Source organism: Cyanistes caeruleus, chromosome 9, assembly GCF_971803275.1.
Source record: "Cyanistes caeruleus chromosome 9, bCyaCae1.hap1.1, whole genome shotgun sequence".
Lineage (NCBI taxonomy): Eukaryota > Metazoa > Chordata > Aves > Passeriformes > Paridae > Cyanistes > Cyanistes caeruleus.
In genome coordinates, this window is record NC_141709.1 from 800,654 (window position 1) to 857,491 (window position 56,838).

The 56,838-nt window shown below is 54.2% G+C and overlaps 1 protein-coding gene and 1 long non-coding RNA gene across 2 annotated transcripts in view; both read right to left on the reverse strand.

The window, feature by feature from the left end:
- Window positions 1-929: 929 nt before the first annotated feature.
- Window positions 930-39,152, reverse strand: TMEM121 (transmembrane protein 121). The gene is made up of 2 exons (XM_086842918.1): window positions 39,074-39,152; window positions 930-3,537 (listed from the first exon to the last, which is right to left on the reverse strand). Exon 2 carries the CDS (start codon window positions 2,919-2,921, stop codon window positions 1,983-1,985), a length of 939 nt encoding a protein of 312 aa, XP_086699044.1. The 5' UTR covers window positions 2,922-3,537; window positions 39,074-39,152; the 3' UTR covers window positions 930-1,982.
- A 15,758-nt stretch (window positions 39,153-54,910) lies between these two features.
- LOC147651421 (uncharacterized) overlaps window positions 54,911-56,838 on the reverse strand; it is a 6,432-nt gene continuing 4,504 nt past the window's right edge. The window contains exon 3 of the long non-coding RNA XR_015273675.1: window positions 54,911-56,838. This exon is cut by the window's right edge and continues 1,640 nt beyond it. This is a non-coding gene — a long non-coding RNA (uncharacterized LOC147651421).

Genomic DNA, 56,838 nt, shown 5'->3' on the forward strand with positions numbered 1-56,838 from the left:
CTGGGGCAGCACTGCAGCTGGAACAATGATTTATTTCCTTTCTGGTCCCACTGCTCAGTGAGTGCGGGGCACAGAACCTCAGAATGGCACTGGGCAGTCCAGGGGAGGTGGACAGGAGAGAAGACAAATGATTTGGGCTGTATGAGAGCTGAGCCCCACCCTCCCCATGCTGGCAGAAAAGAGACCACCAGAAGCCATTGCTCTCATGGGGCTTTTATTGTCCAGCTGGCCCTCGCCTCCCACCCTGCTGCCCATGGCTGAGCCCCTCACCACCAGCCACACCTGCAGAGGAGACCCCAGCCCAGCTCATCCCCATCCCAGCCACCTGCCCAGGGCAGCACATCCTTCCCAGTCCATCCCATCCTGTCCCATCCCATCCCAGCCACCTTCCCGGGGCAGCACATCCTTCCCAGTTCATCCCATCCCATCCTGTCCCATCCTGTCCCATCCCATCCCAGCCACCTGCCCTGAGCAGCACATCCTTCCCAGTTCATCCCATCCCATCCTGTCCCATCCCATCCCAGCCACCTGCCCTGGGCAGCACATCCTTCCCAGTTCATCCCATCCCATCCTGTCCCATCCTCTCCCATCCCATCCCATCCCATCCCATCCCATCCCATCCCATCCCATCCCATCCCATCCCATCCTGTCCCATCCTCTCCCATCCCATCCCAGCCACCTGCCCAGGGCAGCACATCCTTCTCAGTTCATCCCATCCTGTCCCATCCCATCCCAGCCACCTGCCCTGGGCAGCACATCCTTCCCAGTCCATCCCATCCCACCCCATCCCATCCCATCTCACCCCAGCCCAGCCACCTGCCTGGGGCAGCACATCCTTCCCAGTTCATCCCATCCCATCCCATCCCATCCCATCCCATCCCATCCCATCCCATCCCATCCCATCCCATCCCATCCCATCCCATCCCATCCCATCCCATCCCAGCCACGTACCCAGGGCAGCACATCCTTCCCAGCTCTTTTTTGGGATTGTTTGTTGGGGTTTTTTGTGTGGTTTTTTTTAATATTTATTTTAAAAATACAGTAGCTGTGGAAAGCAGCCCTCTTTATAAACTCTTGATGCTGGAGTGAAATGCATCACTGCCATCCTCGTTCCCAGCCCCTCCTGGTGCCAGCAGCAGTGCCGGGGGCCGCGGAGGCTGCAGGCAGGGAGGCTCCCCATGGCAGGGAGAGACGGACAGAGGGACCCTTCCAGAAGTAGAAACATTGTGCTGAGTGGTTTGGAGTGAATGGGACAGGTGAAACACCGGCACCAGGTCAGCTTTAGCTGGGCAGGTATTGCTCATGGCAGGGCCGGCGCAGGGCGCTGCTGGAGGCTCCTTCCCCCTGGGCCCGGGCCAGGGCAGCCACGCCAGCCCCAGCCCCGCTCCCCAGTGCAGGCTCCCTGCTCTCACCCACCACGGGCACACCGGCCCACGGGGCAGCCCGAGAGCCCCGCAGCCGACAGAAATAGGAACTGTAAACACAACCATTGGAGATAAGAGGATAAGAGACATCTACGATCACAGGGTTTACTGCTTCAGACAGCCCACCCTCCCCCCCATCCGCACCCCCGTGCCCTCGTCCCCGCTCCGTAAAAAGGTCTCCAGTAACAAAATCTTCGATCCAGGCTTGGAGTAAAGGTGGGGAGCTGGGGGAGTAAAAAGGGACGTTGCAACCTTAGCGGTCTTTGCTCGGGAGGGGAGATGGTGGCAGGAGGAGGGGAGAGAGAGAGGGTCAGCTGGTTCAGGTCCTTTGCAAGTCCATTTGGTTTGTCTGGAGGACTCCTAGGGTTATACCTGAGATGAAGACGTCTGGAGGACACTCCACAGCTCAATCAGAACGCGGTTGGTGTTCCTGTGCCTAGAAGAGCCCTCGCTGCCGGGATTTGTCTGTCGTGCTTGCAGCGGGCAGCAGGAGAGCAGCATCGTCCCTCCTCGGCTCGGCACGCGGCCGTCTGAACCAACGCCGGCCTGGGGGACCCCTCATGTGTCCAGGATCTCGCTGGTGGGCGACGGCTCGTGGGGGATGCCCTGCACGCTGTGGATGGTCTGGTTGTGCGAGAGGGAGTTCTGCTGGAGCTCCAGGGCGATGGCGTTCTGCGGGAACTCCTTCACCTGCCGCTTGTACTCCAGGAAGGTGCACGCCTTGGTGGCGATGGCGATGATGTTCTTGCCGATAAAGATGGTGGAGACCCTGCTGTCCTGGAACAAGATCATGTTGATGGCCCGGATGAAGATGGTGACGATGTTGATGGTGACCAGGCTGAGGACGGGGTAGAGCATCATTTTCTGCGGGGCGATGTGCTCCCCTTGCATGCTGATCTCACTGAGGGACACGCAAGGCAGGATCAGGAGGAGTATGTAGCAGTAGAAGAACATGAGCCCCTCTGCCCAGATGGGCAGGCCGGTCCTGTGCGGCTCCCACAGGTTGGCCTGGATGTCCAGGATATCCAGCAGGTCGAGGGCCACCCAGAAGAGGCGTCCCCGCAGGTCCTCCTTCTTCCGAAAGGTCCGTATGTACTCCATGCTGTCCAAGGCCACCAGCACCAGGTAGAGCCCCGGCACGCAGATGGAGAGCAGCAGGGTCAGAGCCTTCCTGGCCACCGTCTCCAGGTTCTTCTTGTCCGCTTTGTAGTTCTGAAAGATGAAGTACAGCTTGATCTCCAGCACGAAGATGTAGAGGAACCACAGGATCATGGCGTAGCCCCTCTTGGCCGTCTTCACCTCGGCGCCCACCCACACGGCCACGTAGCGCAGCACGATGAGGAAGCAGATGTCCCCCACCAGCACGATGATGCAGACGCCGATCTTGCGGGGCCCCTGGTTCTGCTCCACCAGGTAGGCGTCCATGAAGGCCATGCTGGTCATGATGACGATGGTGGTGAGGCAGACGTGGCGCTTGTCGGGCGGCGGCAGCACCATGGCGAGGCGGGCGGCCCCGGCGGTGTCGGCGCTAGGGGAGCGGTGCCGGGGGCGCTGCGCGGGGGCGCACCCGCGGCCAGCCCGGCCTCCGAGCGCTCTGTCCCCCGCCGCCGCCCCGGGAAGAGGCGCCTGCAGCAGCAGCGGCGGCTCGGCCGGCAGCCCCGCCGGCCCGGGGCTCGGGGCTGCCCCGGCAGAGCCGCCCCCGGCCCGTCGCCCCTCGGCGGCCGAGCCCTGCGGGCAGCGCGGCTCTGCCCCCGGCCCGGGGCTGGCCGAGCAGCCCAGCCCCAGGCAGCCTCCGCCAGCAGCAGCCAGGGCTCACGGCTCCGCGGGGCCTCCTGGAGGAGCGCCCCTCCTCGCTGCCGGCTCCCCCATCGCCGCCAGGCTCTCCGGCACGGCACTAGCGCTCCTCCGGGCTCCGAGCCCCAGATCCCGGCGGAGATCCCTGCAAACGCGGCGGCCGACGGGGCCGAAGGGGAGCGCTCCCTGTTCCCAGCGAGGTTCCTGCAGGGTCCGGGGGGCTCCTGCTGTGTCCTCACAGGGAATCGCCTTCACGCCGACCCCCACGGGGCTGTGCCGGTGTCCTGCTGCTCCCAGCCGCGCTCGCATCCCTCCATCCCTGCAAAGGACAGCAGAGAGCAGGCGTTAGGGTCCGTCTGTGTGCTGGCCACGGAACGGTGGCGATGCCGGCCCCCCTGAGTCCCCAGAACACCCCAGAGTGAGCTGGGCTCCCATCCCAGCCCCGGGCCACCACCACAGCCCCAGCTGTGCATGAGGATGCACAAGAGCCTCTCACCGAGCACAGCCCCAGCGCGGGGTGTCCTGCAGGGAAACGCAGCCTCTGCCCTGCCACGGGCACCCCCTGCCCGCAGCTCCTCTGCAAGCTCACCCTGAGCCCTCCTGCTCCAGCAGCACGGGCACAAAACCACACCGCGCTGGGGACACTCGGGTGTCCGGGTTCTGGGTGTCCCGGCTCTGGGTGTCCGGGTTCTGGGTGTCCCCGCTCCGGGTGTCCCCGCTCCGGGTGTCCCCGCTCCGGGTGTCCCGGCTCCGGGTGTCCCGGCTCCGGGTGTCCGGGTTCTGGGTGTCCCAGCTCCGGGTGTCCCAGCTCCGGGTGTCCCGGCTCCGGGTGTCCCAACTCTGGGTGTCCCAACTCTGGGTGTCCCAGCTCTGGGTGTCCCAGCTCCGGGTGTCCGGGTTCTGGGTGTCCCGGCTCCGGGTGTCCCGGCTCCGGGTGTCCCAGCTCCGGGTGTCCCAGCTCCGGGTGTCCGGGTTCTGGGTGTCCCAGCTCTGGGTGTCCCAACTCCGGGTGTCCCAGCTCCGGGTGTCCCAGCTCCGGGTGTCCCAGTTCTGGGTGTCCCAGCTCCGGGTGTCCCAGCTCTGGGTGTCCCAGCTCCGGGTGTCCCAGCTCCGGGTGTCCCAGCTCGGGGTGTCCCAGCTCTTGGTGTCCCAGCTCTGGGTGTCCCAGCTCCGGGTGTCCCAGCTCGGGGTGTCCCAGCTCCGGGTGTCCCAGCTCTGGGTGTCCGGGTTCTGGGTGTCCCAGCTCTGGGTGTCCCAGCTCTGGGTGTCCCAGCTCCGGGTGTCCCAGCTCCGGGTGTCCCGGCTCTGGGTGTCCCGGCTCCGGGTGTCCCAGCTCGGGGTGTCCCAGCTCTGGGTGTCCCAGCTCCGGGTGTCCGGGTTCTGGGTGTCCCAGCTCCGGGTGTCCCCGCTCTGGGTGTCCCAGCTCTGGGTGTCCCAGCTCCGGGTGTCCCAGCTCCGGGTGTCCCAGTTCCAGCAGGGAGACACAGCCACAGGTTCCTGCAGAGGTCCCAGCCTGGACAGCTCTGTTTTACTGCAGCCGTGGGACTCTACAGCTACTGAGCAGCTCACAGGGCATGGGACACGTCCCTCCTCGAGCAGGGCTCAGGACAGGGCTGGCACTGGGGGGACAGGGCAGAGCTGTCCCCAGGGTGTCATGAGGTCCCAGCTGCCCGTGGACACATCTCCTCCTCGCCATGCTGTGCTTGCCTAATTGATTTGTTCATCTTTTCTGTGCAGGGAATGCACTCCCAGAAAGGAACAGCCAGGTCCCAGCGCACACAAAAATGTCATTGAACGTGGAGATGGGCCGGGATCACAGAGGCTGGAGGCAAGGAGCCAAGCCCAAGGAGGTGTAAGCCATTAAAAACCTGCCCTACTTTGCCGCTGCTTATGTTTATAGGGCCTGATTTAAATAAAAGCTGGATTGTCTCCTGCTTCAGGGAGACAAGGAGAACAAAGAAGAGAAGGTGGGAAGCCCGATGAGTCAGAGCCAGCCCTGCCTTGAGCCTGAGTAGGTGGACGGCAGGGATGCGTGTACCTGCGCCCTGGTTTCCAAAGGATGTGGTGCTCAGCAAATGTTAGCGAGGGAATTAAAGCTGCTGCTCCAGCCAGGGCCCTCGGGACGCTCTTCTGAGTCTGCTGCCAGCAAGGAAAACTGGCATGTTCAAATAATTCCTCAGGCAGGAACGGCTCAGAAGGAAACCAAAGAGATGTGGTGGGAATTGATGAGAAGTGCTGCGTGTGCTTCCCAGGCGAGACAGTCCCTGCAGCCCCACTCTCGCCAGCAACAATCCAGAGCTGCCCTTCGCGCCTTCAATCCGCTCTTTCTCGAGGTTTGGGATAAAAATATACACCCATAGCTGCAACTGCCTTAAACCCCGTGCCAAGTTTTACAGAGGATTTATAGCCGAGGGGAGATAATTCCAGCTAAATGAGGTCTTTCAGGAGGGAGCAGTGGCGCTTTTTCCCTTTCCCCCTGTCAGTATTTATCCCTTCAGAAGGCAGCGGTTATTTAAAGGGCAGGGGGATGCATCACAGCACGGCACGGCTGGGGAGCAGCTCGCTTGGAAATAATATAATATAATATAATATAATATAATATAATATAATATAATATAATATAATATAATATAATATAATATAATATAATATAATATAATATAATATAATATAATATAATATAATATCATATCATATCATATCATATCATATCATATCATATCATATCATATCATATCATATCTCATATCATATCATATCATATCATATCATATCAATAATATATATCATATCAATAATATATAATATCATATCATATCATACCATATATCATATCATATCATTTAATATAATAATCATATTATATCATATAATATCATTTAATATAATGATCATATTATATCATATCATATATTTCTATATAATAGCATATATATTTATAACATAATATTTATACTAATTAATTGAAATTATTCATTATTAATAATTATTGAAAGTTAATTTTTGAAATTATTAATATTGTTCATTTGATGCTAAATTAATAATCAATTAGTAATATTAATTATTTAATTTGATAAACTAATAATTATAAATCAATTAATACGAAAATTAAATTATTGAAAGTTAATTATTGAATTTATGAATATTGTTAATTTGATGTTAAATTAATAAATAATTCGTGATATTAATTGAATATTTAATTTGATAAATTAATAAATATAAATCAGATAATACAAAAATTAAACTATTGAAAGTTAATTATTGAATTTATGAATATTGTTCATTTGATGTTAAATTAATAATTAATTCGTGATATTAATTAAATATTTAATTAGATATAATAATTATAAATTAATTAATACAAAAAATTAATAATGTTAATATATAAAATATTAATATAATATATTGGTGTATTTAATATCCCTTTCAGAGGGAGGAGGGGACCAAGTCACGGGGTCCCAGGGCTGTTTCCTCCCCGCTCCAACCATGCACATCCCGGGGTGAGCGCCTCTCTTGCCTTTTCCAAACTGTTTCCAAGCGCTCACTGCAGTGTGAACTCTTCCCCTGCTGTGCCAGGAGCTGCTGCTCTCCCCAGCCCTGCTGCTGAGTGGGGGATTGATATATATATTTATATATTTATATATTTATATATTTATATATTTATATATTTATAGATTTATATATATTTATATATTTTTATATATATTTATATATTTATATATTTATATATTTATATATTTATATATTTATAGATTTATATATTTTTTTATATATTTATATATTTATATATTTATATATTTTTTATATTTATAAATATTTATACATTTATATATATACCAAATATATATATATTATTTATATATATACCAAATACTTTGTGGATCCACACAGAGGAGCTTGCCAATTTGGGTGATGCCAATTTGGGAGATGACAATTTGGGAGATGCCAATTTTGGTGATGCCAATTTGGGAGATGCCAATTTGGGAGATGCCGATTTGGGAGATGCCAGTTTGGGTGATGTCGATTTGGGTGATGTCAATTTGGGAGATGCCAATTTGGGCAATGCCAATTTGGGAGATGCCAATTTGGGTGATGCCAATCTGGGCGATGCCAATTTGGGTGATGTCGATTTGGGTGATGCCAATTTGGGTGATGCCAATTTTGGCAATTCCAATTTGAGTGATGCCAATTTGGGCAATGCCAATTTTGGAGATGCCAATTTGGGCAATGCCAATTTGGGAGATGCCAATTTGGGAGATGCCAATTTGGGAGATGCCAATTTGGGCAATGCCAATTTTGGAGATGCCAATTTGGGCAATGCCAATTTTGGCAATGCCAATTTTGGCAATGCCAATTTTGGAGATGCCAATTTGAGTCACGCTCAGCCTGTCGGGGAGGGGGCACATAAAGCTCTCCTTGGAGGACTATTAGAGAAAAGCAGGTGGGTTAAAACAAAACAAAAACAACCCAAAAATGTTACTTGGTAACTTTAAAATGACGGCATCGGGCACTACATTCTGAGAGCTGTGCTGAGTAAACACTGCAATAACTGCGTCAGACAGCCACGGGAGCACATCTGAGGCAAATATTTGTTTGGACAAGTATCCACAAAACTTTCTTCCTGCAGGAATTCCTGTAAATAAAAGGCAGCCTACCTGAGCATAATGAGCTTGGAGCGCTATGGATGTCAGGGGGACCAGCTGGCAGCCCCCTATGGGAAGGGATCTAACAGCCTTTACATCCCTCTCAGTGCCAGGACCCCCACAAGCAGGTACAGGATCTAACAGCCTTTACATCCCTCTCGGTGCCAGGACCCCCACAAGCAGGTACAGGATCTAACAGCCTTTGCATCCCTCTCGGTGCCAGGACCCCCACAGGCAGGTACTGAAGCGATGCTTCAGTCTTGGCAACCATGGCCTCCAAAATTCAATCCCTGGCTGCTTCTTCTCCTCTACTTCTACCCTACTCAAACAGCCCCATTGCACTGGAGAGAGGAAATGACACCCAGGGCAGTGGGAATGGGAATGGGAATGGGAATGGGAACGGGAACGGGAATGGGAATGGGAATGGGAACGGGAACGGGAACGGGAAAGGGAATGGGAATGGGAACGGGAACGGGAACGGGAAAGGGAATGGGAATGGGAATGGGAATGGGAACAGGAACGGGAATGGGAATGGGAATAGGAATGGGAATGGGAACGGGAATGGGAATGGGAACGGGAACGGGAATGGGAATGGGAACGGGAACGGGAATGGGAATGGGAATGGGAATGGGAATGGGAATGGGAAGAATGGGAACGGGAATGGGAATGGGAACGGGAATGGGAATGGGAAAGGGAACGGGAACGGGAATGGGAATGGGAATAGGAATGGGAATGGGAACGGGAACGGGAATGGGAATGGGAATGGGAAGAATGGGAACGGGAATGGGAATGGGAACGGGAATGGGAATGGGAACAGGAATGAGGAGCAGCAGCATTACTCCTCTCCATTTCTGGGCTCTGCTTGGGACACTCCAATTCCCAGCCCAGCCCGCCCTTTCCCAGCTTCCCTGCAGGCTTCAGTGGGAATGGGGGAATGCTGATTTCCTGGAGAGGCTCAGGGGTCCTGCCAATGAGTCCAAACCTGGCTGAGGGGCAGGGTGTGCATTCTCACCGCTGCTTCCTCTGGCACCGAGGGAAAGGAGCAGCACTGGGGCAGCCAGCCCTTGCCCTATTCCTCTGGTGCCTCTCCTGTGTCTGAGAGGTTATTTCGTGGTCTTGCATCTCTTTTTCCCGGCTCTCCAGGATGATATAAAGTGCCCATGGTGTGCCAAGGACATGCAGTCACAGCCCTGTTCCACCGCAGCCAGGCAGTTCGGAGGAAAACCAAACTGTGCTTTTCCCTGCCGTGCCGGTGGCTCCTTGCAGGGGTTCATCACCGCTAGCTCTGCCCTCCTGCCCCCGTCCTGCCTCTGCCCAGCCCCTCCTGGCACAGCCCCCGGGAGCCGCGGGATGCAGCAGCCCCAGACAAAAGCGCATCTCCAGCCCGGGGAGCCTGGAGAGCTCCTGGAGCCACTGCCACAGCAGCGACCTTAACGCCAGCAGATGCCTCCCAAAGCCCAGCTCTGCCTGGCTAATTAATTTAAATTATTTCTGTCATTTGAACCCTGTCTGTGTTTTCAAAAGGGAGTGAGACACAGGTACGCACAACGCGCTTCCCAGGTAATTAGGATGCCGCATTGCTTAAAGCTTCATTTGCACTTTAATTGCTTTGATTTATTCCAGGTTTCCCGAGCGTAAATCCAAAGCTCCCCCTCGAGCGCTGCTGCTCCCCCTGGGCCGGTTCCCACCTGGCGGTGTGGGGCAGGAGGAGGCGATGGCACAGCCAGCTGTGCTCGGGAGCGGGGGCAGCTGTGGCACAGCCACCAAGGCTTTGGCACCAATGCCCGGTGGCTGTTGGTGCTCCAGGAGCCCTGAGCCAGGTGCCCTGGACAGGAGCTGCTGCTCACTGCTCACACCATCCACCAGCCCCTGAGTTACCCGTGCCTGTGCACCGCCCCAGGATGGGCCTCACAGGCAGGGAAAACTCGGCTTTGCCTGGGAGGGAACTGGAGATCAGCTTGTCCTGAGCCTCTGCCTGTTCCTGCCGCTGCTTCAGCCTCCCTGACCCGGAGGCTGAGGTTCCAAGGTTCCACCTTCCCCGCCCGGGCAGTCCCCGGGGACCATCGGGGGACGGAGGGAGGATGCTCCCACCCCGAGGAGCAGGGAGGGTCGCTCTGGGCAGCGGCTGTGCCCTGCCTCCTCCAAGGCAGCACTGAGCTCTCAAGAGCATCCTGAGAAGGAAATGAGATTGAGGAAGGTTTTTCCGGCCCCTGCCCACTAATTGTGTCTGAAGGAGGAAGCAGCCCACTTGCTAATGATTACAGATAATTCACTGTGTGGGCACATCAAGAGATGGGGAAAGAGCTGCAAACTGTTCCTAGAACCTGCTCAAAATAAACAGAGCCATGTCAGACCAACTCCTGCTTATACCAGTGAGTGAATCAGCTGTGTTCTCCTGCTGCAAACCCCCTCAGTCCCCTCTGCGCTTCATTTCAGCCCCCTTCCCCAAAAACTAACACAAGCAGAAGGAACCAGAACTGTTGCCTGAATAGGGAAAATAAATAAAACCACCCTCTCAATCACGTCACTTTGGTGATGGGGTGGGGAAATGCTGCTTGCCCAAAGCAGAGCCCTGCACGGGCTGGCTGCATGGGTGGGTGGATGGATGATGGATGGATGATGGATGGATGATGGATGGATGGATGATGGATGGATGGATGATGGATGGATGGATGATGGATGGATGATGGATGGATGGATGATGGATGGATGGATGGATGGATGGATGGATGGATGGATGGATGGATGATGGATGGATGATGGATGGATGGATGATGGATGATGGATGGATGGATGGATGATGGATGGATGGATGATGGATGGATGGATGATGGATGATGGATGGATGATGGATGGATGATGGATGATGGATGGATGGATGGATGGATGGATGGATGATGGATGATGGATGGATGGATGATGGATGGATGGATGGATGATGGATGGATGATGGATGGATGGATGGATGGATGGATGGATGGATGATGGATGGATGGATGGATGATGGATGGATGATGGATGGATGGATGATGGATGATGGATGGATGGATGATGGATGGATGGATGGATGATGGATGGTTGATGGATGGATGGATGGATGGATGGATGGATGGATGATGGATGGATGGATGGATGATGGATGATGGATGGATGATGGATGGATGGATGATGGATGGATGGATGGATGGATGGATGGATGATGGATGGATGGATGGATGGATGGATGGATGGATGGATGATGGATGGTTGATGGATGGATGGATGGATGATGGATGATGAATGGATGGATGATGGATGGATGGATGGATGGATGGATGGATGGATGATGGATGGATGGATGATGGATGGATGATGGATGGATGGATGATGGATGGATGGATGATGGATGGATGGATGGATGATTGATGGATGGATGGATAGATGGATGGATGGATGGATGATGGATGGATGATGGATGGATGGATGATGGATGGATGATGGATGGATGGATGATGGATGATGGATGGATGGATGATGGATGGATGGATGGATGATGGATGGTTGATGGATGGATGGATGGATGGATGGATGGATGGATGATGGATGGATGGATGGATGATGGATGATGGATGGATGATGGATGGATGGATGATGGATGGATGGATGGATGGATGGATGATGGATGGATGGATGGATGGATGATGGATGGATGGATGGATGGATGATGGATGGATGGATGGATGGATGGATGATGGATGGATGGATGATGGATGGATGGATGATGGATGGATGGATGGATGATTGATGGATGGATGGATGATGGATGGATGGATGGACGGACAGACGGCCTTTCTGTTCCCAGTTCTGTCCCCCACAGCCATCCTGGTCAGGGCTCTCCTGCTGCCACAGGCAGCTGCAGCTGCTGGGAACATCTCCCCATTCACAAACATGCTGAGTCTGATGAGATTTGACAGACGTGTCAAAAACAAAAAAAAAAAGCTTTTCAGATGTTTCAGGTGTTTAAAAACAGTTAAAGGAGGTAAATGATTCATTTTTGTACATAGAACGTGGAATTATAACACTACATTTTGACTCTACCAAACCATTTACCATTTCCCCAGCAAAACGTTTCTGCAGAGGAATTCCTTGGCATTTCCAAGTTGGTTGCATTTTCAAGATTTTGTTCTAATCTGGACCAAACCCCAGCTGTAAAAGCATCAAAATCCCCCATGGTTTGTGGGTTGGTTGCCATGAAAGGCACATTTGGCAAACATCTGTCTGGCTGTTTGCCACAGTGAGAGATGTGTGTGGAGTGCAGGTTCTGCTTGCAGAGCTGTCCCCACCCTCCTCTCCCTCCTGCAGCCTCCCTGCACTCTGTATCACCCTTCAGCAGAGCTTTCCCCACTGCTCCTGGGGCATTTCCCTCTCTGCTGCCTCGGGGCTCTTCCTGGCCTTGCTGCTCCTCTGCCAAACCATCGGTATTTTCCCTGAATTCACCCCTGCCCTCCCAGCCCCAGTGCTCCTTGCCCCTGCTGGAGGAACTGGAGCCAGCTATACTCTCCTTTTTTTTGTTTCTTGGTTTAGTTTTTTTATTCCCCCAGGCTTTTCCCCCACTATTTTGGAGATGCTGTTGGATTTTTCGCGTTTCCTCCAGCATGCTCCAAGCTCACCCCACAGGATGTCTGTGTAAATATATATAATATATATATATATTATAGCTGTCTGTAGCTATAACCAACACCCTCACTGGTCCTGCCCCTGCCTAGGAAACTGTCTGGCTTTCCTCTGAAAGAGCTGTGCCATCCCTGGACTGGGAACAAAAGCATTTCCTGCCCCAGGCATGGCAGGGCTGGGAGTGCACCTGCAAGTTGCATTTGAACAAATCATCTCACTAAAATCCAGCAGCACACCAGCAGCTCTGAGCTCTGCTGCTGCTCTCCTGGAGAGAAAAAGGCCTCACTCAAGTGGCCAACAAATTTCACCTGCACACAAAGACCACAGCTTGGATTTTTCCTGTGCCATCAATAGGCATGAATGCAAACACCAGGGGCGAGCCAGGCCAGGAGCACGAAACTTGGATCTGATTTCAGTAGCCTGAGGATGTTCTTCTGTGTGTGAATCACAACCGTGTCCTCAAATAACCTCCCACTGTCAGTGCTGGGGGAAAGGCAATCGTGGAGCCAGAGCAGACTCCTCACACAGATTTTTTCCCCCACTGCCTGCTGGAAATCCCTACAGATGGAGGATGGAAAGCTTCCTGCTCTTGCTCATCCTTGTCCTCACTCTCCTGGGTGCTGGCAGAGAGGTACAAACTTTCCTGAGTGCTCCCAGCATCCTCATCCAATCCACTGGGTGCCCGAGAGCCAGGTGGGAGAGGGAATCAGCTCATTAAAATAAAATTAAAACTGGAGTGTGGAGCTAAAAATAGGAGAGCACTGGGAGTTTCCTGGTGCTAAAAACATCCTTGTGGGGAAGGAGACGCTGGAAGCTGTGGGGCAGAGCTCTGGAGATGTGACAGGGAAGAGGCATCTGAGATCTGCTGGCACCTCCTGCCTGTGTGAGAGGGTGTTCAGACAGGGATGGCTCTGCGGGACTGGCTGGAAGGGTGAGGCTCCTGTGGAGCCCTGGGCAGAGTCACCTGCTGGGTCCTCTCACCTGGCCCAGGCTGGCTGTCAGACTTCAGGCAGCAGGAGAGGGACCTCTCCCTCTCCCTCTCCCTCTCCCTCTCCCTCTCCCTCTCCCTCTCCCTCTCTTCACCCACCCAGGGCACAGGAAGGCTCTGGGTGATGTTATGAATCAGTACCTGATGCAAGAAAAGCAGGCCAAGCTGCCAAGGGAAGAGCTGGGAGCACAGAGAGGTCTGACTGCCAAACTGCAGCCCTGGAGACCTCTGCCCTAGGTGATGGTGAAGGTGCTGAGGACTTTCTGCACTCAGGGAGCCTTTGGGTGCTCCAGTGCCTGTGTTGGGGTGGCAGGACAGCCAGGAGGGCTCTGTGTGTCCTGAGGCCAGTCAGCTCCCACACAGAGCATCTCTGTCCCCCTGGGAGTGGCTGCAGCTTGTCCCTGCTGCCAGGCTGTGGTGGCACAGAAAGTCATGTCCCTGTTATTGCTCTGCCCTGAGCACGGGGTTAGTGGAGGAGGGATGAGCTCAGCAGGCTGCTCCTGCTGCCATCAGTCTGGCCTTTGATTAGCAGTGATTGTTCTGCTCTTAATTAACAGGAGGCAGCTGCTGGCTGTTGTGGTGGAATGGAGGGGCCTGGTGGCTGTGATGGAAGGAGATTGTGTCTGCTGGCCCCCAGTGAGGCTGGCACAGCCCCACACCTGGGCTGTGGGACATGGCACAGGGAGGGACTGAGCCTCAGCAGCACTGCCAGGGCTCAGCCTCTGCACAAACACCACGTGTGGGGCATCCAGAGAATCCCTGGGCTGCTTCTGCCTCTGCTCTCCACTCCCAGTGGCACTGCTGCTGATGCCTCCTGCTTCCCACAGGGTTTACTTCCCTCTCTGCCCCCAGAGACCTTCCCGAGGCAGAGCCTCTCCTGTGACAACAGCTCTCGTGCTCTGGTGACATCTGGCATTGTGCTGCCCCCAGGTTTGAGGCAGCCATCTGCAGAGCTGCTGCTCAGCCTGCTGTACCGACAGCTGAGCCTCAGGAGATGAGGAGACATCTCAGCTTCTCCTGCTCTCCAGGGCCGTGGCTCCTGAGCAGCAGCACGGTGCACCCCAGTAAAAGCTTCCCCAAGCACATCACAGCATTTTGCTGAGAGGAAAGCTCGCCCCAAACCTTTGTAATGCAGGGACAGCACACAAGGCAGAAGTGCTGGGTGGCTTGTGAAACCGAGGGACCTTTGCCTCGCCAGACAGCTGCTGGATCTGTTTTGGCAAGGCTGTGCGGTGTTAATTATTGATGAGAGCCCTGCTGGTTGTGGTGAGCCCTTGGCAGCAGGGGAAGCCTGGGGGTGCAGCCCCAGCAGACAGTCATTAACCTGCTGGAAACCACAGCTGAGTGCTGCCAGGGGCTGGGGATGGGCCTCTCCATCATTTAATTCCATGTTAGTTCCTGCTGGAACAGGCTGTCCTGCACCGAGCTCAAGGTGACCCTCCTCATCCTGCTCCAGCCCTGGGGTGGGGACAGTGCTGGCATCACCTGGGAGGTGACACCGCTCCCATCTGACACAGCTGGAGATAAATACTGCCAGCCCTGAGCTCGCTGGGGAGACACTTCTCTTCCTCTGCTTTCCAGCCTTCTCCCTACCAGCCATTAATAAATCTAATAAAATCTGTCTTGTTGATGTCTAATTCAATTCCAGCACCCAGAGAGCAGGCTCCTGATATCACTCACAACCTAGCCAGCTCCTTCCCTGGCGTATGAGGCCGGCCACGGGGCTGCTGCAGGCTGCTCCAGAAGAGAGCCATTACCTGGGATCACCACTAACCCTCCCAATCAATTAATTATACATTGAACTTAACGTATAATTAAACTTTTAGGTGCCTGAACACCGTGGTCAGAGGCAGCTGGTGGCTTCTGGGGCGAAGTCTGGGAACTGAACTGGTGCCTTGAGTGCCAGCTCAAAGAAAAGTCACGGCAGCAGCTCCTGTTTGTGGGGCTGGGAGCTGCCCCTGGCAGCCAGCACACAGCAGGAAGGGGCTGGGGGGGCTGACACGAGCATGGCCTGGGGGATTTGAAGGAATAGTCGTGGATTCCAGCATCCCCTCTCCTTTGCATCCATCCCCAGCCAGCTGGAGACAATCCCACCGGGGCAGCTCAGGGGTCAGGGCTCTTGGCCAGGCAGCACCCCGAGGTGCAGAGGTGTGTGCTGCTGCTTCTTGGGACTGAGCCATTTGTTTGCACAAACTCTTGGATTTCCAGGCTTTCCTTGCTAATGAAATCCTTCCCCTCCTTCAAAAAACAACCAAAACCAAACCAGGAGCAGGGGCCATGCCCGTGGTAAAGCTCCTGGGCTCCTCATTGCCAGGTGCCAGGAGGGAGCTCAGTGTGGAGGCAGCATGGAAACTGGGAGATGGGAGCTGCTCTCCCCACCAGCAGCACGGGCAGGTGACTCCCCCAGGAGAATGGACAGAACTCCCCCAGGATTTGCTGTGCTGGAGCTCATTGCCCAACAGATAAAATATTTCCAGCTGCTCTCTCCGGCTCCCCGCTCCAAGCCACGGTGACTTATTTGTTACACATTTCCATGCATGTTTAAAGACATCTTTATGTTCCTTCTCAGTATAAAAGGTGTATTTCTCCAGGCAGCATTTTGCCAGTAGGAATCAGCCGCCCCATCCACTGTGTGACTGTGTTTGTGCCCGGCTCCAGCGCTCGTTTTCCTCTCGGTAATGATTATCATTATATGAAGAAAAATGGGTCATTTACAGCGGTTTCTCCCCAAATGAAAGGCTGTGGGATACAGGATATCATTAAAATTCTAAACCTGACTTCCAACCTCAAAAGCAGGCTCTTGCTGTTCGGGTGGAGAGGGGGAGGGAGGAGGGGATGGGGAGCACCACGAACGTGCTTTGGCCATCAAATCCCTGGCTGACATCTGCTCTGGCCCAGGTTATCTCTGCTGCTCACACTCGGGCTCCCTGGCTGGCCCTGGAGGGCACAGCCTGCCTCCCAGGCTCCCCAAGACTTTCTGCTGGCCAGCACATCCCCAGGGCTCCCGCTCCAGCACAGCCAGAGCAGGTGATGGGAGTTCATCCCTGCCTTAAAAGGAGCAATTTAGCTCCTGCCAGAAGGAGCTGGGTGAGGTCCCCTGCAGAAGGGGAGGCTGGCAAGCTTAAAAGCTGGTACTTGGACCAGGAGAAAGCAGGATGAAGTGCTCAGACACAGCAGCCCTTGCCCTGCCCTCACCCGCTGCGAGGGCTGAAGCAGCCCCCTGTGAGGGTGGCACTGCTGTCCCCTGGGCTGGCCAGGACCTGCCAGCAGCCCTGCCAGGACCTGCCAGGACCTGCCAGCAGCCCTGTGCCACAGCTGGGGGAGCAGGAGATCCCTGCCCATCTCCCCAGCTCCAGGCTCCCAGGCTTTGGGCTGACTCCTTCCCTGCTCATTCCCCATGGCAGGAAAACGTGCCCTGCCCACGTTCAGCGCTGGATTTGTCTGTGGGAGCAGATCTCCCAGCTCCTGGAGCTCTCCATGCCCTGCTCCCCAGCGTGCTGCTGCCCCAGAGGCTCGTTCCCATCCCCTGGCATCCCCAGAAGGGCCTTTGGGGGAAAGGTTTGGCTTGGAAAGGCTTTGCTGCTCCTGTGCAAGCCTGAAATTGCTGTGTACAGAGCTGTGAGGCAGAGCTAATCCATTTTACAGCTTAGCCAGATGCTGAAAGATGCTATTTAAGAGTCAGGAACTGCTAACTGTTTTACTCCCCTCCATGAAATGGGAGGGACAAGGGATATTCAGAGGATGAGAAGTGGAGACTGACCCAAAATGGCTGATTTAGAAGCATCTTTTAAAAAGGGAGACTTGCCCTGGATTGCTAACTTTCTAAAGTTAGCAATCCCTTTCTAAACCTGCTCAGAACAGACTGCTTTTCCATTCTGTTTTCCTGCATTTTAAACCAAAATGTGCAAGGGGAGCTCTCTTGCTGCTGCTTCCAGGCAAGCAGTCAGGCCATGGCTAACACCCAGCCCATCCTGGCCACCAGGGCAGGAGCCAGCCCTGGGTCACAGCAGGGCCCTGGCACAGCCATGGGGTCACTGAGCATCCCAGGAGGGCTCTGGGGCATCCCCAGGGCAGGACACAGAGCTCCTCTCCTCCGTGGGGCTCTGCTGGGGGTGGCACAATGAGTTAGTTTGGTCTGGCAGACAGGCTGGAAATGCAATATAAATTATTTCTGTTTGGCAGTCATTTCATTATTTTCACCTGGGTTTTTGAATGAAATGAAAAAAAAACCCTACAGAGAGTGGCTAGGAGCAATCCTGGGATGTTTTGTTCAGCCTCAGAAATATCTCCTTTCTCTCTGGGGTCATTTTACCCTCCTCCTTCCCTCCCCTCTGTTGATAACTTAAGATTGTGTTTAAAGTAGAAGATGGCTTGGGCTTTTCAGGAACAATGAACGTGGTTTGCTGCAAAACATAGATCCAGGGGAAGAGGATTCAAACCTCATTCCCAGCTGAAGCCAGACAAAGGGAAGAGCAGCAAAAGCCCTTCCTATCCACTCATGGCCACAAAGTCATCACACACATTCTCCCTCACTGGGAGGGAATCTCTTGCCTGGGAAAGGGGGGCAAAGTGTGGAAGGGAGCAGATATTTTCCAGTTTTTCTGAGAAAAGTGGTAAAAGGCAGGTGTTTCCTCACTGAGTTTGCAACTGCATGGGGCACAGGAAAACTGGTGTTTGCAGAGCATCCCTCCTGTACAAAACAGGAAACCCTGCTCAGGAAGTGGTGAGATCTGGGGAGACTGGAAGGGACATGGGGGGACTGGGCTGCCAAAAAACCCACCTGGCTGCCAAGGCACAGGGAGTGCCCTTTCCATCAGCTGCTATTTTAATTTGCATTCTGAAACTGCTCCTGGGAGCCCTCCCGAAGCACCACAGCAACATCTTGCACTGATTTTCTCATCACCATCTTCCCTCTGCCAGCCTTGCTCAGCCTTTTCCACCCTCTGGCTGGGACCAGCAGTGCTCTCCCATGGGTCTCATTAGGCAGCCATTTCTCATCAGGGGTCCTGGAATTCCCTGGAAATCCCTCTGGAAGCACATGAGACCAGGGATGCTCCACCTCAGCTGCCAGGGTGAGCTGGCCCAGGCAGGACAAGTTTTCCACCTCCTGGAATTGTTTTCCCACAAGAAGTGAGGGAAATGCAGTGTGATCCCCCCTCCAGTGCTCAGCCCTGCCTCTGGCTGGGGTGGGGGCTCCTCTGACCCTCCAAACCTCCCTGCTCCTGGGGGAATGAGGACCACACTGCCTTGAGTGCTCCTCCAGGAATTCTGAGCCAGCTGTGGCTTTTTGGGTGCACCTTTGTGTTCTCTCCCCATGGAAAGCTGATTTCTTTGTGCTGCTCTCCACAACAGCTCAAGTGCTCTTGTAGGAGAGACTGCAGAGAGCTGGATTTCCTTCCCCTGAGGTGGAGCAGAAGTGAAATCCTGCAGGATGTTTGTGTGAGCTGCAGCCTGCAGGACACCCTGTACACCTTGGGCCGGGCTGTGGCAGGATGGGGAGAGCACAGCCACACTCAGGCTTGCACTTGTTATAGTTACATATCATATTGTTGGCTTTTCACAAATATTAAAATGAATGTTATGTGTATAAGAATGGGAAATTTTGTTGTATTAACATAGCTTCCTTTATTTCTGTTGGAAATAGTGTTATAATACATACATGTTAAGCTATGACATAGAATTAAAACAAAAACTACTTTTGTCTGTATAACCCAAAGACTGAAAAGGATAGCTGGAGACTTTTTTTTCTTTTGTAAACTCTCTTATCCAGATGAAGCCAGCAGTGACCAGAACTCTGGGGGGAGGAATTTATTGCATTTCTGGTATCAGGGAATGTAAATCTCGATGGCACCAAGAGGATTGATCTATTGGGAAGGGGGCAAGAGAAAACTAAACAGAGGAACACCAAAGATCCTAAGAAGAATGTCTGAATATGTGTGAGAATTTATGGATATGTAGCAGGGTTCTGTTTTTAAGGGACAATCCTTTGTCAGTGAGGTGAATGCAGAGACACCCGGCCCTATCTGTATACTTTATTTTTATCTCCTAATTGTTTTTTTTATTAAACTTTTAAATTCTATAAAAATTATATGAACCTCGTTTTTCACACGCTGATTTGATCTCACTTCAGCTTGAAGCTGATGAGGACACACACAGTGCAATGTTTGTGCTCAGACAACAGCCACGTGCAGCTTTCATCCGCACGAATTCCGCGTGTGTGAGCACTCCCCGCCTGTAAACCCAAACAAGGTCTCGAAGCACAGCTCCATTCATCACCACACAAATCCAGATTGCTGCTGCTGCTGGGATTCCCCTGCCCTGCTGAGCAGCAGGAGAGCAGGAACCCTGCACGAGGAACACATCCTGGGAAGGTAAATTCCTTTTGCAGGTGTCCTCTCTGCTGGCAAGCTGCAATTTGAGTTTCTGTTTGCTGGTGCTGAGCTCCAGAGACAGGGGGGGCTCCCCAGTGTTTCTGTGGGCTGGAGAGAACCCCCAGCAGCTGCTGGGTGTTTTGGGATGCTGCAGCCAGGAGCAGCATTTCCCACTTTGGGCAGCCTCTGGAAAAGGCTCCATTTTTGGTACAAAAAGCTTGGGAATGATTCATGAAGCCTCAGCTGAGCGAGGCCGCTCCACCTTCCCTTCCCCTACTGCACCGACAGTGACTGAAAACAGATTTTTGTTTTGCCATTACCGAGCTGGGGGAAAACAACCCCAAAATGGAGCAATCCATGCTAGGGGTGGTGTTCATCTGTGGGCCCTGAACCTGAACCTCACCCTGCATCCCCAATTTACCCAGGAACCAGCTCATTGCCTGACAGCACCCAGCAGCCAGCAGGGCTTTGCTGGCAGCTGCTGCCTTTGGCTCTCTTTATCCCTGCATACTAATATGAAGTAAAATGGGATGGTAATTTAATCCTATGCCACTAGAAGCAAAGCATCACACAAGCCTGCTCATCCTCTCCTCTAAGTTTAGCCCAACAGTGTATTAAAAAAGCTGCTGCTGGATTCTCGCCAGCCCCTACTTAGCCAAACTACCTGACTCTGCAGAAAAGCAGAAAATTCTCCATTCTGTGCTATTTCTGCTCCTTGGGAGAACGACCCACATCCAGCAGGGAGCTTGGGCCTGCAGGAAAAGCCTGTGTCACTTGGGAAAATGTGTGGAGTGACAAAGGCTTTCCTGTGCCATCGGGCACGTTTCCTGCTGCCTGGAGCTGCTGCAATCTCAGCTTGGAGCTCCTCCGCTGCGAGCCCGTACACAGCCATGGATAAATCTGTCCCTGCTCACTTATAAATAGTTTATAAAAGGTTCATAAATAATTTCTAGATGTTTTAATGAATAGTTAATCAATTGTTGCCGGGCCCAAGGGGTCAGCAGATTGTTTAAATCCATCAATTACCATGGCTGCTGATGAGCATCTGTGGGACAGCGCCGACGTCAGCCATGGGCCTGCAGCGCCTACGAAGGGTTAAGAAGTAATTAATAAATGATGGGAGTGCTCCTTTAATTAAAAGCTGGAGAAGGCCACTGAAAAATGCATTCCTGGAAAGCCACAGGCAGCACAAACACCTGGGCCTGGATTTGAAGCCGTGGCTCCGAGGAGCAAAGCTGGCAGAGAGGCTCCGGCCCGGCCCGGCTGCCCCAAGAGCAGCACATTTCCTTCCTCCACACCCATCCCAGAGAAGCAAGGCCTGATCCCAGGCTCTCTTGGACATCCAGCTCCTCCCAGCTGCTGCAGGAGCACCCTCTGGCCACCAGAAAAGCAGGGGATGCTCAGGAAAACAAGACAATTCCCGTTTTGTGGGGCTCTGGCCTTGCTCTTCTCTCCTGGGGGGTTTGGGGTGGGCAGCCCACCTTGGGCAGGGTGACACATGAACTGCCACACCGAGGAGATGTGACAATAACACATTTGGTGTTTGGCCTCCTCAGCAGAGGCTCTTTATTATCATTAAGCACTGAATATTTCTGGATGATAAAAGCAATTAAGTGTAAAAAAAGGTAATGATCCGTCCCATATTGCATCCAAAAGATATGAAAATCCCTCATAAAATTATCACCCCAGCACAGAATGGGACCTAAATATCTTTATAATGTAAGATAGAGAGCTTTGCTTACAGTCAGAACGTTTATAAGGTGTTCAATTAGCCACCGGAGGGTTTCTTGGCATTACCCAACTCTCCACGAGCGCAGAGGCAATTACAGGAGATTCTGACTTCTTAAATTAAAGACAAAAGACAGGAGGATTTGGATAAAAAACCCTTTCCTGGGTTCACCCTGGAACATACATGCAGAGGGAATTTCATGCAGATCAGGCCTAATTTCCTGCACAATTTATCTCAGAGCAAAGCGAGACTCTTGCCACGGAAGATCCTTCTGCAGGGGAAGGGGAGCAGCACAGGGTGTGCTGAGCTGTGAGCTGGTCCTGGGGACGCCAGGGCAGGGTGACATCCCTCATCCCACCCCCTTGGCAGTGTCCCCAGGCCCTGGGGCAGGGATCCCAACCCCAGCTGCTCTGGGGGATCCATCCTGGGGACCCCCGTGCTGGCAGTGGGTGGCTGTGGTGGCCCAGGGCCACTCAGCCCCTGCAGGCTCCTCAGTGCATCACTGCACTGCCCTGCCCAGGGACCCAGGCAGGCTGGAAATAAGGTGTGTGTCTGTAACAGGCAGCTGATGGTGAGGGTGATCAGTCACAGCAGCAGGGACATGACGGATTTCCTGATCCCAACACCTTTAAATCACCATCGGTTCCTCCTTGCAGAGCCGCCCGTGCTGAGCCAGAGGAGATGGGCTCAGTGAGGCATCACCCAGTCAGAGCTCCCCACAAGCTGGGGCTGGGATGGGAGCCCCCACTGCCATCCACACCCCCTGCCCTGGGGCACCAGGGCTCTCCCACCCTGGGAGAGGGCAGCAGCAGCAGCAGAGGCTCTCCCTGCACGGGGGGCTGTGATCCTTTCCTCCTGATTTATATACTGAAAACGTTTCAATGGATCAAGGTGTCAGAGCTGCAGCGCTGCCAGCAAACTCTATTTTCTTTTAATAAGGAGAGAGCAGCAGGTCATTTCATCTGCTGTACCTGCTCTGCTCCTCTGGTGGGCAGGTAGGGCTGCACCTTCCCAGCACCCCTCTTCTCCTCCCAGGGTGGCTGTGGCAGTCCTTTCCCCTCTTCAGGAAGGCAGCAGCATCCCAGCACAGCTCCTTCCCTGCAGCTTGTGAGGATCCACACCCCCCTACACCTTCCTGAGGGTGTTTGCCTCTCCAGAGCTGCTCCTCACCACCACAGCCTCACGGAAGCACCAGTGGCTGCTCCCCACGACAGAAGTGTCATGAGTGGCTTCACTGACACCTCCAGAGGCTGCCTGGAACAGGGGCTGGACAGAGTTAAAGGAATAAAGCAGGGATTTATTAAAAGCCCTTCCAAGGATGCACCTTGGGCACTGCAAGAGCCTGGCCAAGGCTACACCCAGGATGGAGGTTATGAGTTTTCACACTTTGATCAGTTTTGGTCCATTTCCACATTGGGGTTCATTGTCCCATTCCAGCTGCAGGTGATGCAGTCCCATCCTCCCAGGTTGCTCTCCTCCATTCGCTGCTGGTTGTGCTTTTTGGGGCTGGAGCTGCAGCGGTGTCCTTGGTTGTGGGGCTGGAAAAGGATTGTTGTGTGTGCCTGAGCTGTGAGGAGAACTGGCTGACACTTCATATGGAGCTCAGAGTTACCAATGCACTACAGAACCTGGGAAATACGAAAGCCAGAACTTCAGGCATCATCACCATCGAGGCAATAGTCCACAAAGGGATGCAGAGCCTTGCCTTTCACTTTGCTTTTGGCTCCTGAGCCTGCCAGCCTGGCTTGGCTCACAAGCTTTGGAGCTTTGTCTCCAGCCACCAGCGCCAGCCGCTCCTCGCTGGCTGCCAGCACAAGCCCAAATCCTCCCTCAGCCTCCAGCAGCCCAGACAGCCCAGGCAGCAGAGATGCAGGCTCCTGGTGCAGCAGCAGGGATGCAGCTCCTGGTGCAGCAGCAGGAATGCAGCTCCTGGTGCAGCAGCAGGGATGCAGGCTCCTGGTGCAGCAGCAGGAATGCAGCTCCTGGTGCAGCAGCAGGGATGCAGCTCCTGGTGCAGCAGCAGGGATGCAGCTCCTGGTGCAGCAGCAGGGATGCAGACTCCTGGTGCACCCCAAAGCCCCACAGCACACCCCACAGAGCTGGGCAGCACCGTGGGGAGCGTGGCTGGGGCTGGGGGAGCCCCCAGGCTGGCACAGAGAGTGGGAATCACTGCCAGCTGGGATCCCCCCATGACACTGCACATCCAAACCAGCCCTGGAGGAATCCCTGCCTCTTCCCAGGACAGTGTGCACTGTGGGGAGGGTGCAGCAGGCTGGGAAGCACTTGTGGCTTTGGGGAGTCAGGGCACTCCCTCACTCCCTCTGGCACCCTCCACGCTCTCTCATGGTGGGTATCAGATGGAGGGATGCACACAGGTCAATCCCACGCTGCAGAGCATTTCTGTGCTGCTGCTTGGCCAGCACTGAGATCACTACAGTGGGGCAGCTGTGGGAGGCAGGGCTGCAGGCAGCATCCCCAGGGCCTGACACCATCAGCATCTCGTTCTACCCAGCCCATCCCAGTCGGCATTAAAGCCTTGCTTTGGCATTTCTGAGCTGCTGCTGCTGCTCCAAGAAATCACCCTGTGCACAATGTGGCAGAGCTGGGTGCCCCTGCTGCCTTCCCCATGCCCAGGAGAGGGAGGGAAGGGCTGTGAGTGTGCAGAGAGATTCCTCCCTGAGACAGCAAGCTCTGCCTCTTGGGGCACTCCCATTCAGCAATAAATCAGGGGGGAAAGAGGTGCTTACACATCTATATATTCATACCTATATGTACGTCGTTATGCTAAGTCATGGTGAGACAAAGTGGATTGGCTACAGTCTTGACGTGCTAAAATTAGGTTTTATGTAAAATAAGTATTTGCTTCATGTAGGGCATGTTGGTATTAAGATTTATTTTCATCCTGAGTTGTATTACTGCTTGGTATGATTGGGCAAAGCCCAGGGCACATGCATATCGTTTCCATTCATAACATCCACATGGATTCATGACCTAGCTTGCGAGCTGAATTGCCTTGCAATCTTTTTTCCACTGCAGAAAGCTTAATAACCGTATCAGTCTCGGAGCAAAAAGACACCCCATGCATTTGCTGTGCAAGAAGAGCTCCTGAATGGAGGTGCAGGAGGCAGGGAAAGCATCCCACCGACTCCCTAACACCCATTGCCCATGTGGGCTCATTCCCACTGGACTAACAGTGGATGCCAGGGCAGTGAATGTTGCTTGCATAAACTCCAGAACAGCCCCTGACTTTCCCAGGGAATAAAATAATCCAGTGAGTTCATTTACATCAGCTCTTTAACCAAATGGCTTTGGCAAAGACAGTTTACTGTTGTGAAGAAAGCATAAATTGAATTCTTACAGAATTGAGGGCCCCTGTGCCCCTGCAGCAATAGAAATACTGTTCCCATCACCAGGTGGAAGCAGGGAGTTAAATAATGACTTTATGTCCCCAGGGGCTGTCCTGAAGAGCCTTTCCTCACTGCTGGGGAGCAGGCAGAGCCCAGCACACAGCTGGACACACAAGGCTAGCACAGCCAGGGAACCGAGGCTGCCCCTGGGGAGCAAGGAGAGGAGAAGGGAACAGGCTGGGAGAAGCAGCTGTGTATCTGCACAGGGTGGGGAAAAACAGGCACAGTTTGGATCCTGCTGCAGAGGAGCAGGGGGACGGGAAAGGCACAGTGTGCACCAGGGACACTGCTGGGAAACAGCCCCTTCCAGAGAGCTCTGCTCATCCTGCAGAGAAAAAACTCCAGCCTGAGCTGGGGGCATCACTGCTCACTCAGCAGGAGGAAGATGAAGGTTAATAGAAAGCTTTTCTCAGAGGGGCAGAGAGATCCATGAAGGGCTGAATTCCTGGGCTCCTCGGGTCAGGGCTGGGCTGTGACACCCTGGTGCAGGTGAGAAGATGAAGATGCATTCACTGAGAGAGCCTGGCCAGGTATTTGGAGGAACTGGGGTCACAGGCAGCTTTGTAATGACAGGATCACACTGAGGGTTTGTTATGCTCCTCCCTGAGAGTCAATTTGGAGCGCTGCAGCTGGAGACAGCAATGTAGAGTTTGCAAGAGGCTGATTTCCAGGTGAAGGCTGAGGTGCAGATGCTCCAAGCAGCTCTGCCTGGATGTGGCTGAAGCAGCCTTTTTATGTGCCAGTTGCAGAACTGACAGGAGGACATGCTGCTTTTGCTGGCTTTTCGAGAAGAGGGAGTGTTATCAGAAAAAGGCAGCTGTAGAAAGTAATCTGTGGGACTCTCATGGAGCAATCGCCACTGGCTTCAGTGGAATTAAACAGAAAGGTATGAAAACCAGGCTGGTAAGTGAGAGCTTCATCCTGAAGAGGAGAAGAATCTCCAGCCTCTTCCATGTCAGTACTTTTCTCCCCTTTGGCTCATTGCCTGCTTTTCCAAGGAGATTTCAGGATGCCACCAGAGCTGTGGGCTCTAGGAGCCCAGAAGCCTCAGCCCACAGAGCTGCTCTCTCCTGCCGTGGCCCCTTGCCCTCCTGCCCCTCTCCTGGGGCTGGGGGCTCCCTGCAGGACCCTGCAGCCCTGCTCCCAGCTCCACTGGGACACATAAGCACCATTCATTCTGTACACCAGGCTTTTTAGAAACATCCGTGGCATTCCCTCACAAGTGTCAGCATCGACCTTCACAGCTGCCATGGTGATGAGCACCACAGAGAAGCCTATAAATAACACCAATGTGCCACAAACTGGCCCTTTTATGAGCCCCTCTCTTCTTGATTTACTTATATGCAAGATATTTTACAGGACAACCCAATTAAGTGTGACAGACGGCCGACGATGAATTCCCCGTGATGGCTTGCAAACACTTTGTTTTAAACCAAATAAAAGGGTGCAGAAGACCAGTGGGAGCTCCTGGTGTGATTTGGTGTTACCCTACAAGCTCTACAGTAACAGCTGGAGGTTTAGGAAGGTTTTTTAGCTCTGGGTGAGGGTCCCAGGGTTTCTGCAAGAGCCCTGCAGCCTGTTCACACTCGTTTTTGTCTGCAGCTCCACCTGAGCAGGTCACTCTGCTGCCAGTGGAATGGAAACATGTGCTTGGCCATGAATTCTTTGTGAGGCCACCCTGGAGCCCAAAGCCCTGGTGGAAAACTGGGTGTTTTTTGGTGCAGCCAGGCTGCCCCTCCGGGCTCCCAGCACCTTCAGCGTGGGCACTCCTCGGCCAGCAGCCACCAAAGGCAAGGCTTCACTCCGCAGTTCCATCTGACCCTGCCAGCCCAGTGGTGATTCCACACTCCAGATCAACACAGACACCAAACAGAAGACCCAGTGTCTCTCTCAGCCCCTGGCAAGCCACAGCCGTCCTGGGAAAGCCTCTCTCACTCTCCTGAGCTGTTTGCTCTCCCAAGCAAATCCACAGCGTGATAGACAGCCCTCATCCCAGGGCTACTCGAGCCAGACCATTTTCCCAGCCTGATGGAATCTTCCTTATGCTCTCCCTGTACACCTCTGGGTCAGGGCAGAGCGTTCCCAGCAGATACAGGTGAGAAAAAAGGGTTTTTCACTGTACTGAAGCTGCTGCTGTCTGTGCTGCTCTCTGGGCAAGGCAGCGCCTGGATCCTGACCGAGCTCTCTGTCAGGCAGGGGCAAGAAATCCCCCCTGGCACCTGGGGAAAAATACAGGTTCCTCACTTCAAAACAAGCACAGCAGCATTTTTCTCAGCTCTTTTTGGCTGGAGCCCAGAACTGGATTCAGGCCCAAATATCCGTTTTTAGATTTTTGATATTGAATGATTTAACAAGATTGAGGAAGGCAGGGGCCTCATAAAATCCCATTCAGTCACTTGGAAACCCAATTTGCCCACGATTTTTCAGAGGGAGGAAGTTTTGATCAGCTGTGGTTTGATGTTGAGCTGACACCTGGAGCCAGGTGGCTGGAAGGTTAATGAAGAGCAGTGAGTCCCCACAGCCACCTCAGCTACCTCAGCTCTGTGATTACTTGGCTTCAGGTTTATAAATTCCCCCCAAATCCACATTAAGGCTGTCAGTTCTCCCCTCCCATTCAGCATTTTCTCCTTTGGTGTCTGCAGCATTTTTCTCCACTCTTTATTCCCTTCTCCCTGCACGGTTTTATTTTGCCTTTGCCAAGGAAATAGAGCATAAAGCAACTCTGCAAAGTCCTTTTGCAGCTATAGATTTCCTATACTCCCCCTGCTAGACTTGGGTGTGAAGAATTCAGTCTCATGAAATTCCTGTGAATTTGACACAAGATCCTTGTGGGACTGCAAGGATTCGTTGCCAAGGGCTGCTTATAAAGAGGACAGAACTAATTACGAGGTTATGAGCCCCACCATGACCAGCACTGCCCCAGGTCTGAGGGCACACAAAGCTGCCTGAGGTGGAAAACGGGGCTGGTTATTAGCTTGGATGAGTTGTGCAGCTGCAGAAAGTGTGGGAAGATCAGAAAAGCCAAGAAATCAAAGGAGGAACCAAAGACAACATGAGATTGATTCCTGCCAGGGAAATAAGAACTGAACAAACCAGTGATTATATTGCTGTACCTTGCAGAGGGATGGGGAGGAGAAGAAGGAAGAGGGTCCCAGGGGGCCCAGGGTGGTTTGCTGATGTGCTGCACACTGAAAACCAGCAGCCACACTCCCCAGAATTTAAGATACATAAGGGGAACTCAAATGAGAGTAAACAAGAAGCTGGGTATTTTGCAAAGTGATTAAAAGAAAGATTTAAAAAAACTTTTTCAACTCCTTTTAAACTCCCTTTGAAACAGGAGCCCAGAGCTCCACAGGTGAATTAACTACGTGGAAGCTCCCCAGGAGAAGGATTTGTGGCAGCAGCATCAAGTTCAGCAGCATCCCTGGGGAGCAGGAGACCGAGGGCAAGGGGAGCTGCTGCTCAGCAGAGCCACCATGCAGCAGCTTCTCCTGCAAAAAAACAGGGAAGCTGCTGCCAGCCAGGACCTTGCTCACAGAGGGGAACTTCAGCAGGAGCTAAAAATGCAGTTGTAGAAGAAAATCACAAGGCCACAGTCCGGAGCAGGGAGTGCTTGCTCAGACACAGAACTTGACCAGCCTTTGCCGGCACACCGACAGGAATTTCCTCTGCTTTTTAAAGGCAGGCACGCAAGCCCACAAGGGTCAACCCAGGCTGTCTGACCTTTAATAACTGCAGAGCTCAGGACCTTTCATAATAAAGCTGATTTCAGCCCTCAGTTTAACCTCGCAGTGTAAGTGACGGCCAAGGGCAAGGCCTGGCCATAAAAACGCGAAGCCGCGTGGCCCGGCCCTGCTGCTGCTGCTGCTGCAGAAATGAGCCCACAGGGAACATTGATCATCAAAGATGATGGCAAAGCCATCCCAGGGTGGCACTGGTGGCAGCTGGAGCTCTCTGCTGATTGCTGAGGCCAGCCAGGGAGCTGCCATGTGTGTGTGTGTGGGAAGGGTGAGGGCCTGGATCGCAAACAGCACGGGGGAAAAGTTCAGCTGGAACGCCTGGGAGAAAAGCAGCTGTGCACGAGGGTTAGGAACACAGATTTCTTCTTAACTGCAGCTACCAGCGAGCCTCCAGGGATGCTCAGAGCACCATTGCTCAGAGCTGCTGCTGGAGCTGGCCCAGGAGAGCTCCCTGGGGAGAGAGCAAGGCCAGGGCACTGCTCCAGGTCCAGCTCCTGCACTCCATGAGGCGTGGAGAAGTGACCACACGGACTCTCCAGCCTCAGTTCCACAAGAGAGCAAGTTTTATTCTTCCTGATCTTCTTTTCTAGACAGCTCTGAGCAGGTCTGAGGAGGTAAAACTCTCATTGCTCATGAAACCAACCCATCACCATCACTGGGCAGCTGGAACAACACCCCTGGGCCGTTTCTGACAAGCAAACAACAAGGAACAAACAACACCTGCAAAGGTTGTTTTCCTTCTCCAAGGACTGTTGGGAGTCCTCCTCATGATTTCTCAGGCCAGAGGGAGAGAGTTGTGTGACTCAGTTTCCCACAGGCTCAAGCTAGAGCCTGAAGCCTAAAAATCTCTTATTTGAGCACTGCCAGTTTCCATAACCAAGAGTGTGGCATGGCCTGAACACACACACACGTCCCCATCTACTGTGCAACAGCCAGGACAGCAGGGGGACATGGAGAGGCCTCTTCCCTTGGGGAGGCCAGGCTGTTTCTCTGACCCTTCTAGCCCTGAGACCATGAGAATGAGACCTGGATGCTTCCAAGGTGCTCATCTGGTCACTCCAGCCTCACAACCTGAGGAACCCACTTGAGGAAGCCAGGGAAGCTGAGGGTTTGTTGCCTCCATGGGTGCAAGGACCTGGATCTGCTTCCAGCTGCTTCCTCTGGGAGAAGGAAAAGGTGTGATGGGCTCATGTGAACCAACAAAGATTCCCTTATCTATGCCAAGAATCCAATCCACATTCAAAGCAGGCTCTCTGTGGATGCCCTGCACAGCTGGACTCTCACATGGGTTTGTCTGCAGAGCTGTCACAGTCTGAGCCTCTGCTTTGGAGCCAGATTTTTGTATTCTGTGCTGATTTCCCAGGGGTCTTCATTTGGGCTGATCACCCCCACAGGGATCAATAGGACTGCAGCTGCTGTCCCAGCATCCGCAGGCAGCTCTGTGTGGTCTGCTGGATAAAGCAGGGGCTGGGAGCCAGGAGCACTGCAAGCCAGCCCAGCTCTGCCAGGAGTCTCCACTGAGGGCTCCTCCAGGCTGATCAATGTCCCCAGAGCCATGTCCCAGCTGGACAATGGCACCAGTGGCATCTCCTGGTCATCAGGGAGAGCCCTGAGGGTGGAGCAGGCAGAGGAGAGCAGGCAGGGTCTGCTCCTCTCACACCCCAGCCCTCGCCTTGGCTCTGCCTTGTGGAGCTGAACACTGAAATGACAGCATCCCTGGCCAGGAGAGAGAGGAATGGAATTGAAATATCCAGGGTAGGCCTGCCCTGTGGCAATGGGCAGGAGGCTGACACATCTCCTCTGCCCCAGCTCCACACTTTGGGACAAGCCTGGGAAGGAATCCCTCTGTGCAGAGAAGCCTGGTGGCTGCAGAGCCAAGCACTGCTCGCTAGCAGAGCCTTTCCAATCTCCCTGAGTGCTTCTGGCCTTTGCCAACCTCTTCTTGGAATTACAGTTCCATGGAATTACAGGTCCAGCATCAGGCTGGAGCAGCCACACCAGACACCAGCAGCCACCTAAGGTGGTGCAGACCCAAAACTCTGGGTTAAAATCTGGCTTAGCAGCAGCTGCATTCCTCTTTGTGCTGATCCTGAGATCCACAACTGATGCACCCTTCCTGTTTCACCCCCACCTTCTAAATATCGATATCAGCGCCCCCTGTCCCCATTCACTCTGTGCCCCAAGGTCACCGTGCTCAGAGGTGCAGTACAGGCACCCAAGCCTGATCAGCAGCAGCAAAAGCTTTGTTAACACAACCACATCATGATTCCATCCCAGCCCCTTCAGCCAGGAGGAGCTGGGCCCACAGGGAAGCCCCCTTGTGCCCCGGGTCACTGCACAGAGCCACACAGCATCACCTGTGCTGCCTCTGGAGCCAGCCCCACTGTTTCATTTTGGGTACATTTCCCTGCCACCACACTCCCTCAGCTGTGATAACACTCCAGCAGAAAAATTATGGATGCACTTTGCCAGGTGCCTGTGTTTGCAGTGATGGATTCTGCATCTGGTTATTAACCTCTTGCAAAAGCTCGCTGTTATCTTGCATGGAAGTAATATTAAGTTAAACAGCTGTTGATAACTTATCTGCCATTATCCACGACTTCATTCAAGGCCAATATTTGCTCCCATCCCAGAAGCATTGCTGCATTCCCAATGGCACTGTTTGTGGAGTCAAATGAGAGCAATTTTTAATGAGTCTCAGGTACCCAGAGGACCACGTTACCCAAGTGCCTCCTAATCCTGACTGCACAACACGAGGGAACTCTGCAGGGCTGCAAGGCCTGGCCACCATCTGCAGAGGGAAGCTAATCTGGAGGAGAACACCTAACAGGGTGAGGAAACCCAGCTTGGGGAGCATCTCCTGCAGCCACAAAAGTGCTGACCCAAATTCCCTTGCCATGCTGCTGATTCTCATCCTTCCTCCCTCAGAAGGCAGGTCTGTGGGCCAGCAGATCCCAAAAGCCATCAGTGTGACCCTTCCCCTCGCCTTTTTCATCCTCTAACTCAGCCAAAGGACCAGAAGGGACAGCCCCAGCCACCTCACTCAGTCACTCAGACTAGTGTAGGTAGGTTACACTCAGCTGAAGAAGGTAATTCTGTGGCTTTCACTGCAGGCACTGCCAGGAGTGTGCCAGTGGATCACTTCATGGCCTTTTTCCAGGGAGTCCATTCTCTTCTTCATTACTTTTGTTGATGCTATAAGAGCGTGGCAAAGCCTTAGGCAGACTTAGACCCCGCTGTGGTGGACATGGCAGAAGCAATGATCAGAGAACAGAATCTAAAACAATAAGATCTCTGCAGTACAACTTCTCCCACCACTCTCAAAAGGACTGGAGTGGGGACTGGGCATTCTGGGATGAGTTCCCAGGCGTTTCCCACCCACACAGGCACTGCCACATGCACAGCAGAGCTCCTGCTGGCCCTGCCCCAACTTTCCAGGTGTGAAGGCTCCAGGCTCCACTCATGACCTCTCCTCTCCTCCACAGCACCACTGGTGCACACTGCAATGAGAAATCAGACTGTGGGCTGTTTTCTGATGCCCCTGGAGCTGGTGGAGCCAGCAGAGCTGAGCCCCTGATCAGGCAGCAGCCCTTGGAATGGCCAAGAGACCGCAGTTAAAGCCAAGCCTGAGCAAGTGGCAGGTACCTTTTAAGTGTGTCCCTGACTCAGAACCCAGCTGTGGTGAGTTTATGGCCTTTGATATTGTTACATTAATCATAAGGAATCTCCCAGTTCCTTGGAAATACAGCGTCAGGCTCTCCAGGGCTGGTTTCAGTCGTTTTATTCCCAGGTAATAGCCCTCTCCCTCATTTATAGCTATGTCTAGACACAGAGTGGGGAAGGTGCTATAAATGCCTGATGGAAAAACCCTGTCTACCTCCTAACTCCTGCATTTCACATCCTGACTGAACCCTGTCTACCTCCTAATTCCTGCATTTCACATCCTGACCATGGTGGCTGTAGAGTCTGTGCCCACACAGCTCGCTGTCCCTGGCATGGGGACACAGCTGGCCCAGCCCAGAGCGCCCCAGGGACAGGAGAGTTTGCTCAGACCCTACAGGAGAGTTTGCTCAGACCCTACAGGAGACTGGTTCTGCTCACACCCTACAGGAGGATGGTTCTGCTCACACCCTACAGGAGGCTGGTTCTGCTCACACCCTACAGGAGGCTGGTTCTGCACAGACCCTACAGGAGGCTGGTTCTGCTCACACCCTACAGGAGCCTGGTTCTGCACAGACCCCACAGGAGGCTGGTTCTGCTCACACCCTACAGGAGGATGGTTCTGCACAGACCCTACAGGAGCCTGGTTCTGCTCACACCCTACAGGAGGATGGTTCTGCTCACACCCTACAGGAGGCTGGTTCTGCACAGACCCTACAGGAGGATGGTTCTGCTCACACCCTACAGGAGGCTGGTTCTGCTCACACCCTACAGGAGGCTGGTTCTGCTCACACCCTACAGGAGGATGGTGCTGCTCAGACCCTACAGTCTGCCTCCAGGAAAGGGCTGAGTGGGAAGGAAAGGAGGAAGAGAGGCTGCAGATTCCCTTGGGAAGACGCTGCAGGAGCAGCTCTGCTCCTCGTGGCATTTCTCAGCACTGCCCTTCCCAGCACCAGGCAGGACAGTGTGAAGAGGAAGAAATCAAACTCGTACGTAAGCAAGAGGAAGGAGAGGACTTGTTTATTCCTTTTTTTGGGGATGCTGATTCAATATGAATCAAGACCAAGAAAATTATCATCATGGGATGAAATCCTACAATGCTCAAGGCCTCTGTGAATGTCAAGAACTCATTCACTAGGTTTAAATACTGTATTTAATGTACCCATAATTCCAGTTACACCTTGTGCAGAGGGAGTCTAACTCCTGTTTCACATCTCCCCAGGGCACTGGAAGTCACTGAGGCCTCTGAGCAGGGTGAGAGTGGCCAGGGTGAATACGTGCTGGGGATGAGCCCATGCCACTGGGACAGGGCCACCACGGGGAAGGAGAATTAAATGGCAGCCCCATGGATGATGCTGAGGGCTCTGACCAGCACCAAGCACACATGGGGAAGGGCTTGGGATGGGGCTGATCAGCAGCATCACACCTCAGGCATGGAATCACACAGCCATGGAATCATTTGGACTGGAGGAAGCTGCAAAGATTGTGGAGTCCAACCACAAACCCAGCACTGCCCAATTCACCACTAAATGATGTCCCTGAGTGGCACACCAACACATCTTTTAAACCCCTCCAGGGAAGGTGACTCAACCACTCCCCTGGCAGCATGTTCCAGTGCTTGGCAATCCTGTCCATGAAGGAGTTTTCCCCAATATCCATCCCAGACTTCCCCTGGTGAACCTTGAGGTCGTTTCCTCTTGCCCTGTCTCTTATCACGTGAAGAACTGGGCAGCTCCCACCTTTTTTGTAGTGGTTGTAGAGAGCTGTGAGGTCTCCCCTGAGCCTCCCTCTCTCCAGCCTGAGCCCCCCAGCTCCCTCAGCCACTCCTCAGCAGATTTGTGCTCCAAACCCTTCACCAGCTTTGCTGCCCTTCTCTGGATTTGCTCCAGCACCTCGATGTCCTTCTTCCAGAGCATCTGGAAGATGTTCTTCCTTTCATTTCCAAAAATGAACTCGGACAAAGCAGAGAGGCAGGCAGGGACCGACGGTGAGCCATCCTGTGACCCAGCTGGGGTGACTCTGCTGCCAGCAAAGGTGCTGGTGCTGTTTGTTGACTGTTTTTCAGCTCCTGTGTGTATTAATGCACTGCACAGCACTTGGAGCCTTCAAGATAAAAGGTACTTTCACCAGAACTTCAGCGGCTTGTTTCCTATTATAGGTCTGCTTCTGACACTCCCCCACCCTCTTATCTAACTTTCTCTACAAAGCTCTTCTCACTTTTTTCATCTCTCTTCTGTGGTCCCTGGCCAGGGAAAAAAACAAAACAACAAAAACAATACCAACATATTCATTTCCTTTTCGGAGAGCTTGAGCTTAGTCAGACGCAGTGATCTAGGGCCAGGAGACTTTCATAAAGGTGTTTCAATAACAAAGGAATAAGCATGCTTTGCTGTAAACTCCTCTCTTCAAAACAGCTTGGTACTTAAGGAAAAAAAGGCCTTTGTTTTTTCTCTTTCTGTTTTTAACGAGCCTAGTGAATGTTTTAATTAAGTTGGATAGAAATTTTCGCAGTGACTTGATGTGAAAATGTGAGCCTTTAAGAGTCGCCTTTGATGCTTGAGTTATGTTTGAAACACTTGATGAGTCCTGCAGAGCTGTTAATCCTTTTAGCATAGCTAATGGCTGTTGCTGGAGCGCTCCTGAAATCCTGTTTTGTTTCTGTCTTCCGGCTGGAGGCTCCCTCCAGAACGGCAGCAATCCACCCTGGAGCTGTTTGCAGCTGCCAGACCCAGGGTCCCCCGCAGCACCGAGGACACAGAGAACCCCAGGGCTGGTGGCTCTCTGCCGGGGTGATGCTGCCATCACCTCGGGATGATGCTGCCATCACCTCGGGATGATGCTGCCATCACCTCGGGATGATGCTGGCCATCACCTCGGGGGGATGCTGCCATCACCTCGGGATGATGCTGGCCATCACCTCGGGATGATGCTGTCCATCACCCCTGGGGGATGCTGCCATCACCTCGGGGGGATGCTGGCCATCACCTCGGGGGGATGCTGGCCATCACCTCTGGGGGATGCTGCCATCACCTCGGGGGGATGCTGGCCATCACCTCGGGATGATGCTGGCCATCACCTCGGGGGGATGCTGGCCATCACCTCGGGATGATGCTGCCATCACCTCGGGATGATGCTGCCATCACCTCGGGATGATGCTGCCATCACCTCGGGATGATGCTGGCCATCACCTCGGGATGATTCTGGCCATCACCTCGGGATGATGCTGGCCATCACCTCGGGATGATGCTGGCCATCACCTCGGGGGGATGCTGGCCATCACCTCGGGGGGATGCTGGCCATCACCTCGAGGGGATGCTGCCATCACCTCTGGGGGATGCTGGCCATCACCTCGGGGGGATGCTGCCATCACCTCGGGATGATGCTGCCATCACCTCGGGGGGATGCTGGCCATCACCTCGGGGGGATGCTGCCATCACCTTGGGGGGATGCTGGCCATCACCTCGGGGGGATGCTGCCATCACCTCGGGGGGATGCTGGCCGGCTCCAGGATCCCCCTGCGGGAGCGCACACATCCCGTTCCGGAGCCGTGCTGCGGGGAGCTCAGAGGAATTGAGGAGCCTCTCGTCCTCCCCACCACTCTTCTGGATGGCTCAGCCACAAGGAAAGGGCAGCAGGAGCTCGGGAATGGTCCCCCGACCCTGCTCAGCAGTGGAGCACACACCGCAGTCTGTGCGTGCCATCCTCTGCCGCGTTCGGTGTTGCTACCTTTAAAATAAGACATTTCCTTATCAAATATTTTGAGTTCAGCTCTCTCCAGACTTGGCAAGCCACCCCGCACCTTGTAAACAGGCTTTCCTCTGCTCTCTAGCTCTGGATTTGCTTGAAGGATAGGTAGCAAACTGACTTTGGGGAAATGCAAATGCCTTCCACAAAGGACGCTGCAGGGAGAGATGAAAGCCAACTCCATTTGCATTAGTTCTGTAACTGGATGTTTTCCCTCTCCCGTTTAGGCTGTAGTTCACACACACACACACACACACACACACACTCACACACACGGGTTTTGCACTGAGCTATTTGTTGTCAGCTGCTCCTCCCAGGAGTTTTGAAGAAATTCCCATTTACACACAGAGCTGTTTGTGGGGCACGGGCAGCAATCTGCAGCGGCAGGAGCGCCCTGGGAGCTGGGGTTCAGCAGAGCCCTGCTGTGGCCTTTGGGACAAGTGCCACCTTGCTCTGTAGCCCTTCACAGCCCCAGCCTGCAGCAGCACCAGCAGGAGCCTCCTGCCACCGCCCTGGGCAGCATCACCGGCAGAATAACCACAGCAAAACCGAGCTGATGAGCTCCAGCCCCGAGCACAGGCTGGGCTTTAGGTGTCCCACAGCAAAACAGCAAAAAAGCACAGCAGCAGACACAGGAAAGCTCTCCCTCTCTGGATCCATCAGCCAAACAGCAGAACGAGCAGGGTGTCTCGCAGGTGGGTGTGTGTACACGGCACTCCTGGGGATGGATATTCACAGCAAGGGCCTCAATCCCCTCCGGGCTTCCTCTGGAGAGCTCCTTGGAGAGCCTGCAGGGCACAGCAGGGCACCCAGAGCCCGGGGAGGACACGGGGAAGCAGCAGAGTGCCAGACTGGAGCTCTGGCTGAGCTGCTGTGCCAAGCCGTGCTCTGAGACCCTCCTCCACCATCTGCACGCCTTTTCGTATTTCTTTCCCTTATTATTTTTTAAAGGGAGCAGGGGGATGCCTCTGTGGCAGCAACCAGAGGAGTTTAAGAACAGTTCTGCTCAGGCAGCCTTTGAAGCCACTGAGGTGAAGGGGATGGGGCTGGAGATCCTAGTTCTGCTAGCATCCTAACCAGGGGCGTTTCTGGCTTAAGCAGGCAGCCAAACATCTGTTTTCATTCTGACAGCAAGAGCTTTGCATCGGGAAACAGATAAAAACCCAGTGAAACCGATAAAAACCCAGTTCATATTCAGCCCCATCTACTGTTGGTTGCGGCAAAACCCTTGGAGAGCCGTAAAAGTGCAGAATCTGAGCTTATTTCACCTGATGTCAGCTCGGGAGGGGGGGATTTCTGGAGGAGGATTTTTGCGTGCTCAGAGCCCCGGACTCGGTTCCTGCAGATAAAGCCGGGGCACCCTTTGGTGCACAGCAGGAGCCTGGGGAAGCGCGGTGCCAGCCGTGCCCCAGGAACCAGGCTGTGCCACAGCCCCAGGCTTCTCAGCCCCGCGGAGCCGCGGGGCACGGCGAGCCCGGCAGGAGCGGAGGGGACCCTGCTGCCGCTGGGGACACACCGGAGGTGGCTCAGAGCTAGAGCCAGCCACATTCCCGGCACAAACCACCACGGGACACCCAAACCCTGGTGCCAGCTGCCGGGCTGCCCGAGGAGAGGCGTGACAGCGGCGTGTCCGGAGGGAGGACTCCAGATGTGACATCTGCCCGGAGCCGAGCACAGGAGCAGGAGGAGCACAGGAGGAGCACAGGAGCATCCCCAGGGATGCGATGCGATGCGATGCGCTGAGCACACCTTCCCTTCCGCAGGGCAGAGCCACAGATCGATGCCCCACGCCCAGGGGAAGTCACAGCTCAGCCGCTGGCACAGCTCTCCGCACGGCCGATGGCGACAGCCTGCCACCGTGCAGGGCAGAGAGGGAAAAGGCTGCAAACAGGGATCTTCCTCGCTCAGGGAAGCAGCCCGGTGAAACCCGCAGCCGGTGGAGCCGGCAAGGCAGGAGCCCCAGCGGGGCCGCAGGTGGGCAGCGCCCCCGCTACCGGGCTGCGAGAGGGAAAGTCCCGCTCACAACACGCTCAGCACTCTCAGGGAAAGCTCCTCGTGTCCCCGGCTGCGCTGCCGCCCCCACGGGCTGTGTCCCCTCTCCCACCCTCGCTTTCTGAGGTCCACCGCGAAGGGAACGCGTTCTCAAGGCGGAGACGGGAGCATCCCGAGCCTCCCGGCACTCAGCCCCGCCACAAGGCTGGAAGGAGTCCGCGTTCCCTGCGGAGAAGCGAAGCCTCCAGCCGAGGCCTAGCGGGGAGCATCCCCAGGAGCGGGGCGAGGCAGCCGCACCCCGAGCAGCAGCGGGCTCCGGCCGCGTCCTTCGGGCTCCCCCGGCCCTCGGCTCCCTCCCGGGGCTCCCACCCCGAGGCCGGGTTCCCCGAAGCCAAGTTTGGTCCGAGAGCGACAGAACCTTCTCCCGCAGCAGCCCGAGCAGCCCGGTCCGCTCTCCGCCCGGGGCCGCATCCCCCGGCCCCTCTCCGCTGTCCCGCCGGGGGGCTCGGGGCTGCAGCGGGGAGCGGAGCGGAGGGGAGCGGCCGGCGGGGACAGCAGCCCGGGCCAGCCCCATCCCCTCGGCATCCATCCCGGGGCGGGGAGAGCAGCCCGGGCCAGCCCCATCCCCTCGGCATCCATCCCGGAGCGGGGAGAGCAGCCCGGGCCAGCCCCATGCCCTCGGCATCCATCCCGGGGCGGGGAGAGCAGCCCGGGCCAGCCCCATGCCCTCGGCATCCATCCCGGAGCGGGGAGAGCAGCCCGGGCCAGCCCCATCCCCTCGGCATCCATCCCGGAGCGGGGAGAGCGGGGAGCCGCTGCCCGCCGGGACCGCAGCGGGGGAAACTCGCGGCGCGTCCGGAGCCCGGCGAGCCGATGGCGGGGGGGATGAGCGGGGATGCGCGGCGGGGGCGGCGAGGCCGTGCCTTACCTGCCGGGCCGCTCCGGAGCCTGCGGTCCGCGCCGTAAATCCGTGTGCCGGCTGCGGCGCCGGGCGGGCGGGCGGGCGGGCGGGCGGCTGCCCCCCACCCCCGCCCCGGGGCCGAGCAGCCCCGGCCGCCCGGCGCTCAGCCCCGCCGCCCCCGCCGCCCCGCCTCGCCGTCCGCCGCCCCGCCTCGCCGCATCGCCGCCGCTGCCGTCGGGGGCTGCGGCCGCCCCGCCGCCGCTCGCCGGCCCCGCGGCCCCGCGCCGCGCTCCGCCGTCCGCGGGAGGCGCTGGGGGCGGGCGGGGGGCGGCGCGGCCGGGGGGCCGAGCCCATCGCCCCTCCGCCCCGCGCCGCCGGGAGGGGCCGGCTCTAACCCCGAGCCCTCCGCCCCGTCCCCCGGGACCCCCGGCACCGGGAGCCGGGGCTTCCTGCACCGCCGTCCCGCAGCCGGGGTCCCCCATCCCCGCTCCCGGCGTCCGGGAGGATCCCGTCCCTTTGTCGCTGGGCCAGGGACCCGCCCGAGACCTCGGCACAGCCGAATCCATCCCCGGGTGCCGAGAGCGGCATCAGAGTCCAGACCCTTTGCCTCCTTCCTCTCCTCCATCCCTGCGGGCTGCGGGCGGTCCCTGAGCCCCGGAGTCCTCAGCGCCGACCTCTGCAGCCGCTGCCAGAGCCCGGGAGTCCCTGTCCCTGCCCTGGGACCCCTCCGGTCACCCCCAGAGCCCAGGAGTCCCTGTCCCTGCCCTGGGACCCCTCCGGCCACCCCCAGAGCCCAGGAGTCCCTGTCCCTGCCCTGGGACCCCTCCGGTCACCCCCAGAGCCCGAGAGTCCCTGTCCCTGCCCCGGGACGCCTCCGGTCACCCCCAGAGCCCAGGAGCTCTCCTGGCTGTGCCCCGGCTGGGGGTCAGCAGCTCTGAGGGGCAGAGGGAAGGCGCTGCCCGGTTTTTAAAGGGGTGCCCTGTTTTTAAAGGTGCTGCCCGGTTTTTAAAGGTGCTGCCCGGTTTTTGAAGGGGTGCCCGGTTTTTAAAGGGGTGCCCAGTTTTTAAAGGGGTGCCCGGTTTTTAAAGGGGTGCCCGGTTTTTAAAGGGGTGCCCAGTTTTTAAAGGGGTGCCCGGTTTTTAAAGGGGTGCCCGGTTTTTAAAGGGGTGCCCGGTTTTTGAAGGGGTGCCCGGTTTTTAAAGGGCTGCCCGGTTTTTAAAGGGGTGCCCGGTTTTTAACGGGGTGCCCGGTTTTTGAAGGGGTGCCCGGTTTTTAAAGGGGTGCCCGGTTTCTCCCGCAGCGCACAGCCTGCCCCGTTCCCGGCGGAGGTCACACAGCATCCCGCGGTGGCCCAAGGCAGGCTCCTGCCCCTGGGATGCACTGGGATGCACTGGGATGCACTGGGATGTGCTGGGATGCACTGGGATGCACTGGGATGCCCTGGGATGCACTGGGATGCACTGGGATGCGCTGGGATGCACTGGGATGTGCTGGGATGTGCTGGGATGCGCTGGGATGCACTAGGATGCACTGGGATGCGCTGGGATGTGCTGGGATGTGCTGGGATGCACTGGGATGCACTGGGATGTGCTGGGATGCACTGGGATGCACTGGGATGATACTGGGATGCGCTGGGATGTGCTGGGATGCACTGGGATGTGCTGGGATGCACTGGGATGCACTGGGATGTGCTGGGATGCACTGGGATGCACTGGGATGCACTGGGATGCGCTGGGATTCACTGGGATGCGCTGGGATGCACTGGGATGCCCTGGGATGCACTGGGATGCACTGGGATGTGCTGGGATGCACTGGGATATACTGGGATGCGCTGGGATGAGCTGGGATGCACTGGGATGCGCTGGGATGCACTGGGATGCGCTGGGATGTGCTGGGATGCGCTGGGATGCACTGGGATGCACTGGGATGCACTGGGATGCACTGGGATGCGCTGGGATGCACTGGGATGCACTGGGAAGCGCTGGGATGAGCTGGGATGCACTGGGATGTGCTAAGATGCACTGGGATGCACTGGGATGCACTGGGATGCGCTGGGATGCACTGGGATGTGCTGGGATGCACTGGGATGAGCTGGGATGCACTGGGATGTGCTGGGATGCACTGGGATGCACTGGGATGCTCTGGGATGCGCTGGCATGGGCTGGGATGCACTGGGATGCACTGGGATGCACTGGGATGCGCTGGGATGCACTGGGATGCACTGGGATGTGCTGGGATGCACTGGGATGCACTGGGATGTTCTGGGATGCACTGGGATGCGCTGGGATGCACTGGGATGCACTGGGATGTGCTGGGATGCACTGGGATGCACTGGGATGTGCTGGGATGCACTGGGATGTGCTGGGATATACTGGGATGAACTGGGATGCGCTGGGATGCGCTGGGATGCACTGGGATGTGCTGGGATGCACTGGGATGCACTGGGATGTGCTGGGATGCTCTGGGATGCGCTGGGATGCACTGGGATGCACTGGGATGCGCTGGGATGTGCTAGGATGCACTGGGATGCACTGGGATGCACTGGGATGTGCTGGGATGCACTGGGATGCACTGGGATGCGCTGGGATGCTCTGGGATGCACTGGGATGAGCTGGGATGAGCTGGGATGCACTGGGATGCACTGGGATGTGCTGGGATGCACTGGGATGCGCTGGGATGCGCTGGGATGCACTGGGATGCACTGGGATGCACTGGGATGAGCTGGGATGAGCTGGGATGCACTGGGATGCACTGGGATGCACTGGGATGTGCTGGGATGCACTGGGATGTGCTGGGATGCGCTGGGATGTGCTGGGATATGCTGGGATGCGCTGGGATGCGCTGGGATGCACTGGGATGCGCTGGGATGCGCTGGGATGCACTGGGATGAGCTGGGATGCACTGGGATGCACTGGGATGTGCTGGGATGCACTGGGATGCACTGGGATGAGCTGGGATGCACTGGGATGTGCTGGGATGCGCTGGGATGCGCTGGGATGCGCTGGGATGCACTGGGATGTGCTGGGATGCGCTGGGATGTGCTGGGATATGCTGGGATGCGCTGGGATGCGCTGGGATGCACTGGGATGTGCTGGGATGCGCTGGGATGCACTGGGATGTGCTAAGATGCACTGGGATGCACTGGGATGTGCTGGGATGCACTGGGATGTGCTGGGATATGCTGGGATGCACTGGGATGCGCTGGGATGCGCTGGGATGCACTGGGATGCACTGGGATGCACTGGGATGTGCTGGGATGCTCTGGGATGCACTGGGATGCACTGGGATGTGCTGGGATGAGCTGGGATGTGCTGGGATGCCTTAGCATGCTAACTGCAGGAGAATTAGCAAACGCAGAGAAAGCGAGCGCCTCTGGAGGTAAAGCCTGGGGGCTGCTCTGCGCCAGGTCACCGTGCAGAAGGTGGGTGGGTGTCCTCACAGCCTCTTGTCTGTGGCCAAAGCTGCTCCAGCTGAAGGAGCCCTGTGGAGTTCCGGGTGGGACTTTGTGAGCAGGGAGCCCTCCCAGGCAGCGGGGTGGAAGCAGATTGAGGCTGCCAGTGTATTTATGTGAATATGAGCTTAATCCACTCACCAGATCAATCAAAGCTGCGAGTGTCTGGCTGTTCCTGTGCCTGTTCCCTGTGCCTGGCAGGTACAGCAGCTGCCCTCCTCCATCTGGACTCACTTTATCTGTACAAACCAGCCACAACCCTCATTTCCAGCCATACTAAGGAGCAGTACTGTAGATTGCCACGAGGGACCCGTGTCCATGCCAAGTATGGCAGGCAGGCCTCACTTGTGAGCTGGAGCACCAGCGTGGCTGGAATGGGAAGCCTTGCAAAGCAGGGCAATTTGGAGATATCTCTGCGCAGTTCTGGTCACTTATCACACTTATGCTGAATTATGCTTCACTTATACAAACTCTAATGGTGTTACTCCAGCGAGGCAAAGCCAGCTCTTATGCTAATTTGACTATTTGTTAGTCTAATAACTCTTACTTACATTTACTGTGCAGCTTAATATTGTCAACATGCCTTAATTTTGGTGTGAGAGTGCTTTTAAGGGGAATTATAACAGTAGAGGTTAAATTGCACAAATGCAACTTCCCAACAGGTCCATAACTGTGGAGTTTATAGCTGAAGAGATTTGTACATGGTCACACCTGACCTTGTGCACACCACTGGTTATTTCTGCATCAGGTCTGATGTTTGACCTGGCTGTATCTACTGATTTATTCATCGAGGGGTGTTTTCCCAGACAACCAGGAGTGGCAGGAGATGGGGCATGAGCTCACAGAGTTTAACTGTGACTCACAGCACAGGGTCCTTTGAGCCAGTGCAGAACAAGGTTTATAGATCTTAAGGGTCCCTGTTTGGAAATACACATTAGTTGGTTGTCTGTGTCATAAATCTCCCCATTTATCCCGCTCCAGCTGGATGAATAATTGGAGAGAGGTTTGTGGCTAATTGATTTGCTGATCAGTGGAAAGAAATCATGAATAATTTATTTGATGAATATTCCTCAACCATCCGTAAAGCTGGTCAGTTACTGAAAATAATTAGTTGCAAACACTCCATTTTTCAGCCAGTGGCTTTGTTCATTTACGAGAGCACCTCACACTTCTCCCCCTCCAGAGCAGATCCCCGTGGATTCCTCCCCGGCTCATTGCAGGCTGCTCTTCAAAGCAGGACTCCACCACTGTTCTGTCCATCCACTCCTGCACAGCTCACGCTGCAAAGCTCCCTTTTCCTCCCCGTGACTTGGCAGGCAGGGACCCTCCAGGCTGCACACAACTTCCCAGGGGGGATCCTGCTGAACTTGGGATGAAGGCACGGAGGGTGTGGGCACAAATGTCTGTGACACCATGGGCTCCACACGGCTGGGCCAGCTAAGGCACGGAGCAGAGGGCTGGGACAGGAGCATCCTACACCAGCCAAGCCCTAATTCCTTTCTTTGAGCATGAACCACATGAGCATGCCATTTTTCCTGCACCTGCACGGCTCCTGCTCCTCCCTTTGCAGGCACCCTCGCAGCGCCCGGCGCAGCAATCAGGCAAGACCTGCACGGCTGCTTCTTCTTCTGGGTTCTTTTTTTAAAAAAAAAGGGAAAGAGGGACTCTTTGGTTTCTCTAAAATTGCTGTTTACTTGCCAGTTTTTGCATGTTAAGATTTCTGAGAAAACAAACAATCTCCAGAGGCTTCTTGATGTTATCTGCCTCCTAGCAGAAATCCTATCAGCTTCTCCTGTGGTTCTCAGATCTGGCGGGGGCAGCTCCCCTCCCTCCTTTTTTTTTCACCCTAAGCAACACCCAGACACCCTCCCCGTGGAATTAACATCATCCTTCCTCTGCAGGATCATCTAGGAGTGACTTTCCTGGCTCACAGTCGTAAATCTGTGAATTGTGCTGGGGATTCCGAGCGGCAGGAGCCAGGATCTGCCTGGAGTGTGTGCAACCCTGTGCCAGGCTGCACTTGTTTGGGAACGAGGATCTCCTCTTCCCCTGGAGAGCTTCAGAAAGCGCTGCAGAATTCCTGCTGCCTTTAGGTTTAACGGGACACCGGGGAGCACACGAGCTGTCCCCAGGCTGCCAGAGCTCCCTCCCCGTGGGAACCCCGGGAGCTTTTGCCAGCACCCGCAAGCCTGCTGTGGTTTGGGGAGGTGATTTCGGTGGGAGGTCAGCAGTGCCCAGCCCTGGAATGAATGACCCTGGTGAATGCCCTGGGAGCTGAGCTGGCTCTGCCCAGGGAGCCTCGGAGGGATGCGGCTGCTGCTGCGGCTCGGCAGGAAGCTCGCAGCCTGGCAGCGAGGGCTAATTCCATTATGCCATGTTTGCAGCCAGATCCGGGACTTCAATGATGCCTTTCCTCTCCTCGCTGGCTCTCGGCAGAGTCCGGTGGGCTCTGCTGTGTGCGGTGCCCGGCGGCAAAGCGGGATGCGCTCGGAGGATGCACACCGAGCATCCCTGCTTCCCTGCATCCCTGCATCCCTGCATCCCTGCATCCCTGCTTCCCTGCATCCCTGCTTCGGCTGCTGCCCCCGGGCTGTGGGACTGGGAGCTCGGATGGGGTCCCTGGGACCCGGAGAGGGGATGTGCCCGTTCCTGTGACCCGGAGAGGGGATGTGCCCGTCCCTGATGTGACCCGGACAAAGGGGATGTGCCCCTTCCTGATGTGACCCGGACAGAAGGGATGTGCCCGTTCCTGTGACCCGGACAGAGGGGATGTGCCCGTTCCTGTGACCCGGGGAGGGGATGTGCCCGTCCCTGTGACCCGGAGAGGGGATGTGCCCGTTCCTGATGTGACCCGGACAGAGGGGATGTGCCCGTTCCTGTGACCCGGAGAGGGGATGTGCCCGTTCCTGATGTGACCCGGACAGAGGGGATGTGCCCATTCCTGTTGTAGACAGGGGATGTGCCCGTTCCTGTTGTAGACAGGGGATGTGCCCGTTCCTGCGGCTCTGGGACCAGCCTGCTCCCCTCTCCATCCTCCTCTGGGGGATGCTCTCCCCCTCGCTGCTCCCCGGGATGGGCAGCCCGGGCTGCCGGGCCTCTCCAGCGCTGAATTTACAGAGCTCTGATGCATTCCTCCCTTCCCCTGGCAGCAGATGCTCCCTGTAAAGCAGAGCCGCGGGTGATTTACAGTTCTGCACCCACTGCCACTCTGGGCCCTGCAAGACTGCAGTGAGCAGCCCGGGCCAGGCGGGCTGGGCAGGGAGGGCAGCACACGGGATCCTGCAGCCCTGCCCTGCTCTGAGAGCCAGGGTGGCCCAGGGCGATGGAGAGGAGCTGTCTGGAGTGTGTTTGTGCATCCTTCCTGGGGATAAAGGGCTCTGAGAGACACGTCCTGCCTGCCCACCCTGCCTGTATCCTGGCAGTGCTTTGGAGAGAGCTTGCCTGGAAGCAAAGCGCTCATGCGTGGGCATTTTTCACCTTCAGATTCGCCGTTCAGCTGCTTTAGCTGGAGGATGGGCTTAGCGGTCCAGGCCGAGCAGAAAGAAAGGGGAAAGTTTGCTCAAGACAACCTAATTGATCTTAATGAGACAGGAAGGGCTTTGTGCTGCAAACAGCAGTGTTTGTTTTGTGAGTTTAATGCATTTTCTGCCTGGGTTTGATTACTCTGGGGAAGTCCTCTGGCCTAATAAACGCAGCCACAGGGAATTAGAACTGACAATTCCAGTTGCTGCTCTCAGCCCAAAACAGCTCAGCCTTCCAGGGGGGAAACAGAACTGGGGAAAAGGTAATTGCAATGGATTCAATTAGCTCCCAATTATCAGCCAGCTTTGGCTGTGGTGGGTGGGCAGCAGCCAGGGCTGGGTGCCCAGGGACAGGACACCCTGGTGTCCCTCCAGCGGGGTGACACCGAGCCCAGTGGGCACCCAGTAGGGAGCTGGTGCTCTCAAAGAGCCAGGAAACTGCAGAAAGCTTTGTGGATTTTATGTCCAGCTGATAATGATGAAAATGGTCGTTGTCAGAGGGAAAATCCTTTTCCAAACCCCGGGCATTTGGATCGTGACTTTCCTAGAAAATGGTGTAATTTCTGCTTTCCTCTGTGCTGAAAAATGGGGCCACAAATGTGGTTTTGTGCTTTTTATTGGTATCTCTTTAAATGGAAGGGGGGAAAAAATGACTTTGAATCTCACAGCTGCTGCTGTAAAGGTGGTTCTCTGGAGAGCAACGTTTCCACTGAGAGGCTTCTCCGTGCCTGTTAACAGCTGCCCATCCCCACGGGTTTCCTGGGGGGAACCATATCCAAACCTGTCCCAGGCCAGGGCTGGGCCCTGGAGGTGCTGTGCCCATGCACATCAGCAGCTCCAGCCCCTCTGAACCCAGTGATGCACCTTGCTGCTGCAGCCACAGCTGAGAAATGCTCCTGGAGACGCCAAGACCTGCCTTGTCCTGGGGAAACAAGGGCAAGGAGAGGGGGGAGGCGAAGCACAGCAAGGAGGGGTTGGCAAGGCAAGGCAAGGGAGGAGTTGATAAGGCAAGGTAGGCAAGGAATGGTGCCAGGGGGAGGCCAACACAGCTCCCACAGCATCCCTCCAGCCACTGGGGTCAAGTGATGCCTTCTTATGGCAAGGGAAGGAGTTGGTGGAAAAGCAGCTGCTTCCCAGTGCTCCCCTTCTACACAAGCAAAACATGGAGAAAAAAAATCACTGCAAGCTCTCCTTGCTTCCATCAGTAGGAGGGAAAAGAAAATGCTCATTTGTCTTCTTTTCTTCCCTTTCTTTCTTGTGTTTTTTACCTTTGCAGACAAAACTCACTTAACAAGGTCTCCCTCACTGGAACCCCTTCCCCCTGCTCCAAAGCCATCTCTGTGGGATGCAGCCCCTGGCCAGCAGGCAGCTCTGCACAGCTGCAGGGACAAGACAAAGCCACCTGCCTCTGTCCCCAGCCTGTCCTCGCTGCTCAGCCACCTGCCAGAGACGTGGCATCCCCCAGGGACAGGGAGAGCCCCAGTGCCAGGGGCTGAGCAGCGCCCAGGGGCTGAGCCACGGGGACGCCGTGCCTCAGCATCCCAGGGAACGTCATGGGAAGAGCAGAGAGGGAGAGGAGGATTATTTATAGCTGCAAGAGCAATTATCCAGAGCTGGTGTGGAGGAGCAGGCAGGCTGCTGGCTGTGCAGGCACACAGCAGTGGGATGGGAGCCCACGGGGGCGTGCAGGGCAAGGCTGCTCCAGCTTGACCAACTGGCTGGCTGCAGGAAAAGCAGGAATGGTCACTGCCCATCTCTGCCTTTCTCACCTCAGTACAGCTCTGGGTTCCATCCCCAGCAGCCAGCTTCCTTCAGAGCCTGGAAAATCCCCTTTGCTGCTTTCTCGCCTCCCCGGACCAGAGATTTGTTCTGCTCATCGCTTCTGCTTCCCAGGCCAATTTGCTGCTTTTCACATTGATTGCTGTCTATTTTCCCACTCTGCCTGTTGGTGGATTTGGGGTTTTTGTTGCTAATTACTCTTCCTGCTCCTCTGCTGGGGGAAATAGTTCCCAGACCTTTTTTAACTGAGGTTAAGGGCATGGAGCAACATGTGCTAGAGATAAACATTTTTAAATCAGTCAGTCTGGACAGGCTGCTTTGGCTTGCAGCTCCTGTCAGAGGCTAGTGATGCCCTGAAATACTCTCTTGTACCCAAACCTGTCAGGGCTGAGACAAGGCACAGTCTCACTGTGAGATTTATGGTTGGAGACCAAACGGCTGTGTAGGGAATGCACGGCTGGAGACTGTGTGGGTGAGACAAAAGCTCCCTGCAGAAGCCCAGGCAGCTGCAAAGTTGGGCTATATTTAATTTCAAATGCCTGGAGGGTTCCTGTTTGATTTCTGGGAGGATTTCAGGCTGAGAGCTAATAGGGATATAGCTGAGGAACATCTAAGGCTCTTTGCAAACAGCGTGCAGGCACCTGCTGAGCTTTTCAGGAGAAGCTGGGATGGTGCTGATTTCTCTGCTCAGCAAGGAGGAATGCCAGGGGAAGGGAGCTTGCACAGGCCACGGTGACTCCAGCACCACACAACCCCCAGACACTGACACTGGCAGGACAAACTGCCCAGGAACAACCTTGGAGCCAGCTGGTGGCCTTTTGATGTGCTTTAGAACGAGACAAACGATTCAAGCCCAGAGCTGTTTGGGTCACAAGAACTTCTCTTTTGTGAGGGAGATCCATCAGCTGAGGTTTATTATTCCAAAACCCTGGCTGAAGCTGTCAGGCCAGCCAAGCCCTGGAGCTGCTGGCCCTGCTCCTTGCCTGGCATGGTGAGGCACAGACCAGGGAGGCTCTGCACATCAGTGCTCCTGCCCCTTGGGAGCTTTCCAGCCACTGGAAAACTTAAAGAAAAGAGCCTGGGAAATCTCTCCAAACTCTCTGTTAGCAGGTTGCAAGCTCAAGCATCAGAAATTAGGCAGGGTTAGTTTTATGGTGGTTGGTTTGACCTCTGTTCTGCCCCCATCTACATTACCACGCAGTGTTTAGTTAAATGATCGCTCGCTCCTTCCTCCTGGGGCTTTTCACTCATTCCACTGCACAGGGAGCAAAATTAAAGTTGTGCAGGAGCCACAAATCTGGCCTTTGCCAACGTTTGGGTACTTATCTCGCTGCCTGAGCAAGGGTTTTTTTTAACAGAGCTTTTTTTGTCTGTGGGATCTGAAATAGTTTGGTATCAGCTCTGAACCCAGAGGATAACTGGCTCCAGGCTGGGAGTGAGCAGGGCACGGCATCTCTACCTTGGCTCCCCCAGTGCGAGGCTTTGAGTGTGGTGGGGTTTCTCTATTAAAGCAGCCAGGCTGGCAAATGCCCCAAGAGGCTCCTGATTCACGTGCTGCAGACCAGGCTTCTGCATTAAAAACTCACTTAAAGCTCCCAGGCAAAATGGGTGAGTCAGAAAAGTTAAATTGCGTTAATTCTGCCTTGAATGTCCCAAGGATAAGCAAGGCCAGGACGCCGCTCTCGGGTTCCAAGCCCTGCTCTGTGCTAATGTACACTGATTTTCCTGGGCAGCTGGAGATACCACTGTCGAGCAGGGCTGCATAAATAGGTTACTGGAGCCTCGTGCAGGGGAAAATGGGTTTATTTTCTGCAGAGAGCATGGTGAATTTGCATCTCAACGAATGCTTTTTCCTTGAAGGAATTTTCCATTATAGGAGAAATTAATTCTTCTTGTGGGTAAACTGTTCCAACCACCTCATCTGTGGGCTGAGGTCTCCCAGACCCTGCAGCCTCATCCCAGAGGTGCTGGCAGGGAAGCCCTGCCCTGGCCAGGGGGTGCTGTGAGGAGGAAGGAGTGAAACTCTGAGCTCTGACTGCACAAGGGGCTGGGCTGGTGATGACTTCTCTGACAGGCAGAGCTGATGCCTGAAGTTCTGGCTTTCGTATTTCCCAGGTTCTGTAGTGCACTGGTAACTCTGAACTCCATATGAAGTGTCAGCCAGTTCTCCTCACAGCTCAGGCACACACAACAATCCTTTTCCAGCCCCACAACCAAGGACACCGCTGCAGCTCCAGCCCCAAAAAGCACAACCAGCAGCGAATTGAGGAGAGCAATCTGGGAGGATGGGACTGCATCACCTGCAGCTGGAATGGGACAATGAACCCCAATATGGAAATGGACCTAAACTGATCAAAGTGTGAAAACTCATAACCTCCATCCTGGGTGTAGCCTTGGCCAGGCTCTTGCACTGCCCAAGGTGCATCCTTTGAAGATTTTTTAATAAATCCCTACTTTATTCCTTTAACTCTGTCCAGCCCCTGTTCCAGGCAGCCTCTGGAGGCATCAGAGCTTCCCAGTGTCTACCTGAGGCTGAAAATATCCCAGCAGCTGGAGCCATGGGGGGCCAGAGGGAGGGGGCTGGGGATTTTTAGCTGTGTGGGAAGACAGAGCTCTGGAAAGGAGCAGATAATCGTGGTGGTGATGAACTGCATGAATCATTTAGAAGGAGGTAATCTTGCGCCATATGTTATTGTCAGTATGTGGAGAACGTGTCACATCCATTAGGATAATAATTGCACAGTTCATCTTTTTTTGGAAAAAAACACAATTAAAATCATTCCTAGACTCAGCAGCACTTGCAGGGCACAGGCAGGCTGTGTTCCTGTGGTGGAGAGACTGGGGACTGAGGGCAGGCACCTGAGGAAGCACCAGCCTGTGTCAAAGAAGAGAAAGAAACAGCTGGGTGGGAAGGAGGGAGAGGAGAGGAAATACTGCTTCAGTAGGTCAAGAGGGCTAAATAAAACATGAGCCTGTCCCTGGGCATCTGTGAGGAGGTCAGGATGGATGCCAAGCCCTGCGTGTAGGAAAGCCAAAGTCTTTTGAAGACTCACATCTTCCCCATTTCCAGCCAAAAATGCTCCAGACTCTGAATTTTGTTAAGGTGTTCCTGTGGGATTGAAAGCACCCCTGCTGCTAGAGATGCCCCCCTGGCTAGGTGGGTTTCCTGCCCTCCTGCAGGTGCTGGGGGTGGGTGGCAGCAGCCATGGGGCAGTGTGGGGCTGGCACATGTCCAGCAGGGATGGCCCAGCTCGTGGTCCTCCCACGGGTGCCACGGCTCTGGCCAGGAGCTCGTTTTCATTAGCGGTTTTCCAGGCTTTTAGGCAGCCAAGCAGCCATGCCTGAAAGGCTCTGGGGTGAGCTGTCATTACTGCACAAAGGTAGCTAAGCTCCCAAATCCTATTAGTGCAGAGGAAAGAAGCTCTGGGAATGACCTGAGGCAAGGCAGAACCCGGCTGTGACAGCCAGGGAAGGGCAGCATCACCTTCCTCACACCTCTCCCACCCCACACCAGCAAGGCTGATGGTTCTTTCTCCCTCAGGCAGCTGAGCTGGTGCAGCCTGCATCCTTCCAAAGCTACCTGACCCCAGTGGTCCCACCATCCTCACTGGGACTGCCATACCTGACACCTCCTGACACCTCCTGACACCTCCTGACACCTCCTGACACCATTCCCCAGGCTCCTCTGCCTGCTCCTCCCTCCACAAGTGCCTTTATACACGGAGGAGCTAAAATCCATCCCCAGGCTCTCCTGCTAACATGGGCTTGGCAGGTGAAGGTTACTGTGCAAATTAATTATATTTAGCCCCCCCCCCTCCCTGAGGTTTTTGCAAGACACTTGATTCAAGCATTGCATGACATTTCTACTTTTAAACAATAATGCTGCCTAACATCAGTGAAGCTTCCTGGCCTCTCTGCAAGTCCTGCTAACAGCACCCACTGAGTTACTTCAGATTTCACGGGTCTAATTCATGCCCCCTGCTCCTCCTCCTGTCCAACAGCATAAGCCCATGGGGTTTTAAAAGTGCAGCAGCATCAAGACAAAGTAACACATTCCCTGCAGCGAGCAGGCTCCTCTTCCCAAAAATCCCAGCAGTGGGAGCTGCTGAATCCCCCCCAAAATGAGCCCTGTGGGACAGGGCTGTGCTCAGCTCCCACACTGCCAAATTCCACTCTTCAGCTCCCAGCTCCAAAGGGCTGAAAAGGGTCACAAAAAGGAATGGTGGGCTGACTTTTCTCCCCAAGCAACTTTTATACTGCTCTGATTGCCTGGAGTGTTCCTTGGACCTTTAAGTGATAAACTGCCAGAAAAAGAAGTTTTTCTTTTTCTGAAGAAGAAGAAGAAAAATGGTGTTTGTCATTTTTGTTTCCCTCTTCATGGCAGAGCACTGCAAAGGCTCAGCAAGCCACCCCACCTGGCACAGAGGAACAGTGTCTGTCCTGCATCTCACCTGCTGCACTGGGGACACTGGGGAACTTCTCATTCACCAGAAAATCCAGCTGAATTTTGAAGAAGAAAATGCCATTACTCGGGATGGCTGTGACCAGAGATGGAGAGCAAGAACCAGCTGGGAATTTGCCAAGGAAATGCAATGTCAGAGACATGTGGGGCTCCCTTCTGGGCCCAACAGCAGACCAAGATTTTGGAGAGCAGATGCCAATGTCACACCTCCCAGAGCTCTTTTACTTTGCATTTCCCACCCTGATGGCGCAGCTGAGGTTGGAGAGGGGAGGACAAAAGCACAGTGAGCTTTCTGACACTTGCTGCATGTTATACTCTCTGTCAAGTGATTTTCACCCCCAGCAAGCTGGAGGCAGCGTGGTGTGCAGTGAAGAATACAATAAAATTGAGTTATTCTGGCACGAGGAGTTTCCCTCCTCCCCATTTGTCAAGCTTTCTGCATCTCATTCCAGAGCAAAGAAAAATCACCCTGAGATCCATCAGGAAGAGTCAAAAGCAGCAAACCTCCGGAGCTGGTGTGTGGCACGGCATCTGAGCGGTCCCTGGGGGTGGAAAATGCCAGCTTCCCACATTTCCCCCAGCCCTTCTCCCTGGAGCTGTGCCCCTCTGTCCCTGGGGATTTCTGGAATAGCTGCAGGTCAGTGCCAGGTGAGGCTGCTTCCAGGGCAGGTTTCCTTTGCCCCCAGGGGGACTGGGGTGCGATGCTTTTTGCAGATGTTGTGTTCTCTGAGCTCCCATGCAGCGTGCCAGGAAACTCAGCTGCAAAGATGAATTTCATATTGATTTCTCTAGCTCTGCTGAAATTCTTTATTAGGGAGCCCAGCAGCACACGGTGATGGAAAACTGCAAGGATGGCTTGAACTGCTGAAGGGTTTTCTGAAAATCCAGGAGAAACTGGAAAAGCCACTGTGGAGGAGGAAAATGCTCTAAAAGGCACAAATGGGGAGATAAAGAGTTTTGCAGGCTATGTGTTTCTTCTTTCTTCTGAAGGGAAATTATATCCAAATTCACATCTTCCTCCAGAAGCTTTTGATGAAATAGCAATTTTTGAATTGAATGATTGTGTTAAAAAGTGTCCAGCCAACTCTATTCAGCTTTTCCACACCTGTTTGATCTGTGAACACAGACCAAAGGCTTTCTTTCCATTCCCCTTTTTTCTTTTATCTTTTGGGACTAGAAAAGGTCAAATTCATAGTTTGTTTGAACTTCATGGAAGAAGTTTGTCTTGGTTTGAAAAGACAGGTGTCTGCTAGGGAAGAGAGGAGCCTCTCTTGAAATGGAAAATGTAAACCCTCTCCCTCCAAATTATTATAATTTTGGAATTAAAGATCTCTCAGATGAAGATAGGGAGTAGGAATAACAGTTCTTTACTAGCATGTATAAATAATTTTTAAAAAAAGCAAACAACCCTACAACTTAATAGGAAAATGAAAATAAAATGCAGTAGTACAAAAAGCACTGAGAGAGTCAGGGTAGAACCTGACACCCTGCTGGGCTGGGTGTTGGCAGCAGTGTGATTTAGTGGTGGCCTCAGTCCTCCTGAGTGCCAGATGTGCTTCTGTTGAAGCAGTGATCCTGCAGAAGGGCTCAGTTTCCCTCTGAAGGTCCAGGGGTGGTGAAGATGGGTGTTGTTTTCCTCTGGGAATCCAGTGGGGAAAGGCTGCCTGTGGTGTTCCAGGTCCCAGATTAAATCCAGGTAGGAATGCCTGGCTCCTTCCCCTGAGTGCAGCATCTCCCAGTGGGATGATGGAATTTTATCAGTCCTGCAGTGAGGCTCAATGGCCATGAACAGAAGGTGTGCCCCTGGAGGGAGGATGGGTGGTGGGAGAGTGAAGAACACTGCCCCAGCTGGTTTTAACAGCTGCTGATGGAATACAAACTCCTGGTTCCATCTTGCACTGCAAGCCAAGACAAAGCTGAGCTCAGCAGGTGTCCTGGGGGTGAGGGAAGCAGACCTGGCTCAGGGGATGGAGGAGTGAAGGGCTGGGGAACAGAACAATTCATCTCTCAAGGCAGGGCCAGGAGCTGGACTCGATGATCCTTGTGGGGCCCTTCCAATCCAGGATATTCCAGATTCCATGATTGTTTAAGCAGAATATCAGCAGTGCCAGAAAACTTCATCCTTCCCTTGCAAAGGGTGGACTTTGGCTGGGAAGGTTTTGTTCCCTGCCCACACTCCCAGCTCCTGCAGTGCAGTTCATCTCTGTTTGAGCTGAGGCTGCCTGCACTCTGCCAGCTGGCAGCAGTTCCCTTTGACAGCTCAAATCTGTCAGCAGCCAAATACCTTGAACTCTGGAAGGTGCTGGTGCAGACATTAAAGAAAAATAAAGGGGCTGTCCTTTCAAAGAATTTATTTCTTAAAAAAAAATAAAAATGTGAAGTCATAAACGTTTTTTTCTGTTTAAATAAATTCAAAAGTCAGTGCTTTTTGGTTTGATTTGTGTAATGCTGTTCTTAAAAACCGCCTTTCAGAGAGGTGCTTTGCCCTCACCCAGAGGGCTCTGCCTCAGCACCCCTTTGGTTTCTCTGGGTGCAGAGCTGGACAAGTCAACAAATCTCTGCTCTTTTTCTCTTCTGATAGTTTTGAAGGGTAGGAATGACCTGTCATGGTTATTTTGTGTCATTGTCAACAAAACAGAACACTTCTTCTGTGGCTTGCAAACAGCAAATAACTTTAATAACTTTAATATTCAACAAATAACATAACAGCCGTACCATTATGCAAGAAACCATTTCCTTGACTCTCACATGAAAGAGGCTTTCCAATGTGACCAGTTTGTCACTGTCCTTTATGATTTCCTTTGAATGGAACCAGGAATTCTATTGCTTCCAATTAACAAAGAAAAAGGAAAGATTACTGGGGTCAGGGGAAGGGGGGGTGTCACTGAATGCTTCACCACTTTTTTCTCTTCTTTGAGCAGAAGGAGGCAAATCCAGCTTTCCAAATTGTCCTCTGAGATGTTTCAAAGGTTTCCCTCACTCCTGGGCAGCAGTGCTCAGGGACCCCTGGTTGGGAAAACAATACCAGGAGCTCTGATGCTGCCTTCCATCTCTTCCATCTCTTCCATCTCTTCCATCTCTTCCATCTCTTCCATCTCTTCCATCTCTTCCATCTCTTCCAGCTCTTCCATCTCTTCCATCTCCTCCATCTCTTCCATCTCTTCCAGCTCTTCCAGCTCTTCCATCTCTTCCATCTCTTCCATCTCTTCCATCTCTTCCATCTCTTCCATCTCTTCCATCTCTTCCATGTCTTCCATCTCTTCATCTCTTCCATCTCTTCCATCTCTTCATCTCTTCCATCTCCTCCATCTCTTCCATCTCTTCATCTCTTCCATCTCCTCCATCTCTTACATCTCTTCCATCTCCTCCATCTCTTCCAGCTCTTCCATCTATTCCATCTCTTCCATCTCTTCCATCTCTTCCATCTCTTCCATCTCTTCCATCTCTTCCATCCCCTCCATCTCTTCATCTCTTCCATCTCTTCCATCTCTTCCATCTCTTCCATCTCTTCCATCCCCTCCATCTCTTCCATCTCCTCCATCTCTTCCATCTCTTCCATCTCTTCCATCTCTTCCATCACTTCCATCTCCTCCATCTCTTCCATCTCTTCCATCCCCTCCATCCCCTCCATCCTCTCTCCCAGACAGCTGTGGGGAAATGCTGCTGCTCCTGGCCACACCACAGCAACCTCTGTGCCCACCAAACCTGCTCTCAGATAAGCAAGGAATACACATTAATCTAATTATAAGTATCCTGCAGGAGCAGATATTCAGCTAATGAAATCAAGGTAAGGAAAAAAAAAAAAGAGCTTGTTTAAAATAGAGCTGACCAGGCTTTATACAATAAATATATTCCAGAAATCACCAGCAATGTCATTCCCTGAGCTCATGGGGACGTGACCCCAGCACGGCCCCTCTGGCCAGCCAGGATCCTCAGCCAGCTGAGACCCAGCATGAGGGACCTCAACACCCTTGTGCTCACAGGGCAGGACCAATTAGGCCCAGACATCAGTGATGCTGTTATGGTTTTACCCTTTTTTTCTTTTATATAATCTCTACATCCTTTACACATATATTCATAGCTTTGTAGCTTGGTATTGTAGCTTAGTTTCAACACTTTTCTAGGCAGAAAGACAAAACAAATCCCAGGATCCCTGTGCTATCTTGGTTCTCCTTAGAAAGCCAGGCTGAAAACAGCTTTCTGAGACACTCTTTTGTAAACAGGGCCTGGATCTCATCCTATGGGGGAGAATCTAGGAGGGACAGAGAAAAAGGCATCACCAGAGGTGACATCTGGGAAGAACAACCCTTCCCAAGGCTGCCACAGCCAGAGTGCCTTGGTCCCAGGAAGCCAGGAGTGGGGTCAGAAGGGGCTCTGTCCTGGCACTCAGCCCCAAAGCATCACCCAGAGGTGCCAGGATCTCCCCTGGGGTTCTCTCTATTTGGCTGTGCTGGCTCAACTCATTCAACTCAATGATTTCTCTGGGTATTTCTCATTTCTCTGCAGCCCCAAATCACTCCTCAGTGAGGATTAGAAGAGCCCTTGCTCTGCCACGTTCCCTGCAGGATCAGTTCTCTGC

Excerpts from the sequence above, each read along its gene's own strand:
- TMEM121 (XM_086842918.1), bottom strand. The coding sequence starts at position 2,921 with ATGGTGCTGCCGCCGCCCGACAAGCGCCACGTCTGCCTCACCACCATC.